Consider the following 72,089-nt stretch of genomic DNA (forward strand, 5'->3'; position numbering starts at 1 on the left):
GTTTAAACTTTATACTTGTGGTCCAAGTAGGGTTTGTAAGTATACATAAAAATAAATATGTAAAAAGATCATATACAAAAATGAAGATATAAAAAATAATTTTATAAAAATGAATTCCCAAAATTCTAAAAAAAAACATATAAAAGAAGTTGTAAAATAAAATTCTAAAAAAAAATCATTAACTTACCATCTAACACGCCCTGTCCCTCAAAGAGAAGGCACATTTTTGACTCCTTAGAAAAATATGGTTTCTCAACAAATATGTCGGTAAACATAACCAATTGTTTTTTAGATGAATTACGAATGAATTAACAATTTTGATTAGCTTAAATATTAGCATGACATATTGTTTATTAGATGTTCCTGACCTTTGTAAAAAGAACGTCCAAATCCAACTTCGTATGAGGAAGTTATGATTTTTCTAAGTTTCAGCTTAGCAGTATGCAGCCCGGAGTTCGGATAGTAGATCGAACGGTTTTTTTAGCCAACATAACCTAACGAGAATCGAAGGTCTCGTTAATAGTAGCAAAACGGTAAAAAGATAGATGAAAACGGACGTCAGATGAAGAAGTTATGAATTTTTAACAGACTTTTCATGTTCCGGCCTGTTAAAAATATAACTTTAAAAATAGAGACAAAATTGGCCAACGAAGTCTAAAAAAAGTTGTAGAGTACGGTCTCACCTACGCGTGGATATAAAGAACGTTAAAAACGGAGCTCGTATATGAAAATTACGAATTTTAGAAGTCAATGGTGTAAATTGCGAGCTGGGTGCGAGGGGTACGCCCAGCGTACCTTCGGACGCCTCGCGTACGGAAGTACGCCCCGCGAAGACCGAAGCGTACGCCCAACGTTCTTCTTCCTTCTGTGGTCCGAATCTAGCCACATAACACCACCAAAGATCTGACGCATTCCCCCTTACGCCCCGCGTACGTCCGAAGTACGCCCAGCGTACCTACAAGGCTTCGACCTATAAAAGGAGAGTGAGGGATGCCTTCATTCTCACACCTTTCATCACTTCTTTCTCTCTCTACTCTCTCTCTCTCTCTCGAAACCTCCCAAAACACCCCCGAAGCCTAAGGAACCTCCCTAGCACTAGAAGAAAGACCCGGAGCGCACGAGGACTCCGAGAAAAAGAGTTTTTCAATTTAGAAACGTTGCCCCCGCAGAGCCCGGTTTTCAAGCAAACCTCCTAGTTTCGTCAAAGGAAATCATATTTTTAAGAAGCGAAGCACTGTTCAAGTTTGAATCACCACCTTATCATGTGAGTACATAGTTACTTTCATCTTACACATAGATATGAAGTATTTTATATAATTTACGTGTTATGTGTACATATTATCTGTTTAATTGAGATTTGTGTTGGATGGAAGATCCAAACTTTTTCTTTTCAGATCTAAACCTTTTCTTTTCAAATCTAAACTTTATTTTTCAGATTAAACCGTATATATATTTTATATTTGAGATATATGTTGGATGAAAGATTTAAACTTTGTTTTTCAGATCTAGACCTTTTTCTTCATATCTGAATCGTATGTGTATTTTCTTTCCAGATCTAAACTTTTTCTTCAGATCTGAACCGTATGTGTATTTTCTTTCCAGATCTAAACTTTTTCTTCAGATCTGAACCGTATGTGTATTTTCTTTCCAGATCCAAAAAATTTCTTCAGATCTGAACCGTATGTGTATTTTCTTTCCAGATCTAACCTTTTCTTCAGATCTGAACCGTATATGTATTTTCTTTTCAGATCTAAACTTTTTCTTCAGATATGAACTATATATGTATTTTATATCTACAAATATGTTGAGTAGAACATGCATAGATAAAATAGTTGGTGTGTGGTGAAAAAAAATGAGTTTGAGGATGAGATGAAAACGTGATTTAGATCATGAGATGAGGGTGAGGGGTGAAAAATGAGAGAAACCTTTACCTAAGCGTTGGCCCCGTCATCTAGTAGAGTATGGATGACAACCATGGACTATTTTAGACGATCCGTGGAACACTAGTAGGCTCGCAACCTGTAGGTGTTGTGAATGATATGTTCACCCGGTGTACTCTAAAAACCCATTGACATGTATTGCAGGTGGACTCCCGCAAATAATATTGTCGATAAAGGAGAACTATGGACTTAGCACCCGTTGGATGAACCCTGGAAACTATGGATTTAGTGTCTGTTGTATAAACCCTGGCGACGATGGACTTCGTGCCTATTCCTTAGGAAAATCCTTAGGAATGAGTGATAGATGATTCTTAGGGTAGATCCTTAAGAAATAAAGAAGATAATGGGGATGGGTAATTGGGTTAATTGTTTGATGATAAAACATAATAACTTTATTATTGTGGGTTGAAAACCCTATGTACTCATCAGGTTTCCCAACCTGACCCACTCAGTTTATTTGTATCACAGGTGTCGATATAAAGTTATGCTACACCGAGAGATTAAAGAGATGTAGATCACTAGTGTAAATGAATGTAAGTTTTGTTTATGCTTATGTTTCTATATTGACCATGACATCCCAAAGTTTTAAAATGAATAAAATACATTTCTTCGGAAATGCTTTGATAACATATTTATCATACTTTTCTTTGAACAAATTCCGCAACACTTTTCTTTAAAAAGTTACTTTGATTTGAAAATTAAGCATAAACAAATCGGTCTTTTATGGTCGTAAAAATGGGGATGTCACAGTTGGTATCAGAGCAGTAGTTTAAGCGAACTAGGAATTTATAGGATTTCTAGACTTAAACTTAGAATGTTAAGCGATGATTGTGAGATGAGTGTATACCATATTTCAGACACGAGCACTAGTTTATTTTAGGAAAGATGTCTAAAATGCTTTTATGTGCTAAATGGTTTATATAAAGATGCCGTATATGTTATTATTTGATCGGATCTATGGTCTGTTGACGACCGGATCTGGAAATTTTATGTATACAGGTTTCTAAACGTTTGATTTGTAACATTCATAAAATTCGAGCCAATTTAAAACTTTTTAAATCATTTAAAACCATTCAGTTATTACAATTTGTTTTCAAAATAGTTAAAACATCAGAGTTCCCAGAAATCATAATCATCAATCGAGGAAGAGTACGGTCACGCCTTCGCCTTACCGCGGTCATCCATTGAACTTGAAACAATAAATTGAAACTGTAAGCTCGAAGGCTTAGTGAGTTACCCCCAAAATACCAATGTCATACCGATATAACCATAACATATAACATATAAGTAAAAGAAACAACCATGCATCCCAAGTCTATAGTGTGATTGGTCCGCCCGGACCGAGCCTTCAGTCCACCCGGTCCACTCATCGAGTCTATAGTATGCATAATGAGCCTTCAGCCTGACTGGACCGCATCGCAGGCATTCAGTCTATCTGGACCGCTCTCCGAGCCTTTGGCACGTCTGGACCGCCTCGCAAGGCCTTCAGCCTATCCGGACCGCTCGTTGGGCCTTCAGCCTGACTATGTGCCCTCCTGGGCCTGCAGTCTATCCGGTCCGCCCTGGGTATGTTGGCCTTCAGCACAAAGCATGACCGCCTCAACCCAACCCCCAATCAAACAACCATGTGCACATATAACAGATAATCACATAACAATCTATGGACAACAAACCGATCTAACAGATCAATAACATAACGACATCATATAACCAGGATACTGACCTAACCGGTCACTAACATAGCATCATCCTATATACCAGGATTTCGACCTAAACTAGGTCACTAAACATAATACAATCCTAACTACCAGGATGCAGATCTAACAGATTAATAATCATAATGCCATCCTAACTACCAGGATGTAGATCTAACAAATCAATAAGCATAATACCATCCTAACTACCAGGATGCAGATCTAACAGATCAATAAGCATAATATCATCCTAACTACCAGGATGCAGATCTAACATATCAATAAGCATATCAAGCAAGTACCAGCATACAATCCGAAAAAGGGTCTGCCTTGGTGCCTTAGACCCTGTTGATATAGTGAGGATAACTCACCTTACACTGCCGATCTAAACTGAAGAGTCGAACTCCCGAATCGTTGCCTCTAAAAATCTCGAGGAGCTGATTTCTCGACTCCCAAAGCTATCAATACCAAAATATCACTTAGTTCAAAACAATAATCCTCCTTAGGGTAAAATGACCATTTTACCCCTAGTCCAACTTGGTCCATATCTAAGGCTCAAAATCATAATATAAAAATCCCAACACCGGATAGGCTTCCCAAACCCACTAATGGCCCAATTTGCTAAGTTGGGTCCAAACCCTCTTATGGGCCTTACCCTAAGCCCAAACTGTTGGATAAGGTGTCTAAGTCCATAACTTATTTGGTACATACTTGACCCGGCCCGGCATGGTGCATTTGGGTTGCACTTCACCCAAACGATTTATGGATAATTTTATGAGAATTGTATACTTACGATTTATTAATATATTATAAGTTATAATATATTAATATGAAGTCATGTTATTTAATTAGTTTTAGTCTTAAATTAATTATGAATTAATTTAGAGATTAAAACGAAGACTGATTAAATTATGGGCTATTATATTTTATATAGTGTGGGCTAATACTCATTTGTTAATGGGCTAAGCTAATATGAAAGTCCATGGATGATCCATGGAGCTTTTAACCCATGGATCCTTGGAAAGGAAAAGACATGGGTTATTAGGGTTTCACCCTAACTATGCACACTATATAAAGAAGCATATGATGCAAGAAATAGGTTCTAAGGGTAGACTCTAGTTGTGTGAGACTTAGTGGTGGCCGATTCCACAAGAAAGTATACTACTCTCTCAAAGTTTTCCAAGTGTTTGTGGTGATTTGTGATTCCATTTGAGGCATTCACACTATTGGTGCTTAGCTCTCAAACTCCAAACAATCAACCATCATCAAAAGGTATGTATTTCTACTAGTACTTTTATGATTCATAATCCTTATGCTATGCTAGTTAGGAAGAAACCTTGGAAGTTATTATTTGCATGTATTTCATGAAGAAAACATAGATCCAAGGTTTATTAGTGTTGCATGCACACTTAGGAAGTGTTAGATTGATCAAAACCCAACAGTGGTATCAGAGCCTAGGCTTGTTTTCTTAAATACTTGATGCAGATTGCTGAAAATCGAAGTTTATGTATTGTCTGCACAGCAGACTCGCCGAGTCCATGAAGGGACTCGACGAGTCCAAGACAAACTTCATCCAACTCGGCGAGTTGGTTCATGCACTCGACGAGTTGGAACCCCAGACAGCATATCTTCGAGTTTTGGTGTTGGAATTGGTCTAGAATCATTACCTTAAATTGTTTTGGACTCATAAAACCTGTTTTTGATGTGGTAATGATGATGGTGGACCAATTTCAAAGTTATAATCAAAATTTCAAGTTTATATGTGTTCATATGATTCTTGAAATTGTTGATGTGGATGTTCATGTTCATATGAGTTTTGTTAGATCATAGGAATTATTTGCAAATTGTTTGTTAGTTAATTCTTGATCTTAATGTGTTTTAATGGAATTCATAATTTGTCCTCAAGTTATGGAATTCCAAAAGTTTTTTCTTTTAAATGTTTTTTTTAAGAAGTCATAAGTTACACTTTAGAAGAGTTTTTCTAATAAATGCTTTTATGGACTTCATAACTTGTCCTCAAGTTATGGATTTCCAAGAGACTCTTCATTAAAATTATTAAACACTTAATTAAAACTCATAAGTTATGAATATCCAAAAGTTTATGAATTGTTCAAAACTTGCCCTCAAGTTTTGGAATTTGTAAAGTCTCACACAAACTTTAATGTCATACCCTAGAAGTTTTAAAAGTTAAAATTCTACCCTTATACTATTATAAGATTAATGGTTAATTATTATATATATGTATAAGAACAAGTCGTTTTACCGTTAGTAGGCCTCATTCACGAAGCCGGTCTATAAGGTGGGTATAAGGTTGTTGCCTATAAAATGGCGACTTAATGGGTGTCCACTCTCACCCACCGCTTGCTTGACTGGTGGAGGGTCGTTAGCCGAACGGGTAGGACAATGACTTTAAATTCTCATTAAAAGTATAATGATTATTATAAAGTAACTAAATGTTTTATTTAATTCCCAATCTTAGTTACTTTAGGAAAAATGTGAATTTGGTGCTAGCCCATGGAATTCACACTTTGTACCTTACCAAGTCGTTGGTGAAGCGTGTGTGGTTAACCGGCACACTAACTTGGACTAGTAAGGATCACGAAGGGTGACTTAATGTTTGTCATAGATCAATGGAGCGTGTGTGGTTAACCGGCACATTGATTAGGTGATAATATTAAGGGTACCAAGTGAATTGGTATGGTTATTCACACCTTGTTTTGTGATCCTCGGCATCCCAGTCACAAAATTTGAGAGGGCACACTCGAGATTGAAACATGCCATTGAAAAGTTCAATGAATCTCAAAAGATCTAGGAATTTCAAATCCAATTAAAACCTAATAAATTATTTCGTTTTTCATGGTGAAAATTGGTGAATCGTCATTCGCCTACCTTCAAATATTTTATAGCTTGGATTACGGCATCCCTCTTCCAAATTATAAAATATTGTGTTGGGTCCTAGCCTTAATATTTCATATTGGGTGTTATATTAAGGACTTTGAATCAACTAACTTGATTTTCTCCCCTTATAGATGTCTGGTTCAGACAACTATGATCTTCCCAAATCTCTTGAAGATGGTGTCCCTCAACTGTTGGATTAGTGTCTAAGTCCATAACTATTTTGGTATGTACCTGACCCGATGGTGCATGGTCCTTTTGGGTTGCTTTCACCAAAGCAACTTGATTGGAGAAATAAATAGAGAGAGAGGTTATTATGATTTATTAATATGTTATAAGAATAATATATTAAAGGAGAAATCATATTTGTTTAATTAATATTGGTCAATAATTAATTAAGAATTAATTTTGTGATCAAGTGTAATTAATTAAACTAGAGGGGCTGAATTGTAATTATGTGATAGTTACAAAATAAGGTAAGGATTATCTTATATATATGGTGAACGAATTTGAGGTGATAATCCCTTAGAATTTGACTAGGATAAGGGTTTATAAGACTTATCTTATGGTTGCTTGGTGGGCAAGCAACTAGATAAGGATAAGAACTAAAACCCTAATCTTTACACCTATATAAACCCCCTAAGGCTCATGAATTCGTCGAACCCTTCCCAAGAGGTCCTAAGGACGAATTCTAACCTCCCTCCTCTCTATTTATACCTTCTCCATTTGCTCTTGGTGTTTGTAAGCCATTAGAGGAGTGACACTTGTGACTCTAAGCCTTCCAAAGTCAATTCAAGGAGGAATTGGATTGTTATTGCTATATAACAATCAAGGTATGTTCTTAAACCTAATTACATGTGAATTTCGATTTCCATATGCTAGAATTAGGGTTCAAAGTCTTGGATTCAAAGTATGTACAATAGAGAAACCTAGATCCAAGCTTTAGGGTTTGTATGAGCACATAGGATGTCTTATGACCAAAACCCATCAGTGGTATCAGAGCCATGATTGGTTTCTATTGTATTGATGCTTGATGTAACTGAAAATCGTGTTTTGGCCTCACTGTTCGACCTAACTCGGCGAGTCACTCTTGGACTCGGCGAGTCAGCCCTACTCGGCGAGTTCCAGAGGGTGACTCGGCGAGTCGGTGCATCAGATAGTGCTTATCTCGGGATTTCTTGCTGTTTTTGCATTGGGATAGTTACCTTATCATGTTAGATTAATATTAATCCGATTATATGATATATTTGACTATATTTTAATCTAATTGAACATATTTATCAATTAATAAGATAATTGTTTCCTTATAAGATAATTGATTAATTATTGATAAATTGTTTTTTGCAAGAAATCATCAAATATGGATAATTATGTGATTAAATGTTAATTTGAATTATTTGTTATTTGATCCTTGTTGTTGTGAAAAGTTTCATATTTTTCCCCTTAGGTTTTATAGTTTAAATTTGAACCCAAAAGTTTTGTTGTTTTGAAATTTAAATAGTTGAAACCCTAATGTTTTGAAAAAGGTTTCAAAACTTGCCCTCAAGTTTTGGAATTTAAAAATTGATTAAAAGTTTAATTAGGAATGTTAAATTCTAAAACTTTAATATAGTTTTGAAAAGGTTCAAATCACACCCTTATGGTTTTATTAATTAATTAAGGTGTATAATTAAAAGAGGTTTAATAAATCCATAAAAGTTTTTGGTTTAAAATTTAATTGAATTAAAAGTATAATTGTTAAATTTAACCACCTAATATTTTAAAAGTGTAAAATACACCCTATACTATATATAACATGAAAAGTCTAACATTATATATATGTATGAGTAAAAGTCAGTCTTACCGTTAGTAGGCCTCATTCACGAAGCTAGTCTATAAGGGGTGTTTAAGGAAATTGCCTATAAAATGGCGATTGAATGGGTATCCACTCTTACCCACCGCACTCTTGACTAGTGGAGGGTCGTTAGCCGAACGGGTAGGATAGGACGAAACCTTCCATTATAAGTATAATGAATTATTAAAGTAACTAAATGTTTTATAAAATTCCCAATCTTAGTTACTTAGGCAAAAGTGAATTGATGCAATTCCATGAAATTACACTTTGTGCCCTTGCGAAGACGTTAGTGGAGCGTGTGTGGTTTATCGGCACACTAAATGGTTCTAAGCAAAGGTAGCAAAGGGTGACTCAACGTTTGTCATAGTTCGGTGGAGCGTGTGTGGTTTACCGGCACATCGAATAGGTGACTGTAACATGTGAGGGCACCATGTAAGTTTGCATGGTTATTCACACCCGCTTTGTGATCCTTGGCATCCCAGTCACAAACAAGAGGGGCATATCGAGATTTAAACATGTCATTGAAAGTTCAATGAATCTCAAAGGATCTAGGAGTTTTCATAGATTTAAAACTTAAATTTCTTTTTCGTTTTTCGTGGTGGAAATTAGTGAATCGTCATTCACTTACCTTCAAATATTCTGCAATTAGGGTTACGGCATCCTTCTCCCGAGTTGTAGAATATTGTGTTGGGTCCTAGCCATAGTATCTCATTTGGGTGATTTACTAAGGAATCTATCAATCAACTAACTTGAATTCGTTTTCTCCCGTTTTGTAGATGTCAAATTTTGACAACTATGGTCTTCTCAAATCCCGTGGAACAAGCATTCCACATGAAGATGATATTCCATGATTCGATCGAGGAACAAGAGATCATGCTTCACTTCCTCCTCCTCCTCCAATTGTTCTCCCTAACCCACAAGTTCAAAGGCTTTAAAAGTTCAAGATCACTCAAGCCCTTTTGGCAAGTAAACATAAAGAAGGAAAGCCGGTGTGTGCACACGTCCTAGGGATGAAGTCACATATTGATAGGTTATGAATGTTGGGATCCGTTGTCTGTGAGGAAATGGCTGTTGATTGGGTTCTTCGGTCACTTCCTAACTCATATAGTGAGTTAGTAACTGAGTACTATATGATAAACCGCGACGTGACCCTTATAGATCTCACCTATATGCTTATTGCTGCTGAATCAACAATGGTTTGGCGCAATAGAAAAGCAAAGTTGATTGGTGAATCTGCCTTCAAGACCTCTATGGAGATAGACAATGGCAACGAAAGACATGCCATGATCAAAAGTGTGATCATAAGAGAAAGGCAATGTCTGAAGTAGTTCCATGTCCTGTTCCAAAAGAGTCGATTTGCTTTTATTGCCAAGAGAAAGGGCATTGGAGACGAAGCTGCCCTATTTACCTAAGAGATCTAAGAGATGGGAGAGTCAAAACGTATGGCTTTGCTTTAGGTAAAATCCATTGACTAACTCTTTTAAGCTTCTATTCTAGATTCTTAATACATAATGTGATAAGATTACAATTGATGTTTTGTAGGATCGAAGAAAAGAAAGGAAGTTTAAGGGAAGAAGTGAGCAAAATCTAACCGTGAAAGAATGGATTTCGATCGCATTTCTCGAAGATTAGATTCTTGAGCTACTACTTAAAGTTAGAATTAGATTGCTAAGAAAGATGTATTAGCATAGTTTTTTCAATGAATTGCATTGTAAGGACAAAATTTTTCCGCAATAAAATAAATTTTGATTTTTATATTATTTATTTATCCTTGCAATATAAAAAATTGATGTTTGAATGTTTCTACTAGCAATAATGGAGTTGATTCTTAATTATGTTGTTTATGGAAATGTCGAGAACTTACCAAATAGGGAGAGTTTCTCATCGCCCAATTTTCAATTGGACAGAAATTTGGAATCATGCAACTTGGTTGCACGATGAATGAGAAATTTCATATATGGAAATTAGACAAATTCATTGACAAAGTGTCAAGTGAAGGACTAGGAGATCGAGTACACAAAGTTGTGTGTTGATCAAGTCCACCATAAGAGTAACAAAGATATTCGTCATGATTTACTAAAGGTTTAGTAAATGTGATTATACTTACAAGATTAAGTGTAATTCTAGATTGATTGAAAAAGGTTTAAATCAATAGTAGAACGAATAAGAAGAATCATGTAGGCAGAAAGATAAAAGTTTCTCCATTCTAAGAAGAAGGGATAGTACCTTTTATGCTTTTATGATGGGTCTTAATGATTAAGAACAATATCTCAATTGATCCTCTAAGCGAGTCTTAGTACAATTGTATGTCCAAGAAGAGGAATCAAGGATTGAAGAAATGGTTAAATCAAGAAGTCAATCATACTTCATTCCAATAACAAGTCTTAAAGTTAAGATTGTGACAATGAGTGAAAAGTATTAAAGGTTTATAACATTCATCAAATGTGGAAAGTTGTGATGTCTTAGATAAAGACAAAGACCAACTAGGACCAATTTATGAAGTGTTTTGACAAAAGCTACACTAACTCTTGAATATCTGTTTGTCAAGAAATGGTTATTGACAAGAGAATATTATAGGTCAAGGAGTCAGTGGGAGTCTTAATGGTCTTGAAAAGTTTCAAGAACAAATCAAATAAACCTTATCGATCATCACTAGCACACGAGTTGAGGTTTACAACCTATCGTGTTGACATTATTTTGCTTCTGTGCCAATCCAATCGAGTTAATTATGCATGTGAGTCCTATGAGTTCTCATTTGAATGCATAAAAGGCAAGGACCTTGATCAATGGAAAGTACATCGATAAGAAAAGGTGAGCTGCTTAACTACTTGGAAGACATGGTGGGCAGTTGTGCTACCATAAGGCAAGAAATCAAGATTAAGAAAGTTCGGTCCATATGAGTTTGAATTTGTCATAAACTTTAGTTTTGACAAATTCACATGGATAGGAACACATACACCGTTTAAATCTAAGTGTCATAAGATTTCCTCCTTCATGAAAATGATTGTGAGGAAATGCTTTCACTAAGAAAGATTTAAGAAGATAGTGATTGTAAAATTGCATTCTCGAATTCGATTATGGTTACGGTATCCCTTTCCATAATTTGAATTGTGAGGTTTGGCAATTAGTCTTAAGTGTTTAGACACACATATGAACTATCGAAGGCAAAGGTGTATAAGTTCAAAAAGACTTGATAAAAGATTATCAAAGCACTAAGTATTAGAAACATGAACTTAAGAAATTCAATAAGTATTGTTTTTCTGAAAGTTAAGATGTTTATGAATACATGTCGAAGCTAGTGGGAGCATAAGTGTTATGTTTTATAATAATCATCATGATAGTGGGAGCATAAATGTTATGATTGTATGATTATTAAGGAAAGTATTGCAAGGTTAGCAATATTAATTATAGAAAACAAGAGTCATACTTTGCAAAGTCACAATAGTTGAAGAGTTGTTTTGCTATAATTAAGGGAGAGAATATTATGCTTCATTTCAAATCTAAAGGTTTAGGTTGAGAAATGTTAATAAATTTAGTCAAAGGTACATAGTGTGTTCTTAAAATTTCGATTATAATTACGGCATTCCTCTTCACAATTCGAATTTTGAGAACATAGCAAATAAAACATTGTGCGTCGTGTCCCATACGCTTCGAACATAGGATCGATTGCAGATGCTTTAATGTTTGACCATTCTAAAATTTTCCAAATCTCGAGCGCATTTAGAGGGAAAAGGGACTAGAATTGGTGTTGACTAAAACAATTAAACAACTATCAAAGGACAATCCAAAGTTTGACGAGGATCGGTCGCTTGTGAGTAGTTAGAAGCATGGTATGGACCATATCGACTTTATTATGAATAGAAAAGATTCTATTAAGAATGAGTTGTCATATGGAAATTATGGAAATGTTTCCATATTTGATGGACCATATCAACTTCATCATGAATAGAAAAGATTCTATTAAGAATGAGTTGTCATATGGAACATATGGAAGTGTGTCCATATTGGGAATTGAATATTGAGAAATCTATGACTAGATTAGAAACTTCTATGCAAAAGGATGTTCAAAGAAAGTACTTTGAGTGAGAGACATCACATCTATGGAATTGTCTTGTAACAATCTCCGATAGAGGACTTTGTAATATCATTGGCAATAGTCTTTGTGACTTTAGTGTAGTGACATTACGAAAGGACAATTGCATAAAATGTTAGAATCTAGCATATTCTATAAGTAGCAAGAATTTGATATTATTTCACTTATGGAAAAGGATTTGGAGTTGTGAAATGAGAATGATTGGAAATGTGCTCAATTTGGTCTATTTCACAAAGTAAGAACCATAGGTAAATATTGTGTGCATGTTAGGAGCATGGGACAAGTGTAATAATTCAAGTAAGAAGTTGATTACCCGAAACGACAAATAATGAGTAATCGATATGGTGATAAATAAAAAGTGTTTTATTTATGCTCAAAGGGTTGAGGCCATATGGGATTAGTATTATTCTTGTGTTTCACATTTGCATGTTTTGACTTCCAGAATAATTGAGTTTATTAAGAATAATCGAATTATTCAAACGGGCCACAGTCGTTCATATGTTGGAAGTAGATATGAATGAAGACTGTCGTGAATTGGTGTGTGGATTGTCTAAAGAGCATTAGACATAAGCAAATGTTTGCTGCAACATTCATGAGTGCTTATGAATATGATTTGAGCATTGGATTAAACCCACACTCACTTGGATCACTCCATGAATTGTATCACGAGTGATTGGTGAGACGATAACATCTTATATTCTTGAAACCGAGATGTGTGAGTTGTATCTTGCGAATCGGTTGCACATTGATAATATGTAAACGCATTAGTAACTTGGTGTTATAAAACATATTGTTGTGTGTGATTTGGTTAGTGAGTGCAAGCGAGCATTGTATCAAAGTTTATCCATTCCTTTTATTCAAAGTAGAATAAAAGCGATATCTTTGGGCCCCTCGATGGTTTAGTGATGACAAACGTAAATGCTCGGTCGGGCTAGGGCTAATTTGATTTGTTCAATTAGTCTGTCGTCATAAATCAGAAATCGAGAAGTAGTACAAAGAGAATGATTTGAAATCATATCTCATATGATATCTAGAATGGAGGAATATATGATCCCTTATCTAAGGACACGCGTATCTGATAGGATCAGAGTTGACAGCGGCTTTGGAAAGCTACGATTGCAGATCAGGATCTGAAGTCATACGCAGAATAGTTATTAGACTTATCCAAGTGGGAGACTGTTGAATTAGTGTCTAAGTCCATAACTATTTTGGTATGTACTTGACCCGATGGTGCATGGTCCTTTTGGGTTGCCTTCACCAAAGCAACTTGATAGGATGAATTATGGAGAGAAAGGATTAAATATGATTTATTAATATATTATGGGAATAATATATTAAAGGAGAAATCATATTGTTTAATTAATATTAGTCAATAATTAATTGGTAATTAGTTTTGTGACTAAAAGAGATTAATTAAACTTAAGGGACTGGAATTGTAATTATAGGATAATTGCAATTTGGGCCATGGATTGCCTTGAATCAAGAGGTGGACGAATTCTATGGGGAAACCCATAAGGAAATCGTCCATGGGCTTGATTAAAGGAGTCTATGGGTTGCTTAGGGCTTAAGCAATCAAATTAGGGTTTCCTTGTTAGATAACCCTAATAGCCTCACTATATATAAAACCCTTAAGGCTCAAAAACGTGGACAAGCAATCTTCTAGGGTTTTCACATGGTTTTGGCAGCCTCCATCCTCTCTCCTCTTCATCATCTTGCTTATGGTGTTTGTGAGCCATTAGAGGAGTGACACTTGTGACTCTAAGCCTTCCAAAGTCAATTCAAGGAGGAATTGGGATTGTTATTGCTACATAACAATCAAGGTAATATCATAAACCTAATTATATGTTAATATTGATTTCCATATGCTAGAATTAGTGTTTATAGTCTTGGATTCAAAGCATGTACAATAGAGAAACCTAGATCCAAGCATTAGGGTTTGTATGAGCACATAGGATGTCTTATGACCAAAACCCATCAAAATAGACTTTGGAAGATTGGATCTACAAGATGGAGCCCCTGCATGGCTCGAAAAGCCACTGTATGGATTAAGAACTGAAGCTACTCGGCGAGTCACATGGGTGGACTCGGCGAGTTGGATGAAGATAGGCAGGAACTCGGCAAGTCTGTTGAATATTGCCATGGACTCGGCGAGTCTGTTCTTGGACTCGACGAGTTGGATCGCAGAACCTCAACCTTTTCTGGTTAAGACTTAGATCGGTGAGTTGAGTGGTGACTCGGTGAGTTGGGCAGGATGGGACTCAAAGATCGTTGAACTCGGCGAGTCTTGGGGTGACTCGGCGAGTAGAGTCAGTCAAGAGAGTTGACTTTGGAAAGAGTGGACTTAGACGGCTTCTAAGAGTTCTGTTTGGATCTAAGTGTTATGTATATTGATATTGGTAGCCCGGGGAGCTAGTGGAGCTTGCGGTTCAGAGAATTGTCGGTCAGCGGTCAGAGGGTTATCAGCAAGAGTTCCACAGTGCAGGTGGGTTTCCCTTTTGTGTGAATAGGTCTAATGCCACAATGCCGGCCCATGTAGTTATAAGTAGGAAGACCTGGGGGTTAGCCTTAGGCACTATTTGCTATTATGATATTCAGGACCAAGGTCCGATTTCGGGCGGGTGCCCAAGGAATGATTTGCATGATAGAGTATATTTGTTGTTTGTGTGATGCATGTATGTGCCTGGTAGGAAGGTGAGTGTAGGCGAGGTCCCGTATCTCACCAATAACAGAGTATGGACGATGTTCCATATCTCATTAGTAGCAGGGCATGGGCGAGGCTCGAGATAGGTATGGAGTGAGTGTGGGCGTGGGCCCGTATCTCACTTACAGTTGGAGCTTGGATGGGGTTTCATGACTCACTAGTGATAGGATAGGGGCGAGGCCCAAGACAGGCAAGGCCTAAGGATAGGATTACAGTCGGGTATGTTCAATTATGTGTTATATGCTAATTTTATTATGTGGTTAGCGGGCGGGGCCCAGAGACAGGCGGGGCCTAAGAGAAACAGATTTGTATCCGAGCAAGGCTCGAAGCCAGGCGAGGCCCGGAATAGCAGGTGTGGCCCAGTATGTGCAGTATGTGTTTATGCAGGGTATGTGGTAGGTTGGGGGAAACTCACTAAGCTTCGTGCTTACGATTTTCAGTTTTGTTTTCAGGTACTTCCGGTTGCGGAGGGAAGAGCTCGGGGTGATCGCATGACACATACCATTGATTAGTCAGTCTGGGATGTTTTACTCTGATAATGAAATTATGTTTTGGAATTAATACTCTGAATTATGTTATGCTTTAATCTTTATGATATGTTTTTATAAAAATGGTTTTAGTAATGATTTAAAGAAAAAAAATTGGTACGGATTTTTGGGATGTTATATGAGCACTCGAAGCGGATTCAGAAACGGTAACCCGCATCCTAAGCCAATCACGATGGCAGGAGTACATGCAATGGTGCGGATGATGTTGGATCAACAGATGGAAGAGACAAGGCGTTTACTTCAACAAAGTAAAGACGAACTTACTATGCCCTGACTTGCTTCCAAAGTAACTCATGACGGCCCAACCCTAATGAAACCCTGATCTCGTTTATTATATAAACGGTTCTTCTTTCTCAGAAGAAACACATGAAATTTAGCTCTTGTTTTCTTCAAACTTTCACAGAATCTTTCTAGAAGTTGGTTTATGATTTCTGTACCTAGTATCGTAAGTGTTTACTTGGATTATCATAGGTTGAATTTCTTGCAACTCAGACATAGGATAGAAATATCAGTTTGAAAAATGTTCTCATGATCCAAGTTGGTATCCAGACTAAATTTCTCTCTCTCTCTCTCTCTCTCTCTCTCTCTCTCTCTCTCTATATATATATATATATATATATATATATATATATATATATATATATATATATATATATATATATATATATATATATATATACACGCGTAAAAAAATATGTTTATATATTTAAAATACATAAATACATAAAAATAAATGTAAATACGTTAACCTTAAATAAAACTTCGAGATCCTCACGTGCAGATCACATATCCATCTTCTTCCTCGCACCGAAGGGAAATCGGGAGTACAAAATTTCAAAACCCTAAAAACGAACAATCTGAAAATCTAATGGATCCAGCTCCGCCGTCAACCACCAAGAGCTGGAGCATACATACCCGCCGGGAGATCACCTCCAAGTACGAGATTCAAAACCGAATCGGATCCGGTGCCTACTCCGACGTCTACAAAGCTCGCCGTCTCTCCGACGATCTTACAGTCGCATTAAAGGAAGTTCACGATTACCAATCCGCTTTCCGAGAGATCGATGCGCTTCAAACTCTACAACATTCTCCGAATGTTGTCGAGTTGCACGAGTACTTCTGGAGCGAAGACGAAGATGCAGTGCTTGTTCTCGAATACCTTCCGACGGATTTGGCGTCGGTGATCCGCACCGCGAAGAAGGAATGGAATGGGTTGAGCGTCGGAGAGATCAAGCGATGGATTATTCAGATTCTATTGGCGGTTGATGCTTGTCATCGAAGTTCCATCATTCATCGTGATTTGAAGCCATCAAATTTGTTAATTTCCGCCACCGGTGTACTCAAGTTAGCTGATTTCGGCCAGGTGATTATCTTAAGTTCACTGTTTCATAATCCTATAACTGTTCCTGTAAGAGAAAACAGATCTATAAATTCTTACAACATTGTATGAGAAATCCTTAGAGATTCTTCCATTCTCAAATAGGAAACACTCATCCTTTTCAGCTGATTGATTGAATAATATCATTGTAGTAGGCATGTGAATCACCTACAAATAACTTAAAACTGTAATGAGCATTACATTTTTCTAATTCAAAAAACAGTAGATTCTTCTTTCTCCAAACTTTTCTGAATCCAAAACTCAAGAACGTCTTGCATTAATTTCTTACAGGCAAGGATCCGTCTAGCACCTGGATTCCTTTCAGTTCACGACAACACACAGCCACAAGTCCAAGAATCATCTCTCTTCCAACAACAAGAAACAATCACCCAAGAAACCCATCCAAATCTCATGGAACCACCACCTCTAAGAACCATAGAAGAATACCCAAAAGACCCCATTGATGAACTCCAACTCGAGAAAGAAACAAACTTCCCAGATGTAGACACATCATGTCTCGCCACATTCACCACTAGTGACATAGAAGACGACTTCCTCAAAAGCAACTACTCATACAATGAAACCGGAAATGACGAATCCGCCCTTCTAACATCATGTGTCGGGACCCGTTGGTTCAGGGCACCCGAGCTTCTATTCGGGTCAACAAATTACAGTGCAGAAATCGATTTATGGTCTCTCGGGTGTATAATCGCAGAGCTTTTCACTCTACAACCGATTTTTCCAGGCACTTCAGATATCGATCAATTAAGTCGAATTTTTACAGTTTTAGGCAACTTAAATGAAGAAATATGGCCCGGGTGTACACAATTACCTGATTATAAAATAATTTCATTTGGGAAAGTTGAAAACCCAAGTGGGTTAGCTTCGTGTCTTGTGAATAGATCACAAGATGAGATTTCACTTGTGGAGAAGTTACTTTGTTTTGACCCGGCGGGTCGGGCTGCAGCCATGGAGCTGCTTCATGATAAGTATTTGAATGAAGAACCGGGTCCGGTTCCTTTGGGTGAATTGCGGGTTCCCGGGTCGAACCGTGGTGGAGATGATGATGGGTCGAGTGAATCTGGTGAATGGGGTGGGGGTGGACCCATGGGTTCGGATTCGGATTTTGATGATTTTGGTGGGTTTGATGTTACTAAAGGAAGTGGTGGAGACTATTCGCTAAGGTTCGAGTGATTTTGTTTTGTTTATATGTTATTATTTTTTTGTAAATGTAACTTAAACATGAATGAGATAATAAAGTTAAACATGTTAATGTTTACTGCTTTTGTTTGCAATTAAAATTTGATGTACATAAATTGGTTCCAATAGAAAAACTCAACCTCACATGCTCCGTTTTGGTGGTTGCTCTAACTCTGATTATTCAGATTGTATACAATATCAAAAAGGAGTTTATAAGTACGTGTGTATGGGGTGGATTGGTTTAATAACGGATATAATAAATTAACATGTGTTTGTAAAAGTAGTTATTAGAATAAGTCATACTTGTCCTGGTCTCATGGTACTGTCATTCACGTGCCTATGTATTAGGAGTTGGGTATTGCTTTGCATTTTGTATTGTTGTATAAATACCTGTGTACCAGATGATATAATAGACATATCAATTTTCACTATCACTTTCATAAATTCACATGGTATCAAGAGCTTAGGTTCTTTTTCCCAATTTTTTTTTCTCTCCACCATGTCTAATGGAGCTCCACATCTTCTTGCGGCAGCCACAATTGCCCCTGCTAATTTGAATTTTCAGATCCCTTCTCTTAGCATCAAATTGGACAGAGAAAATTACCCACTATGGCGTACAAACATCATCTCAGCCTTGGAATGCTTTGACCTAGACTCCTTCATCCTTCATCCCTCTCCACCAGCTTCCACCCTTCCCCCTCCGACTACACCTACCGCCTCCACCACTGATGCTTCACCCACTCCCAATCCCAATTATGTTACCTGGAAGAAAAAGGACCGATTTGTCCTACTCTGGATCAAATCAACTCTTACTGAACGCTGCTTTGCCTCTGTTACTCGCTCATCCTCTTTTCACGAAGCGTGGATCACACTTGAGCGCACCTTCCAATCACAAACACGAGCCAAACTGATGGCTCTTAGGGCTCAATTACAGAATCTTAGAAAGGGCTCCTCCTCCATGATAGACTATCTCGATCGCAAACGACACATTGCCGACTCGCTTGTTGACACCCTCAACCCAGTCTCTGACGATGAACTAATTGGGTATATTCTCCAGGGCTTAGACTCATCTTACAGCTCATTCACTTCTGCCTTCCTAATGCACTCTGCCAAGGCTTCCGTAGATGATCTGATTGGTCTATTACTTCACGAAGAAGCACGTATTGATGCTGATTTGGCTCGACAGGCCACCCAACAGCTTCCTTCCACCCCGATTCCCACCTCCACACCATCGTTTCCAGTTGCGCATCAAGTCTCTCGCAACACCACCACCACCTCTCGTTCTCCAAATCCTCACTCTGGAAGCTCCTACAACTATCGTGGTCCTGATAATCGTAAACGCCGCCTCCATTGTCAACTATGTAACAAACCAGGTCACGAAGCAATCAACTGCTGGCAAAGGGAAAACCAAACAGACTATCCTTCACGCAGGCCCAACTACATTTCTCGTGGTCCACCAAGACAAGCCCATCTCATCACTGGTCCAAGTCCCTCCACAGTTATCGACCCCGCCTGGTTCTTCGACACAATAAATGGAAATCAATACTTTGTCCTTTTTGTTGATGATTTCAGTAAGTTTGTATGGATATACTTTCTCCCTACAAAATCACAAGTGTTACAAACATTTATAAACTTTCGAAATATGATTAAAACTCAGTTTGGCTGTAAAATCAAAAAATTTCAATCAAATTGGGGTGGCGAATTTCAACCAGTTTCCACCTATCTTCAATCTTGTGGCATTAACCATCACATTTCTTGCCCATATACTTCTGAACAAAACGGATATGTAGAACTACGCCATCGCATTATAATTGAAAAAGGCTTATCTCTTCTTGCTCAATCCTCCCTTCCACACACGTTCTGGGAACACGCGTTTAAATCTGCTACCTACCTTCACAACAGAACTATCACACCAACACTAAACTATGCATCCCCTTACTCCATACTATACAAAACAGACCCCAATTATACCTTTTTACGTACTTTTGGCTGTCTGTGCTATCCGTTTTTACGCCCTTACACAAGACATAAAATGGACTTTCGCTCCCTTCCCTGTGTCTTCATTGGGTATAGTACCTCCCACAAAGGCTATCTCTGCTTACACCTTCCTTCCTCTCACATCTACATCTCGAGACATGTTATCTTCAACGAAGCCATTTTTCCATATGCCATCTCCCATCCGTCTATTCCTACCCCCACCTCTTCTCCACATCCTACGCACCTCACCACTGACTCTCTTCTAAGTCATGCAACTTCCATCCCTCAACCACCTACTCCATCCTCCCCCACTCCCTCTCATCCTTCGTCCACAACCTCCTCTACAACATCCCCAACACCTTCATGCCCTTCTCATCAACGCCACACAATTAGTTCTCAAGCCAAGCAAACCACTCGTTTTCTAAGACCATCCGACAACAACCAACATCCCACGGTTACTCGGGCTCGCACAAACTCCCTCAAACCGCGCTCATTTCTCACATCTACCTCTACTCCACCCACGACAGAACCTTGCAATCTTCCCACAGCCCTTAAAGACCCCTATTGGTCCAATGAAGTGTGAATTTTTTGTCTTAATGAAAAATAATACTTGGTCTCTAGTCCCACGCCCTCCTAATACTAACATTGTTGGTTGCAAGTGGCTTTTCAGGATCAAGCGACACTCAAATAGGTCCATTGAACGATACAAAGCACGCCTTGTTGCAAAAGGATTCAGCCAAGAAGAAGGGGTTGATTTCTTTGAAACCTTCAGTCCTGTCATCAAACCAACAACAATTCGCTTAGTCATCTCAGTGGCATTATCTAGAGGATGGACCATTCGGCAACTAGACATCAACAATGCATTCCTAAATGGTGTGCTAATGGAAGATGTTTACATGGAACAACCTCGTGGGTTCGAAGATTCATCTCACCCTCATTCCGTGTGTAAACTTCACAAAGCACTTTATGGCTTAAAACAAGCTCCCCGAGCGTGGTTTAAACAACTCAAACAACATCTTGTTACTCATGGCTTTAGAGCCTGTCAGTCAGATACATCTCTATTTGTGCACACATCCACCAATAACACCATTTACATCCTAGTTTATATGGACGATCGTAATAACTCAACCCTCATCCAAAACATCATCAACAAATTACATCAGTCCTTTGCTCTCAAAGATCTAGGAAAACTCAATTATTTTCTAGGTGTCCAAATCACAGCAACAACCACAGGTCTCACTCTTTCCCAAACCAAGTATATCCATGATCTTCTCACCAAATGCAACATGCTCCACTCGAAACCCATCACCACACCTGCCGACCCATCCACTCGTCTTATTCTTTATGGTGACCCCTTTCCTGATCCAAAGTTATACAGACAAACAGTTGGTTCCCTTCAATATGCAACCATCACACGCCCTGATATTGCCTATGCAGTCAACCGTGTCTGCCAATTCATGCATGCACCCACCACCCTTCATTGGCAAGCTGTAAAACGAATACTTCGCTATCTAAATGGCACCTTACATCTTCAGCTGTCTCCATTTTCAAGCTCATCAAGCATCTTCACTAGTTGCATACTCAGATTCTGGATGGATATCAGACACGGATGATAGTCGATCTCAATATGGTTTTGCTGTTTTTCATGGCCCAAACTTGATCAGTTGGACATCACGAAAGCAACGAGTAGTAGCTCGATCCAGCACTGAAGCTGAATACAGAGCAATCGCCTACACAACAGCTGAACTCCTTTGGATTAAACAACTACTTCGAGATCTTCATATAGTTGTCCCAAAACCTCCACTTATACTTTGCGACAATGTCGGTGCCACCTTCATGTGTAAAAATCCAGTCATCAGTACTCGTTCCAAGCATATAGCCTTAGATTTCCATTTTGTTCGGGAACAAGTGGACTCCGGTACCCTTCACATCGGCCAAGTGCATTCAGCCGACCAACTGGCTGACATCTTCACCAAACCATTGCCTAAAGATCGCATAGCTCATCTTCGTGACAAGCTTCAAGTCAGACCTGTCTTTGAGCTTGCCGGGGGGTAATAACGGATATAATAAATTAACATGTGTTTGTAAAAGTAGTTATTAGAATAAGTCATACTTGTCCTGGTCTCATGGTACTGTCATTCACGTGCCTATGTATTAGGAGTTAGGTATTGCTTTGCATTTGTATTGCTGTATAAATACCTGTGTAGCAGATGATATAATAGACATCAATTTTCACTGACACTTTCATAAACTTACATGGTTCGGTTATTTGGTCAAAATCGAGCCATAACCATTACAATTGGTTTAATGTATTTTTATAACCATTGGGTATTGGTTAATATTGGTTTTGGTTAATGGTTTTAGTCTGTTAATGGTTATGGTTAATGGTTAATATCAATTAACCATAATGGTCCAAAATGACATAAAAATAAAAATATTTTTCTATGAAAATTGAACCACTGGGCTAGAAGCCATTTTTTACCACACCTAGCGGAACACCACTATTGAGAACCACCAAGAAACCATTTTTTACCTTTACCATAGATAAACAAGAAGCAAGAAGAGAAGGGTGTGTTTTCTTTGTTTGTATGACTACCGGGGAAAACAAATCATCATAAAAAGAGTGTTCATTGTTGGAAAAAACATTATTGGTCGGAGACTTGCCGGTAAAGATGACCGGAGTCAGCTGTGCAAAGAACGTCCGAAACCGGCTAAACGCATACCAACCGGTCATAAGGATAAGATATGGACAAAAAAACAAGTTTACTGGGCAAATATGAACAAAAGAAAATCAATGACTAAATATGTACGAAACAAAAAATACCTTACCCTTCTTTTTAACCCAAATCTACAATATTGGTATCATATCGATCAAAGAAGAAATCTGCGCTATGTCTTTTGCCTCTTACCTATCCAACTCAAATATGAAGATGCATTCTCAATATTATATTTTTTCGATTGTGGCTTACCTTCTCGAATTTGGGGCATTTTATAAAAAATATAATTAAACATGAATGTTTAAAGTGCGCACTATTTTGTAAGTGTTTTTTTTTTCTCGAATTAGTTCAATGGAGGAAGTTTTGAAGTAAAAGATCATAGCTTTGGAAAATGACATGAACATGTACAAGACAAACTTTCCCTCAATCTTTGGTTCAAAACCTCATGCCTTCATTTTCATCTTTCTTCATCCTATTCAACTTCACATAAAGATCAGATAAGGTTGTATGATACCATTCATTTGGAAGTTTGGGATCAATGCATTCCCAAAACAAAAAAATACAGTTTCTCCTTGATCCTAGGTAAGGATTAACAAACAAAATGGTGCATGTTATCTTCTCTCCAAGATGTCCTAATTCGAGAAGGTAAAGCCACAATCACAACAATATTGGAAGTGCACCTACTATATACTTCCAGCCACAAGCACATACAATACCTTCAAGAAGAGTTCATATCATATCAATATCATAAAATACAAACATACATAGTCTAGTCGTGTTATTTTACTTTACATACATGACATCATATTTGATCTCCTCTGCTATCAACGATTAGCATCATGGGTTTACATTTACTCTAACAAACATAAACCAATCAATCAGATTTCACTATACTCTTGTGGCAAAAGTGCAATCTCAATTTCTTGAAGTGTTTTTCCTTTTGTTTCCATAACATTCCTTTTCACAAACGCCACTCCCACCAAACAAAAAGTACCCAGCATCGAGTACAGCAGTTGTGCACCCATCAACTCCAACAAACGTAGGAATAATAATCCCACCATAAAATTGAACACCTAGTAGACAAACAAATCAGTTAAATTATAGAAAAGAGGAAGAAGATGAAGGGTGTAAAGTGTAATATTATTATTATTACCCAGTGCACAGACATGCAAAAGGCCATTGCTTTTGCTCTTATACGGTTTGGGAAGATTTCTGACAGGAGGAGACCTGGAACGGGACCCGCTCCAATTGCAAATGAATAAACAAACCTACATACACAAATAGCAATATACTTTCATTTATCTGTTTATCATAGCATTCTACTTCCATTTTTTTTTTACCTATTACAATTTATTTTTTAATTTTATCAGTTTCAATATTTTCTTATTAGAGAATCCACAATGGTTAACCTCTTGTAAACCTTATTTATTTTCCCACATCAAATTTCCACCAACTTTATTCAACAGAAACATATCTTTATAAATCTTCTCCGATGTATTAAGCTTTTTTTTTTTTAAATAAATAAAACTTACCCTCACCTATTTGATACAATTATTTATGAAATTTTAAAAGGCAAAAAATAAAAATATTGGATCTTACATTAGCATGCCACTGACAGAGAGGTATAGAGCTCCAGATGTGGATGCAAACAGGCCTGCTGCAATTACTTGAAGGACTGTAGACATAGCCTAAAAAACCATTAAAAAAAAATCATTTCAGAATCACATATTTCTGATACGAATTATTATCCAAGAGTGTTGGGGTAAAAATTTTGTGATTTTTGGGGGATTAGTTTTATATTGTTAGTTATTATTTATCAATTATAATTAGTTTCCTACAAGTCTTTTGATTTTGGGAAAGCCAAATGAATTTTGTTAGATTGTTTTCTTACTTTTCGTGAATTGTGAGTAATAAAAAAATTATATTTGATTTGTATCAATTTCACGAAGAAATTACTACATTTAGTTAAGAAAGAAAAAAAAAACTTTGCAGGTCCTAAAAGCAATAACTATAGGAGAGAAATAGAATGTTGATGATATTGGCTTTCTGATATTGATCCAACTTTCATTTCTTCCAATTACAACATTATACTTTTAAAAACTCTATCCAGTTATAGCAATGTCATCCATATAAAAACAAATTTTCAACGCTATAATTCATTAGATTTTTCTAAGTACAATGTCTCAATGAGAAAAAGAAAAAACGAAAGCAAAATGCTATAATAGATAGAAATACAAGTAGGATTCCAATTGTTAGTAATAGATAACATATAATAAAACAAATATCTCAATTATCATAAAACAACTAGGTCTGTGAAAGTTACCATGCCAAAGAAGCTCCAAAGAAGGAGAACCTTCCTCCCGAGTTTATCCATGAGAAGCAAGGCAATGATAGATCCTGAATGAGTATAAACAAAAATATCACAAGTTTGGAAAAATGTTGATAATTAAATGGTGAAACAGAGTTGATAAATACAATACCCAAAAGGTTGACAATCCCCACAAAGGCATTGGCTAGGTTTGATGAAACTCCCGCACTTCTGAATACAGTTGAAGAGAAATAAAACACAGCGTTTATTCCAGATAGCTGTTGTAAAGCAAACAGGGTTGACCCAATAAAAACAACTGCAAAACGACCAAATAAATAACAAAGCTTTTTTTTTTATGCACCCAACCAAAACCAACAGATCCACAGGCATCAACTCCACTTTGGTACACAGGACATGACATGACAGCTTTTACCTCATTAGACTGGGATTGATGTGAATGAGACAAAAAATTGTACCAAAAAAGTTGAACAAGTCGAGACAAAGACTGGCTCTCAACTCTCTCGTTTGTGAAAAAAGACATAAATGCCCTCCTCATCCTCATCCTTGAAAATAACCCTACAAAGCTTGTCCAGTTCTGTCCCATGTAACAAACACAGCCTTAGGCTGCGTTTGTGACACACAACATGAATGGAACTGAACAAGCTTTCTAGGGCTATTTTCAATGATGAGGACGAGGAGGGCATTTATGTCTTTTTTCACAAACAAGAGATTTGAGATCCAGTCTTTGTCTCGCCTTGTTCAACATTTTTGGTACAATTTTTTGTCTCATTCACGCACGTCAATCCCAGTCTAATGAGGTAAAAGCTGTCATGTCATGTCCTGTGTAACAAAAGGGGCATTATAATCCACAAGTTACCTCTAAAATAGCGCCCATAAAACAGTTCTGAAATCCCAACAGTGTCATTCTCGTCCCCTCTGTCCGACTTCAAGAGCTCTGCCATTGCTGATCTGACATTTGCTGCTCCTAAAAGTTTCTGGAACTCCACCTCTGCTTCAGCATTTCTTCCTCTCTAGAAAGGATTGGAGTAAAATTACTCATATGCCCTTGTAATATCAAAAATAGAAATGAAGACAGATAACAGACCTTGTAAAGCCAATGTGGACTTTCTGCACAGAATATCATAGCAAGAGCAAGTATTGTGGATGGAATTGTAGATAACCAAAAGCAGATACGCCACCTGGACATACATTCAAAAAATGAATCTAAATCTAAAATGTTAATTACAGTTTCAGAGGTAGACAATGCTTTTGTTACCAGCCTGTGATGCTTTTTACAGGAATCCCGATTAAAAGAGCTCCCATCAACCCTAAACATGTTGAAATTTGAATGAAGCTTCCATAGGTCCCACGCACAGCAGGAGGTGAAACCTGTCAGAAATTATTATTTTTAATAAAAAAAAATGATAAGTGATAATGAATTTCCATATGCACAATTCATATCTGAACGAGAAGTAGGGTTTTTGGACCTCTGTGATATAGAGAGATGCGACAGGTGGACCAATACCCAATCCAATTCCAACAATAAACCTCCCAATTAGCATCCCTGTCAATGTGTTTGTTGTTGCACTGGAAAATACAGTATATAAATTAGTATCTTTATAGAAGTTCTACAGTACACACATAGATGAAACAAGACAAACAAGGTGGTCTCTCTTTGACTTAATGGACTTAATGGGCTGGACAGATATATATAGAATTGTTTCTTTAATAACAGAAGGGTAAAATTGTCATTTACTCACATTCAGACAGTTGATTTAAAATATATTACCTACAAGAAGCACCGATGATCATAGGCAAAGCACACAACTGAAAAGCCCTACGACGCCCAAATCCATCAGCAATCCAACCACTGAACAGAGACCCAATAAAGGCACCACCAAGACACGTACTAACCACCAGACCTTCATTTACAATGCACCAAAGCTCATGAGATATTAGTTTACAATCAAGATAACAGAAGAAGAAAAAGATGGATCTTTGGTGAAAATGAGAAGACACCTTCAGCTAAGCTATCCCCACTGAAACCAAGATCATGAGATATGCTTTCAAGCGGTTCATTCACTACCCTACACATAAAAGAGCACGGTTTACATTCTTACTGAGTGGTATTTGGATTAAATGTAGTTTATAAATTTTCTTTTGAGGGGAAGGTCAATGGAAACAAGAGATGTATAGATTGAGAACAAACCCGAGATGGTAACCAAATAAGAACGAGACTAAGGATGCCACAAGTACATGAGGTAGAGAATGTCTTGGAGATGGATCTGTAGATTCTTGGAAATTATCAATATCATCCTGCAAAAGTTCTATTCAAGCAAACAAGATTTTTCAGAATATTATAAACCCCAAAAACGTTGCAAGAGTAAAGTATATTATAGAGTAAATTGACATAATAAAAAACATGAATTGTTTGTAACACCTATATTGACTAAACTTTTTGCATCTCTAAACTTCATCAACAGAAGAGCAAGCATAAATATCTAAGCTGAAAAAATATGATGAATAATCAGATATTTACCAGAACCATCTTCTAGTTCAACTGAATTTGTATAGTCCTTAGACGGCGTGCGTTTATACATCGAGGCAGAACTGTGTGGATGCACCCGCATACCAGAACCTGTCCAGACTTGATTCCAGATTGTAGGATTTGGAGAACCCTAAGATCACTGTCGTCAAAAACATGTAAGCAAAACGTCATTTACACATCTACCAGATAAAACAGATCATCATATATAAAAAAAATTAAGCTTCACAATACTTCAAAAGCTGTGTTCTAGGTCTAAAATGATCCTTTGTAAACATCAAGATACTTTACTTGTTGTTTCTAGACTGTCATCTACACACTAATTACTAAGCTCGATAACCTCAACACGCAATAGATCTAACACACTAGAACATAAAACCTATAACCAAATACGTGCAAATGTGGAGCAGTTTACCAAAATCGGAGCTGCTAACCTAACGATTTATTCTGGTTCTTCGTATAATCGAAAGTAAACTGAAGTTCGAAAGAGTGATCAGGAATTCGACGAGCTCCTTGAGTAAATTTCGGAACAACAGATTGTATTATTGCTTCAGACGTACGCGTATGAAGGCGGTTACGAGTGGTTGTGGCTTTAATACGCCGAACACTTGTTGCTGCGCAACGTTGCATTGTTATCCACACCGTTCGATAGTTTTAAGAGGACCAAAAATAAAAATTTATTTATTTACAAAATATGCACTATTGTGTAGGGGAGAAAAAAATAATAAATAATACTATAAATAAGTTTGGACCTAACTGAAATTGTGCCATATAGTGTCTTTGGATTGGTATTTGGTATTTTCAGTTTTTGGGACTATCAAGTTCGGTATCTTTGGGTAAAAACTGTAATCGAATCAGAATTTATATTTTTATTTTTATGTTTTTTTCTATCTTAGCTACTTCAAAAATAAATCAACTGGGATACTTGAAAACTTAAATTTTCAAAGACTTCTGGCTTTTTTTTTTCTAACTAGACATGTATAAAAAATTTCTTGAACTTTTATCACTTGTAACCCTCTCATGTTGAATTGTGCTGATTTTTTTTTGCTATGACTTCATCTTAGAATCAAGAACCTCTTGTTTTGTTGTACTTAATAAGTTTGAGTTTTATAGCATCAAACATAGGTTGTTGCACACAAAAAAAAATCAATATTAGAAATGATATTGGTACCAAAATATTGCTATCGGCACTAGAACCAAACAATATCATGTATTATATTTTGGTTCTGTACTCGGTTCCAACAAAATCTAATTTTTAATATTAATATTTTCAGGTTCGATGTTACATGCCAAGCCCACCCCCTCAATGATACCCCATATCACAAGTTCGCAAAACAGCCCTCAATTTACTAGAAAAGGATGCAAATATATAATAGAAACTATATTATAATATTAAGGTAGTGAGGAGTTATTAATAAATGTATGTATTTATAGATGGTTATAACATTAAAAACAATTATTTTCTGATTTGAATATTATCATTTGGTTTTAACTATTTCTTTAATTACATTTAGACGATTAAAATTGTGTAAATTTAGATGTTTATAAAATCGAACCCGAAAACCAAGAAACCAATGAAACAAAAACTATCGATTTTGAGTTTTGATTTCAAAAACCGAAAAAATCAGTTTTTAGTTTTGGTTTTAGGTTCATAAACCGACCCACTAAACCGAACTGATCGAAACCCATAAACATACCTATAATATATATTCTTGATTATCTAACATTTGATATATACTTTAAAAATAAAGAACTAAAATATAGAACATATCTTTGTAAGTAAATGTTAGGAGTGCTACTAACCCAACTATGCTCAACATTAAAGAACAATGAGGTTATTTTGTAAAATCAATTGGTGATAGAATGGATTACCCATTGTCTTATATGCTACCATCTAGTTTCTTATTTTACCAATGTGGGATTGGGTTTACACCCCAACAATCTTCCCCTCAAACCCAAGTTCATCTCTTGGCATCACCTCAACGACTGTTTATCAGATCCAATCATTTTTCATACTTTCGATACTCTCAGGACACGCTCACCCGACCTAGGTCATCAGGAAGACTTTCGATACAAAGCTTCAGGATCAACTTCGTTGGACCGGGGATTATGCCACCTGCGCCGACTACCACATCTATCGGGCTACGACCGTAACTCTGATATCACTTGTTAGGATCGTTACTAGCCCAATCATGCTCAACATTGAAGAACAATGAGGTTCCATTTTCTAAAACTAGTTGGTGATAGAAATGATTATGAAACACCCCAAAAATATAGTCCAAAAATTCCGTTTTAAATCATTATAAAATCATAGGAATCCAATCATCACATTAAAACAAAAGTGGTAATATCTCAAAACATCATGTCAAAACACTGCATCCAAGTCATATATCAAAATATCAGAGTAAATCCTCCCTAGCTAAAACGTTGTGGTGTGTGCCATGCAGTCATCCCGAGCTCTTCCTTTTACTAGCGGAAGTACCTGAAACCAAAACTGAAAATTGTAAGCACGAAGCATAGTGAGTCTCCCCAAACTACCACGTACCATACACATAATCACATAATCGCATATAACATACATTGGGCCCTGCCCCGCATCGAGCCCCGCCCGACATCAGACCATATCTGGCATCGGGCCCCACCGGGCATCGAGCAAAGCTCGGCATATATATGAGCATAACTATCAATACACATAACATAAGCATAACCACTTAACTATAGACATATACACATTCATCGGGCCCCGCCTGACATCGGAGCGAAATCCGGAAACATACAAGCGTTCCACGGGAACCGCCCCGGCATCAGACCGTATTTCGGAACATACAAATGCATACACATGCAAGAATCACAAAGACATCAAGCATACTAACATTCTTCGGGTACTGTCCCGGCATCGGATCGAAATCCGGAAAAAAACATATAAACCTACATCGGGCACCGTCCGGGATCGGACCTTAATCTGGAACATACTATCATACATAAACGGGTCGACCTTGGTGCCTTCGACCCGTTCCTATTGGAGGAAAACTCACCTCATAAGCTAACTGTGAAATCTCGCGTGAGAAATCTTTGACGACTGCTCCAATGACTCCCCGGCTATCGTTATCACAATAACACTTAGTCAAAATCTGATAATTCTTCTTAGGGTAAAATGACCATTTTATCCCTGGTCGAAGTCAGCATTCCGATAAAAGTCAACGTCCTGGGTTGACTCAACTCGCCGAGTTGACTCATCAACTCGTGGAGTTTTATAACTCAAAAAACCTGAAATCGCGATCCAACTCGTCGAGTCATCCCCCTGACTCGCCGAGTTCCCTGGCTACTCATAATCGCGATAAAGCGAGTCAACTCGCCGAGTCCCTTCATAGACTCGTCGAGTTCTACCTTATATTGAATCGGGACATAACGACTCAACTCGTCGAGTCCTTTCATGGACTCGTCGAGTTCCTTAATCTGTTTGGACCATTTTAAGGGATTAAGCCCCTACTCTCCAGATCCAAACTCCATACTTCATCCATATACTGTAAATGCCCTTTTAAGGGTAAAGTTTCCAACTTTACCCGTTATTAGTCCTTCTCCATGGGTTTATCTAAAACCCTAGTAATCTAGGACATAGATCTTGGTCCAAAAGCCCTAATACTCCAAACTAAAGCATAGTAACATATATCTAGGCCTTAGACATCATTTGACACGTAAAGCTCCTAACTTTCCTTCCATGCATGGCCTTGTGGGGCTTAAAAGGCCATAATAACACCTTAAAGCTTGCATAGGGCTTCCATGGTCATAAAGTTTGCACCTTTATGCCATGAAACCCCTTCTAGACCCTAGATCTGAAAGGTAGATCACTTGGGATGTCCATATCCCAAGGATTAAGCTTCTTGGACCAAAAACCCCCATGAAATGATAAAAAGGAGATCTAACAAGCTACTAAGAAAGGTTGAGGCTTGCTTACCAAAAAATTAAGAGGATGGGATCTTGCTTATGGATCTACAATCTTCTCCTGGAATCCTCTATCTTCTTATTCTTCTATAAGCTTCAAATCACACAAAGTTCACTCAAAAAATGGCTCACAAGAACACAAGGCTCTAGGGTTTTGTGGATTAGGGTTTGGGACTTGGAGGCTGGAAATGAGGCCATAAAGTGGAGATTAAGATGTAAATAGGGTGCAAAACCCCGAAATCGAGGTTTCATCCTGCCAGCCCTACTCGTCGAGTCGAGGCTCTCAACTCGTAGAGTAGGCGACTTAAATCCCGCGTCCAATCTCGTTTCTACTCGACGAGTCTGGGGCTCCCAACTCGTCAAGTAGCTCTTCAAAAATGAATAAATTATAATTAAATGCATACTAGGAATTAGGCGTTACAGATTATCCATTGCCTTATATGCTAGTATCTAGTTTCTGATTTTACCAATGTGAAATTAGGTTTGCACCCCAACAATGAGGATTGAAGATTGGTGTTGTTATGGTGTTTTCATGTTTTGGTTGTAATGGATTGTTTATGTTTTACTTTGATGGTGTTCTTATATTTTTGCTGTAAAGTTCTAAATTTAGCAGTTTTAATATTTTCTTGAACTATTTAGTTGATTTTGATGTTTTTGATTGGTTTTAAATTGTTGGAACAATGGAAAAGAATCTGATGTATTTTGTTTAAATTTGTTGGAAAATAGGTTAAAACTCAAAACCCATTAACATATGAGTTGAACCCGAGAAATTGAACTCATTCATAATCGGAACCTAATGGGTTCTAAAAACTAAAAACCGAAATCAATGGTTTTGGTTTGGTTTTGGTTTGGTTTTGCCCCAAAAAACCTACCCATGCCCACCCCTAATTTAAGTGTTATAAGTATTGTTCGATTAATTAGAGTTTTATAATTATGTTATTGTAACATATTAAAATGTCAGCTTTTAACGGGAAAAAAATTCATGATTCCTGTTGGGATCCTCGTTTCACGTTAGAGACAGGGATGATGATGCATTTATACTTCTTAGTGGGGATGATGATGTGGACTCGAATGGGGATGAGGACTGAGATCTCCGATATCCACACTCCTCTTTGTTATGGGGTGTTATGATTAGGGCTATAAACGAACTGAACATTTAGCGAATCGTTCAGCGGGAACCGATGACTAAGTCAGAAGTCGAGTAGAGATTAATTCTCTATGATTTGTAAAATGTATTTAATATTGCGAACCTGTATCCCCACTCGGTGAAGAAAATTCGTTAATTGATGAACACTTCAATAAAACAACAAACCGATTTTCACCATGAAAGGTAGCCTCTGATTAATACTGATTCAATTGTTCAAATATTTTTTCGTGCTCTTTAGTTTGACACGTCGACGGAAATATGGGTTCATTTTGAATTTGAGAATCTACGGTTTTCATGTTCAATTTCATGAATCAACAAATGAGATAACCCAAATTGTTAGATCTTTACGTACAAATAAATCTCTTTGGAAATTGGGTGAAAAAAAGCTCTAATCTTGGGTGTGGTTTCTAAACGTGGTGAAGAATTGATTATACATTTAGGTTCTTATGTTGTTAATTGATTAGGTATGATTTGTTGAAAAAATATTCTGAATTTAAGTATGTTTGTTATAGAATAGGATTGAAGTCACTTGCGGTTTGGATTATCACTAAGCAAAGGATTTTTTATTGACAATGCTTTTCCAAATCTTAGTTCATCCATAATTTATCAAATTTATTTTCCACATTGTTAAGAAAATTAAAATAGTAGATATTTTTAAAATGTCAATTAGCCTTTTAAATGTCTTTATTCATTCATATTATAATTATAATCATTTGTCATTCCAACGTAATTCATTTATGATTATGGTGCAATTTATTTGTGTTATTGTAACACCTTGTTTAGATTTGTTCCCATGTTGGGGATGGTGATTAGGGATTAGGTATTAGCAAGCTTCAGATGTAACGCCCGTAGATCAGGGCTAGTCAAATTAGAGACGATAGGCGTCAAAAATGAATTTTTGATTAAAGATTATTTAGAACGAATAATCTTAACTAAGTTATAGTATATGTTACAAGGTTTTCGTGCATATAAAGAACGCCGAAATCCGAGTTATAACGAAGAAGTTATGACATGTCGAAGTTTCGCGACAGAACCGGCACGACACAGCGCGACGTAAAAAGTGAATTTACGTTAGAGTGATATTTAGCCTTAGCAATCTAAATGAAAGTCATAGAATACATTAAACCATGAGCGTGCATATATAGAACGCCAAAATCTGACTTCGTATGAGGAAGTTATGATTTTCTGAAGTTTCGACTTAGCGGTATGCAGCCTGAAATACTCGATTTGAGATCGAGCGGTTTTTAGCCGAAACAATCTAAGCGAGAATCGAAGATCTCGTTGTTGGTATCGAAGCGATGAAAAGTTAGGCGAGAACGGACGTCAAACGAAGAAGTTATGAATTTATAACGAAGTTTTCCTGTCCAGGCCTACTAAAAATAAATAATAAAAATAAAATCAAAATTAGCCGACGAAGTCTAAACGAAAGTTGTAGAGCGTAGTCTCACCTACGCGTGGATATAAAGAACGTCGAAAACGGAGTTCGTATGAAGAAGATATGAATTTCCGAAGTTTATTAAATAATTAATATTTAAATTTAATTATAAAAGTCGGCATTATCCGAAGAGGAGTCACCGATCTGATCCGAGGTACGCCCCGCGTACCCCGATGCATGCACCGCCTCGCACTCAAGTGACTTCGGATACGTAAGCCATGACGACCGAGGCAGTACACCCCGCATAGCTAAGTACGCCCAACGTACTCCGAGGCTCCAGCCTCCTATAAATAGGATGCGAGGGCAGCCGACTCATTTGCTCTTTTTCTCTCTTCTCTCTCCCGTTTTGCATCGTTTTGCGTGCCAGAAGTACCCCGAAGCCCTGGTATCATTCTCGAGCCCCGAAGCAAGTCCCGAGGTCCCAAAGATCCCGAGAAGTAAGATTCCCGAGCCGAAGCTCTGTCCGTGAGAAGTCCGGTTTTTTTTGTGAAGATCTTCCAGATCTACCGAAGAATACTACTTCTACAAGCCGTAGTGTTGTCCGATAATCTTTTGATCAAGTGAGTGTGTAGTTACTTTCTTCTAACACAAAAATATTAAGTATTTTCTATAAAATATGTGCTATGTGTATAATATAAAGTTGTTTATACGTGTGGGTGTATAGTCCCTTTCATAAACACGGGTATATTACAAGTATTGTTTGAATGTATTAAGTATATGTTTGGGAGAGTGTGTGGTTACTTTCTTCTAACACATAAATATGAAATATTTGTTATAAAATACGTGCTATGTGTTTATATATTGTTGTTTATTTGAGATGAGTATGGAATGAATGTTTTATATAGTTTTTAAATGAGTTAAACTGTATATGTATTTTATATCTACAAATATGTTGGGTAGAACATGGGTAGATGAGATAGTTGGTATGTGATAAAATGATGAGGTATGAAAGATGATTAAGAATGATATTGGTAGATGCACCAATTAAAGAATGTCATAAAACTAGCAGATGCGCTTGAGAATAATATTGGTAGATGCACCAAGTAGTGAATGTCGTGATCTTGACAGATGCGCCAAATAGAGATTGTCATAACAATAGTAGATGCGCTTATAGGATAATCTTGGCAGATGCGCTTATAGGATAATCTTGGCAGATGCGCTTATAAGATAATGTCGGCAGATGCACCTAAAAGATAATGTCATAAACCTGGCAGTCGTGCCTCATAGTGTATGACGTAATCCTGGCAGGGGGCGCCTAAAGGATAATGTTGGTAGATGCGTCTTATGTAGCAATAGATTTTGTGCTAATTCCTTAGGTCAATCCTTAGGAATGAATGAATGACGGGTAGTTGAATTCCTAGGGTAAAATCCTAAGAAAGATAATAGGGATGGGTAATTGAGTTGATTGTTTGATGATTGAATATAATAACTATATTATTGTGGGTTGAAAACCCTATATGCTCATCAGGCTCCCAAGCCTGACCCACTCAGTTTTCTTTGTATCACAGGTTTCGATACGAAGATATATTTCATGGAGAGATTAAAGGAGATGTAAAATCTTTAGTGTAAATAATGTAAGTTCTGTTTATGCTTATGTGTCTGTATCGGAACATGACATCCCGAGATTTTGTTATATAATGAAAATACACTTCTTTAAAAGAAATGCTTTGATAATTTTTATCATATTTTGTTTTGGGAACAAATTCCGCAACTGTTTTCTTTCATAATTTATCAAATTTATTTTCCACATTGTTAAGAAAATTAAAATAGTAGATATTTTTAAAATGTCAATTAGCCTTTTAAATGTCTTTATTCATTCATATTATAATTATAATCATTTGTCATTCCAACGTAATTCATTTATGATTATGGTGCAATTTATTTGTGTTATTGTAACACCTTGTTTAGATTTGTTCCCATGTTGGGGATGGTGATTAGGGATTAGGTATTAGCAAGCTTCAGACCCTTGGGTAATTGAGATTCGGGCTCAGTTGGGTTGGATAAGGTAATTCGGATGGTTCGGGTATTCGATTTGTGTTTTGGAATCAAATGGATTTCAGTAATTTTTCACCTCGGGCTTTTATGGGAAGTGGATGTTCGTTCAGGAATCTCATGGTAAGTATGAGTTGATGATAGTGTAGAGCGTCTCGATACCTTTTCATGGATATAACGATGGTCGAAATCGGAGTTGTATCGAGAAAGTTATGGCCTTCGGGTGGATTCTTGATACCTTTTCATTTTAGCCCTTGAAGTATCTATTTTTGGCAAATGAGGAACTTTCGTATGTTGGGCGTACATATGCGTGTGCTTGAGCATGCATCGCAAAGCTGAGGCTCGTACGTGGGGCATACGAGGCCAGAGACCAAAAACCCTAATTTCATGACTTGCATCCTATTTAAACAGCCTTATATCATTTGGGCCAAACCCTAATCAAACTCCATAGCCTCATTTCATCCTAAAACCCTAGTTTTGCAAGGAAGTGTGAGATTTGAGCTTAAAGTTGTGTTTGGTGGCCTTTCTAGAGGGTGTGCAAGAAGAAGAAGGTGGTGTTCAAGTTTTGATCAAGGAAGGAGCTTTTTGATCATGCATCTAGAGCTTCTTGGAGAACTTTTGAAGGTAAAAAATTTGCATTTTGTTTATCATCTTGCTTATTGAGTTAGGGTTTTCTAGATTCCACTTTCCAGTCCATAAATCATCTCTTGTGAGTTTGGGCAACTCCAGAGGTTATGAAGGCTAGATCTGAGACTCTTGGACTTGTTTTGTTGTATAAAAATGCAATCTTGATGTCTTATATGGCTTCATGCATGAGTTAAGACCTTTGGAAAGGTCTTAATGAGATAGAGTGAGTTGTTGGGATCTTATATAGCATGTAAAGGCATAAAGTTGCCAACTTTATGCCTTAGGATCATTAAATCAACCAAGATTTGGAATTTGAGTGAAGATTTTGCATGCATTAAGCACTTATTGGATTTTGTGCATGAGCAGTTTGTACGTTGGGCGTACCATGTTGTACGTTGCGCGTACAACCCTTTTGCCCAGTATGCTAAGCGTACAGAAGGGGTACGTTGGGCGTACGCTCTTAGGATGATTTAGGCCTTGGCGGACTTCAGACCTTTGGGCCCTAATGGTTTTGGGCATGGAATTACTGGTGTTTGGATAAAAAATTATCTTTGGGCCAATTTTGGTATGTTTGGGCCTATTGGGCATTGTGGTGTTATTTGGGGGTTTGGGCTGTCGTTGGGCTTGTATTGTTTGGGGTTTTTGTTGGTCCAGCTGTGATTATGTGTTTTGGATTAGGTAAAAGTTTTTGGGCTTTAGGGTAAGGCCCATGTAAGGCTTGGGCCCAATTTAGAAAATTGGGCCATAAGTGGGCTTCAAATGACTTTTGGGTTTGTGCGCCTTTATGACGAGGAGTTTGGACCTTAGTCTTGGTCTAACCTAGGCGAGGGGTAAAATGGTATTTTTACCCCATATATGGATTATTGGATTAGGTTTGGAACCCGAATGTTAAATTGGGTGTTATTTGTTTGATAACGCAAGGACTTTAGCGGATCTGCAGGTCAGAGAGTATCCGTGGGATTCAGTTGTACGAGGTTGTTAGGATGCAAAGTCACTCTTGGATGTAGTGTTTTAGGCTTACCCTCTTGTATGTGTAAATGGGTTGAGGCTTTCCTACAAATAGGAAGTGGGTGACTCCCATTATGTAAGTGAATCCATTTGGAGTGTTAGACTAGAGAGAGAAACCTGTACAAACCCATTTTGTATATTCTTTCTAGATCTAATAAGAGCTTACAAAGATTTATTTACTCCTTGTGTTCTTGATTTTACATGATGATTCACTAGATCTTTCTAATTCCGCACATGCCATCATAATAAACACCACTACAATTGGTATCAGAGCAGGAATCATATCTCTGATCTAATTTTCACTCTATTCAAAAGGTTTTTGAATCAACTATTTGATTCAAAAGTTTCTGCACTTTTTAATAGTGAAAAATTTCTTAGATCTAAGTCTATGATTCGATTCTGCACTTAATTCATTGAATCGAGTGTTCTTAGAGTGATTGTGATTTGAATCATACAGTTTGTTGTCAAATTTTCAAAGTTTCTTCAAAAATTCTCAAGGTTTTGTTCCGTACAACAATGACGTCATTCAATCTGAATTCCATACTTCATTTTCTCATCTGCTAGGATCATCCACCAAAATTCCTATGCTAATTCCTGAGTATTATGATCAGTGGGTAGATCGTATGTAGGATTATCTCAACGGTTTGGATGAAGAACTCTGGAAATGCACCACTGGCGATCTGAATCCACCAACAAATGTTCAACCAATTGGTTCTTCCTCTGGTAATTCTGAAGTTGAAAATCAATCTGATCGACTGAAAAAGCTGGAGAAAAGGTGTGTAAGAGAGCTGAGAGGAGCTTTACCTCCTATTGTGTATAACTATGTGAGAAGTTGTACAACAACAAAAGAAATCTGGAACAATCTTAAGGAAAAATTTCAGGGAAGCGAGAAGATGAGAGTTAATTCTGTCAAGCAGTGTTTAGTGGAGCTGAAAGACTTCAGATAGAAAGATGGGGAATAAATTGAACTTTATTATGATCGTCTGAATGAGTTGATATATCGATGCAATCGATATGGGATCACTAGACCAACAATGGAATTCAATCTGATATTTGTCATGGGACTTCGAAAGGAATGGAGTAGTGTAAGTATGATGGTGAAGAACCAACAGAGCTTTGACACATCTACATTGAATGACTTGTATAACCAGCTTAAAACTCATGAAGACGAAGTGAATGAAATAGCTGAAGAATCGAAGGCTATGTTGGGAGGTCCACTAGCTTTGATGTCAAAGATTTATGAGAAAGATGCTGAGAAGGATGCTTCGGATGAAGATGAAGTTCTTTAAAAAACCTTTCAATCCAAAGGCAAAATCGTCTGAGATAAAAGGGAACTTTCTGAGTAAAAATGTTGGGGAAAAGAAGAAGAAGGAAGAGAAGATAGATTTGAAGCCTGTTGAGGGAAAGATTGAAAAGAAGCTAAAGGGAGATGCTGGAATTGACTATCATTATTGCAATGGTGCGAATCACCTTGCAAATGACTGTATGCTTCGAAAGAAAGATGAGAGAAAGATGAAGGTGAAGGATGAGGCATACTATACTGAGAAGTTGGAGGAAGTTCGTATGAAAGCCAAGAATTTGTCCCTGGTTGCAAAGGGCACTGATGAGGAGGAAGATGGTACGTATCAAATATGGTCATCTGGATCAGATGATGAGGAGATGCGCAATCCAACCCATGGAGCCATGTTTGCAAAGATGGAGGAGGAATCAGAGGAGGATGCATACGAAGTGCGTGGAAGATGCTTCGTATCAAAGGCTGCTGACAAATCACCAATGACAACAAAGGTACGAAACATTCTTGAATCTTTTAATATTCGAGTACATGCTTATAATTCTGAATTAGTATCTTTTGATGAAACTGTTACATATTTTGATTCGATTGTGGTATCTGCTAGCAATGAGGCTAAGAAGCTGTCAATGCAGTTGCTTGAGACTCAGAAGAAGTTAGATTCGAAAATCACTATGATAGATTGTCTAGAACTCCGAATAACGAATATCATGGTAGATAGGGACAATTTATCTAGTGATAATAAACTATTATTAGAACAAAGAAACATCTACTGTAATGCTGCTAAGAGATTATATGGAAAAATAACTGAACTTCATCATTCGTGTGAAATTAGTAAAGAACAACATAGAAAATTGTTGCCATTTTTAGCTTATGAAAGAGCTAAGGTAGATAATATTTCGTATGATTGTGAAAATGAGATAACTGATTTTGACAAAGTTCCGAATGACAAATATAGATATGGAATTGTCAAAGTTGATGAATGTCTTGATTCGAATGATTTAGTTAACATTGTAAATGATACTTTGACTAAATCTGAACAAATTCACATTTTGAAAAAGACTGAGAATTCAACATCTGATTCTCAATCCAATTTTGCTGATATTGAAGATAACTCTGATAATATTAGTGAAATTAGTGAGCTTGAAGATGTTGATTGCTCTCAGTTGACTATTGTTAATGTTGCTTCGAATTCTAAAGAGAAAGAAAAAGTTAAGGATTTGATAGTTGAGAATGAAACTGATATAACCTCAACTTCGAAAGTTGGTGAAATGAATTTCGTGGATCTCAAAAATTATCAAACTGATGATAGTGATGATGAAGAAGTTGAGAAAGTTTCGAAAGAAAAGGCATCCTCAAAGAAAGAAGAAATTCCACGAATAGTTGTTGACCAAGTGTATGGTGATACACAAAAATTCGAAGAAGTGATGAATGAAAAAGGTCCACATTATCTTGAAACAAATACAGTGGTTTTTCCAAATTTCAAATGCACAGATGATGTCATTTTTCCAAATCAAGTTTTTGTAACTAAAGGAAATGTTGAAAATATCAAACCAGAGTTAAAGAAGATGGTTGAGGAAGACAATTCAAAAACAACTGAGGAAGGTTTTTTCGCAAATCAAAACACAGTTGAAAACACCTTAACAAAGAATTCGTATATTTTTCAACGACAAAAACCACAAAAACAATGGATTGAAAAATCAAAAGTTGAAAAGACAAAATGAAAAATGTTGAAAACGAAAAAGAAAAAGTTGTCAAATTAAACTCTAAGGAATTTAAAGATCAAATTGACAAATTTTTAAAGGAAAACAACATTTCAAAGAGACAAGCAAGAAAGAAAATATTTTGGCAAAGTATTGAGTCTCAAAAGATGTCTGAATCAGAATCCACTAAAAATGTTTTCAAAGCTAAAAATGCTTCTTTTTCAAAATCTCAAAAATCATCTCGATCTAACCAAACAAGGTCTGAAATAAATAAGCAAACAAAGTTTTCGAAAGTTTCTGAAACTAACAAAACAAGAGATTTTTCAAAAAGATCTAAATCAAATCAAAAAGTTATTCAACGTCAAAGTTTTAAATCAAAAGTTAATACATCCTATGCTTACTCTTATGTCACAAAACCCAAAGTTGATTTTGTTCCACAAAAACCAAAATTTCCTAATTACACAAAGAAAGAAACAATGAGGACTTCTTGGGAAAAAGGAATGACTTCAAGAAAGAACGTTGATCATTGGCTTGAAGGAAAAGGAAAAATATATCAGTCGAATAAATATTCAAAAGAATAAATTCCACGAATCATCATTACTTGTTATGTGGAATGCTAGTTGTCTCTGTGATACTTGCATGAAAGACCATGGGGGAGCCCACAAAATTCCAGGTAAATACCATGGAGAGAACCCATGACACTTGGATATCAGACCTTGGGGGAGACCATGTCATTCCATGTAAAGACCATGGGAGGAGCCCATGACACTTGTATATCAGACCTTGGGAGGAGCCCATGACATTCCAGGTAAAGACCATGAGGGGAGTGATGAGTTTTATATACTCTAACATTCATATGGTGCACATACAACCATAATGCTTTGGATCTAAGTTTTCTCTAATATTACAAAACTAGGTGTGAAACTCGTGTATTACACGGGTTGATTTAAAAAAATTAAACATCAAAGTGTAAATAGAAAATAATTTTTAATGTACAACTTTAAAATAAGGAAGAAACATATTTATTGCAATTTAATATCATATATATGATATTTAATACTTTACATATATAAGTATATATGACTTTAATTTTAAAAATTAAAACAAACAAAAAATTGATAAATGGATAATATTTATTTCAAAAATACCACAAAATGACAAGTGTCAAAACTCATGAGAGATTGACATGTAACAAAAAACCTTCATTTATTAAGGAGGATTTAAATATTATATGAAATTTAATAAAATAGAAAAATCATAAAATGACATGTTGAATAAAAATTAATTTAAATAACTATATAAATTACATTTGGCAAAATGAATAACAATGTGACATGTGACAAAAAATATCTTTATTTATTAGAATAGACTAGGCGTAAAACCCGTGTATTACACGGGTTGATTTAAAAAAATTAAACATTAAAGTGTAAATAGAAAATAATTTTTAATGTATAACTTTAGAATAAGGAAGAAATATATTTATTGCAATTTAATATCATATATATATATATATATATATGATATTTAATACTTTACATATATAAATATATGATTTTTACATATATAAATGTATGATTTTAATTTTAAAAATTGAAAAAACTAAAAATTGACAAGTGTATAATATTTATTTTAAAAATACCATAAAATGACAAGTGTCAAAACCTCATAAGAGATTGATATATGACAAACAACATTCATTTATTAAGGAGGATATCAATTATTTATATATTTTAGATTTTTATACGAGTACTAAACTCAATAAATAAAATTTCACATGTAGATTACTCGAGAGCCGCAAGGTCAACTTGTATCTTGTGAGATCTAATTAAACATCATATGTCTTTTAAGTCATTCTGTTATAAATGGCCGAAGTAAAAAAAAAAAAACATATTTCAATTTCCACAAAACTACCTCGAAATGGATTGGGAACGAACCAACGCACATGGTTAATAGAGAAATTTGACTGAGAATAAAAATATAAAAAATCAAATAAAAAATAAAAAGAAGTAAATGTTTTATTTATTTTATTTATTTTTTTATTTTTTTTTTCTAAAAAACAAAGTTTAAGTTTAATAGTATATTAAAACCAAATATATATATTTTTAATACAATTAAAAAATTATGGATTTTTTTTTGAAAAAATTAAAATATAAACCGGAAGTTTACCATAAACGGATAAACCTGTTAAAAGGATAAAAAATTTAACCTTTTTTTTATTTTTTTAGTAAAACAAAGTTTAAGTTTTATGTGAGAAAATCAAATATATAAATTATTTTTAAGTAGTTAACCATAAAAACTATATCAATGTAGTTATTTGACTAGATTCTGATTATTAACAAGGTAGATTCCATTGATCTTTAATAATATCTACACCAATAATATTATAGTAATTAAATTAGGTATTACAGTATTTATTATCATTTGGTTGAGTTTTTTTTATACAAATTTCATTTAATTATTGTTTATAAGTTTCTTTCCCGTGGACCAAGCCTAGCAAGAAAGAGAAATATTTCCATTAGCATCTTTTCGATCAAACGGTCCAAATCACTTGTAGGTTCTGTTATTAATTACAGCCGTCGGATACAACTTTCAATCTTAACCATACGATCAAAATACCAAGACTTGATATACCGTCGATTATTTAAAAAAATTGAATTTCAAAAGCTCAAGAGAGGGAGGAACAAAGCAAAGAAAGCAAGTCTATATTTTTCGCTCCTGTATTTCTCTCTCCCCAATCTTTCTCGTCTCAATCACATCTAAAGATTGCTGTTTTCCATCGTAGAGTTGCTGGGTTTAACCGATTTTATTCGTGGTATGTGGTGCTTATTTGGGGTTAATCTTTTGATGATGATTTAGTTGCGAATCTGAGCTGTTGGAGTGGGAGCGATAAGTTTATTGATTTTGTCATCGTATTGTTTCTGGGTTTCCGTTTTTTAATCGAATGGTTGTTGATTTTTGTTTGAATTTGGGGAATTTGGTGAATTTTTGTATATTTTCATAGTTCTGTAAAGGTTCTTGATAAAGAAAGTGAAATCTCAAATTGGAGAGATAATAATGGAGAAGGGTGAAGGCGGGGGGGATTCAAATTTCCCTCCGAAAACGAATCAATCGGACGCGGCGGAGGTATCGACGGCAACACCGATGGATATCCCGGCTGCAAAAAAGCTCGCACGGCAGCTGGATTTTAACAGCATCGGCAGTAGTGTACCGCCGGCGGCGTCGTTGGCAAGGACTCAAGTGGTTTTGCCGGAGCACCCTCAACGGCCGGTTGTGGTGCATGTTCAACACCCAGCGCCACCGCCGCCGCCACCACAATCAAAACAGTCGCTGCTGCAACAACAACAACCTTTAAGGCCTTTGTGAGTGTTCTTCAATATGCTAGATTATAAATTATTAAATTCCACTTATTTGTGTTTGATTTCGTAACATTGATGGGTTTTTTTGTATTAATCAAAATCAGACATCTGCAGAACTTCACAATTCCAACTTTGTTAGTGCTCCATGTTTTAGTTAGATATCACATATTAATAATCTGAATCTGGATTTTGAAGCCTCTTTAATCCCTTTTTGTTTGGTTTCTTGTGATACCATGTCTATTCAATCACATGAAAACAGAAATCCATCCTTCGTTGGAAAACAGTTATATGGAGATTCTGTTTTTGCCTTGTACCTTTTGTTTGATTTCTTGTTATAAACAGACCAGATTAATATTTAAATCATGTATCATTAAATACATGACAGAAGTTTCGATGTGCATTCACAATCTGATAACGTGATGATCAATATTTAGAATCAAATAATCATCTGTAATAGAAAATGTGGGATCAGTTAATCACTTATGATTGTGTTGAGTTTGAGTGATTGATAAAGAAGTAATGGATACAATAAGGTATACATTGGATGCGTGTGTTTTGAATCTGATTATATGATAATATGATATCAAATGATTAGACTTAGATAATCAACTATAGTAAAACATGGTATAAGGAAATAATATTTGGTAGTGCTTCTTTTGATTTAAGATATAATAATCTTTTTTGATTGTGTTGAAAGTTGAAAGTTCATTTATTAATGGTGGAAAACTATATATTTCTTTATGCCAGAAAACCAGAATCTCCAAAGGCTCGAGCAAGACAAAATGTTGAAGGAAAAGATGGTACTCCAAAGAAGCCAAAACAGTGCAATTGTAAGCACTCAAGGTGCTTGAAATTGTAAGTATCATTCTTCAATTCAACTATCATTTTTTAAAAACTTATTTAATATTGTAATGTAAAAAACAGAGCTGAATCATGTTTTTACTTTATATATATTTAATGCATCATCTATGAGAAAGCTTCTCTCGTGTAATGATTTTCCATTTTTGCTTATATAGCTTTTCCACACGTGTGTGTATATAAATTTTAATTGTTTCACATCTGTTCTGTTCTTGAATTATAGTTGTGTTTCTTTTCTTTTTCCTTTTAAGTGTTGTATGTATATATATGTACAAAATATAAGAGGAAATGACAACACATTTGGGGAAATGGAAGGGAAAAAAAACAAGTCCAAATTTGCAACAAGTTAGGACTTAATGGATGATTGACTGATTTTCTCTATCAAGTCGTTCTTTACTTCTTTCCACATTGAGTAAAAAGTAAAAGCACTCATATAATTGACTAAGGGGTTGTATCTTTTTTCCTATTAAGTTCTATATGAGTAAAGTGGCTGAATGGGTGATGATATTTGATATCTGTTTGGATAGAGTGTGGTATTATTCATAAGGTCTGTTTCTTTTCTAGGCTGAATGAGACTAAATGAACATTTAATCTTTTATATTCTAAAAAACTAAATTTTGGTGTGCAGATATTGTGAATGCTTTGCAATGGGAATATATTGTGATGGGTGCAACTGTGTCAACTGTCATAACAATGTTGAAAATGAGCCTGCAAGAAGAGATGCTGTTGAAACCACTTTGGAAAGAAATCCAGATGCATTTAGACCTAAAATTGCAAGTAGTCCTCATGGAAACCGTAATAGGAGGGTGAGTCATCTTCAATTCCATTGTTTTTTCTTTTTAATACATTTTTCAAAAGTTGTTATAGTTTTAGTTAGTTAGTAACTGTTTTTATAGTCTAATGTCTGAAGTAGAAATGAAGTGAAACTGCATTACCATTGCTGATTGTTTCACTTTTTCCTCAAAATGGTGTAAAGGAATACCATAACACCAAATTTGGTGTTTTACTTTCACTTTACATCATCTAGTTGTTAAGTTTTCAAGCGTACAATTTGGTCCTTCAAGTTTTGAGTTTATACATTTGTAGTAAAATGTTTGTTCTGATAATATAGTATCTATCAATCACAAATTTATGCAGGAAGAGGCGGGAGGAAAACATAACAAAGGATGCAATTGCAAGAAATCAGGATGCTTGAAGAAATACTGTGAGTGCTTTCAAGCAAACATTCTTTGCTCTGAGAACTGTAGATGTATGGATTGCAAGAATTTTGAAGGAAGTGAAGAAAGACAAGCTCTTTTTCATGGTGACTCTGTTAATAACATGGTCTATCTTCAACAGGCGGCAAATGCCGCCATCACCGGAGCTATCGGGACCTCCGGTTACGGTTCACCGCCAGTGTCCCGGAAAAGAAAGGGGCCGGAAGTTTTATATGGTGGACATGCAGCAAAAGATTCAGTGTTTCATAGGGTTGCACACTTTCATGAGGTAATTTAATGATATTCTTGTTTTAGGTGGTGTTTGTTACATGGAAATCAAGAATCTTTCTAGAGGTAGTTTTGACTTTTGACTTTTGATGATGATGAGGGTATTTACGTCTTTTGCAAAGACGAGAGTTTGAGAGCAAGTCCCCTTTGTTTCATTGATATCTTGTTCAATGCATGCCAGACAATGCAAGCCAAATGCAGTACAACCTGTTCTGTTCTGTTCTGTTCTGTTCTGACGAATATGGTCTTATAGATGGTTGAAAATAGTTGACTTTGGGTTCATATTATTTGCTATATTTGACTTTTTTTATTTATTGATATGCAAGCAGACGAATCATGTCAAAGATTCCACTCCTTCATCTTCATGTCCTTCTGTTCCTGGTGCTCGTGTAGCTAACAATGCACCTGTGGGCCCTTCCAAATATACATACAGGTGTGTACTTTCTTTCACCAATGTTGCATAAGATAATGGAAACAAGTAACTTTTGTTACATTATATGGTAAAAATTGTAACTTTGTTACATTGAATGGTTAAAGAAAGTATATTTGCATGAATTAGTGAAACAAGGGAAGTATCTTGTTGCATTTAACCCCTTTTATAGACCACAATGTGCTAAGTATAATTACAAAACTCTATTACTTTTTGAATAAATCGATTTAGGAGGTTGTATGCATAGCGACTTTTGACCCTTTTAAATCTTTTTTTGTCTATATCTTATAAAATCTATAACCCAAATGGATTATTTAATATTTATATATTTTTTTTGGAAAGCTAATTAGTTCATCTTGGTTGAAGGTCTCTATTAGCAGATCTTATCCGTTCAGATGATATGAAGGAGCTATGTGCTGTATTGGTGGTGTATGCAAGTGAAGCTGCTCGGGTGCTTTCAGGTATATTTCAAGAATTAGAATCAGATAATACAAAAATATTTGAATAAATTGTTGTAACATTGCTATAATTAGGTAGACTTTTCATAGTAGATTGTTGTAACATAAAGAAATGAAAAGTATGATTATAATTTAATAACAAAAAAAAGTATGTTGCAATTTGTTATACTCAGATGAGACAAATGCAAAGGAAAAGACAAGAAACATTAACAGAGAAAGCTCCCTAACATCATCAATAACGGATCTACAACAAAGCCCAAAGGAAGGTGATGCTCAGAAAGCCATGGCTGATGAATCTTCAAGTGAGAGGCCAATGTCTCCAGGAACCCTAGCCTTGATGTGTGATGAACATGATTCAGTGTTCATGAATTCTGATTCTGATGGATTTCTGGATCATGATCATGCGGATAATAATAATAATAACAATAAAAAAAATCATGGTCGATTGCCAAATGGACAAATCATTACACAAACTTATGTTGAGCAAGAAAAGACAGTGTTGACAACCTTTAGAGATTGTCTTAATAAACTCATCACTTTAGGTGAACTAAAAGGCAAGTTTCTTCCTTTCAAGGGTATATAAGTAATTTTACTCTACCCTTTGATGATGAGAGAGTTTTTCGTTGTGTGTTTTGATTATAATTGTAACTTTGTTTTGACATTGCAGAAACGCAATGTTCTTCATTGGCAAGAAGTGATTATGGAGGTCAAAGTCAAATGGAAGCAGTTGAAAGCTCAACAACAAATGCTCATTGGAATCCTTCCATTAATGGTTTCTCAAGGCCAACACATAATGATAACCAAAATAATATGAAACCCCCATTTCATCTTGAAAATGGAGATTTGAAACTAAAACATGAAAAAGATATGCAATAAGAAGGATGCTTGTCGCATTTTTGTATTATTATTATTATTATTAGGCCATTCATTTTTATTAGATGCAACAGCTAATTATGCTTTGTGTGTCATTGTTGAAATAACCAGGTTGCTTTTATTGATTTATTTTAGTCTTTTAGAGTTTTGAGTATTTTGTGCTTTCTTGTTTTTATCATTTAGATTTCGAGTTCAATTCTTGTTTGGCTATTGGGCATTTTGTCAAAGGTCAAAATGGTGAAATTTACACCTAACCCCTATTTAATCAACAATATTTCATTTTACATCCTAATTATAGTTAAACTTTAAATACTATTTTTTAATGTTTGATATTAAATACTATTTTTAGTTTTTGGCGTGCAATATTTTATCAAAAAAATTGACATTCGTGTGTATATAGATTATTACTTAATTAGAGAATAGCTTTTCAAAATGGTCAATGATTCAGAGAAGGTTTAAGTTAATAAGTTTTTATTTGATAAAGTTAGTGTAAAGCTGAAGTAACAAAACAAAAAAATATATGAGGTCGATGATTGTGCCTTAAAGACAGTATAAATTGCAAATACCATCATTCATTTTTCTTTCCATTTCCTCATGTATGTGTATTGATTTTCCCAAACATTTATCCAAAAGACATAAAGATGGTTTTTATTCTTGTTGCCTCAAAATACACTAAACACAGCCTTTATTATCTAAACCTATTTAACCCTTATTCAAAATTAATATACTCCACATCATATAACACTTCACTAACCCAACTTTCCATCTCTGCCTCCGTATCAATCTTCAACAAAATCGATACCAACAAACAACCGATTTCTTATTAAGGTTTTGAAAAAAAAAAGACCACTTTCATACCATACTTAGCTTCATATAACTCAATCCATGAACATATGGTTGTATACCCTTGCTTACATACGTGCTCTAGAACCCGTATTTATAGGTGCACTCTGCAAAAAACACTCATATATAAGCTTATGTCCCATTAAGTAAAAAAGATTGAGGATAAAAAAGTAAACTCACCAATGGGACACCATTCATGGCTCTTTCTTCCAAGAATCTTGATGGTTTATAAAAGTTGCCATATTTTTCAGACCATTTTTTCAGACTTGTATATATGTGTTTACTCCCAACAACATCTGCCCAAAAAACAATGCCACCACTGCAAATACATTGTGAAAATGTAAATGCAAAATACATTTTTATCTAAAATCGTTTATTCTTGCAACTATTTTTCAATTATAAACATACCGATATGAAGGAAAACTCATCCCAAGAACAGATGCAATGTCAAGATCGGATGCTTTAACAACAATTTTTTCCTCTAAAACACGACATGCTTCATTCACCACTGGAAACAACACCATCTCTACTATTTCTTCATCAGTCATGGCTACAGTCTACACAGATAAAACACAAAATGACAAAATTGCCCTTGGTATGTCCCAAGGGTACAAATGGTTACCTTTCCTTGTGGCATAAGATTGGCTACCCTTCTTGACTCTTCTATAACCGGTAACACCATATTATCAGGTTTTGGTTTGCTACCTTTTTCATACACATAATACCCTTTTCCATTGTTTTTCCCTGAAAAAAGCCATGTCATTTAAACACATGATTGAAAGACAACACGAAAATGAAAACTAGTAAATTACCATTTCGCCCATTTTTGATAAGAAGGTCAACTACAGGAGAGATGAAAGCTCGATCAGGAAAAGCAGTGGCGAATTCTTTAGCTACAGCAACTGCTAAATCATATCCTGTCAAGTCTTCAAGCCTAGAAACAATCACATGTTTGGAAAATTACCGTTTTGCCCTTTTCTAAACTATTTGAATTTATGATTAAGAAACAGAAACTTACTGGAATGGCCCCATTGGAAGCCCAAAATTCTTGATCAATCTGTCGATTCTAAATAAATCTACTCCTAAAAGAAGCAAGATGTGTGCACTTTGTTTGTATGGAAAAAAGGTTCGATTAACAGCAAAACCAGTACAATTTGAAACAACAACAGGAACTTTTTTTATAATTTTTGAAATTGTCATAAGATCAAGAATCACTTGGGGAGAAGTCTTTTCTGTTTGAATAATCTCCAGTAGTGGCATTACATGTGCAGGACTGTTATCATTAAGATAAATATAAGTTATAACAATTTTTTTTATAAATTTTCATAGGAAAATGTATAAAAAACATACCTGAAGAAATGTGCACCCACAATTCGATCTTGACATGTAAGTGTTTGACCAATTAAATTGAGGTCAATGGTAGATGTGTTGGTTGCTAAAATGCAATGAGGTGGACATATTTTCTCAATTTCATTAAATAGTTTTTTCTTTAATTCAACATTTTCAATAACTGCCTGCCATTCAAAGTAACAAAATCAAACAATTAAACACAACAATCTTTATATTTTATAGTAATCTTTATATATAGAAAAAGAACATACCTCTATCACCATATCCACATCCTTGAAATCTGAGTAGTCCATTACCCCTTTAATCATCAACAAAGCTTTGTCAGCTTTTGACTGAGTCAACTTTTTCTTTGCAACCAAACCTCGGACATTTGCTAAAAGAAAACAACACCATTAAGTTTTTGAATCGCAATATTTATAAAATAAAAGTTCATTTGAGAAAATGAGTACCTTCTATCATTTTTATCCCTTTTAGAAGAAACTCAGAGTTGACTTCTTTGAGAATAACATAAATATTATTAATAATAAAAGCTGTAGCTATTCCAGAACCCATTAAACCTCCACCAATGATAGCAACTTTCTTTAAAGATCTTGGCTTGAGCCCAATATCAGTAACATTAGGCACCTGTAAGTGATTAAAACTAAGTTGAAAATGTAGAAAATATTCAGAAGATTAAAAATGTTGGTATTAGTTTATATCAAGTATGTTACCTTTGATGTTGCACGTTGTGCAAAGAACACATGAACAAGACCTTTTGATGTGTCTGAAACAACAAGCTTGTTGAAGACTTTAGCCTCCTGAGGGATAAAATTTTGTATATTTGAGAAATATTAATAATGACAAGATAAAAAGAATCTTTTGGAACAACACTAATGTTATTAACATTGCTGAAATGATTATTTTGAGAACAAAAATTGTCATACTTATACCTTTAAAACACCATGATATCCTCCATGAAGAATGCCTTCCATAATTACATCAATACATGCTATGTGTTGAGGCATATTAGGCCATGTTATTTTGGCTTTTTCTCTTGCAATTGTAAGTATCTTATGTGCTTCAGATAAGGAACCGATTTTGTCTACAAGGTGAAGGGAGCGGGCCCACGGTTTATGGTTGTTTGCAATGTCTAATGCCCATTGCCTTGAGACTTTAAGCAACTCTTGAGGTGACACAATAGCATCAATGAGCCCTAGCTTATGCCCTTCTTGAGAGACTATTGGTTTAGATGTCTGCAAAATGATGTTTAAAAGATATTTGAGAAAAATGATGACACACTTGAAAGAATAGACAAGGGTGAATTTGTAAATAGGTAGGACTTAAGGGGACTTTTTCTATTAAGTTGTTCTTTCTAGATTAAGTAAAAGAGTCTTTATATGGATAAAGTGATTGAGTGGGTAATGATGTATGTCTGGATAGTGTCTGGGGTTGTTTCTTTTTGGACGAAATAAACTGTCTGAATATGAGTAAATGACAATTTTACCCTTCTATTTAGAAACATAAATAATAATACGAGTTTTCCATGTTTACACTTGTTGCAAGGGAGAGGAACTCACCAACATCATATCAAGTGCCTTTGGCAACCCCAAAAGTCTAGGAAGTCGTTGGGTACCTTAAAAAGTATTTTGTTTTTTATATTAAGAACAATTATTAAATAAAATCATATTTATTAAACTTAAATGAAAAAAAGTTTTAAAAGTAGACAAATTACTAAACATTATACCTCCAGCCCCTGGGATAATTCCTAGAGACAATTCGGGTAAACCAAGTTGGGCATTTGGAGTTGCAATTCGTGCATGGCATCCCTGTTCAAAACAACAAGATGAAAATGATTTTAAAGGACTTAAATTTAAATATAAAAAAAAAATTATTTGATTCCCAAAATCACAAACCATGGCAACTTCTAACCCTGCCCCAAGTGCAAGTCCTTCAATGGCAACAACTATAGGTTTCTTTGCATCTAAGTTTACAGAAGAACATAAGTTAATAAAAAAAAAAAACGGATCTTTGATAACATTTATGAATGAGGAGTTGTATGATAAGACCTTCTATTCTGTTGACCACAAGGTCAACGGATAAATCAGGTAGAAGAGATAACTTTCCTGCAAGTCCAAACAATGCTTGATTTTCAAAAAAACATGTTTGAATTTTGCAAATAGAATACAAATAATGAAGGTGTACCAGTTTGTTGAACTTTTCTGAACACATTGATGTCAAATCCACCAGAAAACTTCCTATTCTTGCCTATATAATATAAGAAAAACCAGACATACATGAAAAGATAAGAAGAAGATATCATATCAATTTTCGACTTCTACTATTGAATTGTAATCTCGTTAAAGCAAAACATCAAACAGTTTGTAGGCATTCCAAATCATAGAAAACTACATCAAAACAACAGTCGAATTTAATAAAAGAGGAGGCTTGTTCAACGAATTACCAGTCAAAACGATAGCTTTTACATCATCTCTGCTCATAGCTTGTTCAATTTTCTCCTTCAACCAAGCAATAACTACACAAACGCAGCAAACAATTAATCATTGACATCACATGTAAGGTGGAAAGACAAAACTAACAAAACCCCAGTTTACCAAAGGCATCAAAGAACATACAACTCACAAACAAACAAAGAATCAATAGTTTTAATGGGAGTTAGTTAAAGAGCAGTGATGAAATAAGAAAGATTAAACCCACAAAGATAACAATAAACTGATCATTTTGCTCGTGATTTGAATGGGGGTAAAAGAAAAACGAAAGAAACGGTATTGAATTAAAGCTCACTTGAGACGGCAAAGGCATTGACAGGTGGATTGGAGATGGTGATCACAGCAACACCATCAGAACCCACCACCATTTTCACTTCAAGCTCTGCCATCTTTGTTCGATTCCTCGAGCAGTGGGTCAAAGGAAGTCAATGGAGGAGAAGACTACGATCAAAACTCAAAACTCTAACAGCAATTTATAATGGAAGAATGCAGTGACTTAGTGAGTGGGAAAATTTCGTAGATATTTGCTTTTAACCTTTGTAAATTAATAAGGTTGGTAACATATTATTATTTCGATAAATTAACGAATTATTAATTTAATGAGTTTGATTTATATTCGTAAAGAAGCATTGCAAGGGGCAATAATTTTTCACCATTTTTTTTAAAGATAAACTCAATGTTGGATAGAAACCCAACAACATTTTCATCCAATGCTGATGGTAGTCACCTGTGATAACACCGCTACCATCACCCGATCACCACCTTATAGGAATTTGTTGCGCATTGTGTGAGATATGAAGGATTTCAACGGATTATGAATAGGTTATCGTAGGTGGCTACCAGAGATGTTGGGTGGAAAAAATTAATAGGGTTTACATCGGATCTTCGATAAAGGTTTTTGGCAGTGATCCCGATGATTTTCGTTGATGAGCAGGCAGCGTTTTTGCGTATTCCGACAACTTTGTGGCGGAAATAATAAAATTAAAAAGAATTAATATTATACATTAAAAATAAATTAATAACATAATCAATAATATTTATTATATAAAAGATAATAAATTAAAAGTAGTATTCCAATAAAAAAGAATTAATCCAAAAAAAGGAATTAAAAAAAATTAACTAAAAGTAATTAATAATATGATAATGTAATATTTATTATGATATAAATATTACTACGTATAAATTAAAGGGTAAATGACACAAAAAAACACTTTTTTTACACAAAAATTCGATTTTGACATCGTGTTTTTTTTTTGTGTTAATTTTGACACTGTGTTTTCCAATTTTTTACAATTCTGACCATTTGACTGGTTAACCAGGTTACATGCTGACATGGCATGATGACGTGACATGCCGACATGATATGCTGACATGTCAAAATTGAATTTTTTTCTCACAAAAAACACAAAGTTTTATTTTTTTTTTTCGATTTTGACACTAAGTTAATTTTTTCTTTCAACTTTGACACTATGTTTTTTTGTTCCAAATCGAACATCATTTTTTCCAATTTTGTTCAATGTTGACAATTTTCTATTTGAAACCGTATAAATATTTTTTTAATACATTTAAACCGTATAAATATGTTTTTTTTCATTTAAAAACCATAGTTTTGTATAAATACAATTATTTTTTACACTCAACCATATTTTTATGTATAAATATTTATTAGTTATATAAAAATTGTATTTTATATTAAATATGCAACTTTAAAATGTGTTTGGAGGCGTGTAGTCGATCAAAACTCGGATATCAAGTTTGCAACCCATCAAATTTTTACATCTTATTACAAGCTTATGGTTAGTTTGATTCTCATGATATAACTAATGCTTTGAATGTAAGAAAAAAACACCTTATATTTAAATAAAAGTGTGGTTTTTAAATGAAAAAAATATGTTTATACGGTTTAAAATGTAATAAAAAAATATAATTATGCGGTTTCAAATGGAAAATAGACAAAATTGAACAAAATTTGATAAATGATGTTCGATTGGAACAAAAAAAACATGGTGTCAAAATTGAAATAAAAATTAAACTTAGTGTCACAATCGAAAAAAAGTGAAAACTTAGTGTTTTTTTGTGGAAAAAAGATCAATTTTGACACGTCAGCATGTCATGTCATCAAAACTGACATGTCATCATGCCACGTCAGCATGTAACCTGGTTAACAGGTCAAGTGGTCAGAATTGTAACAAATTGGAAAATACAGTGTCAAAATTGACACAAAAAACACACGGTGTCAAAATCGAATTTCTGTGTAAAAAAGTGTTTTTTGTGCCATTTACCCAAAATTAAAATAATATTTATTAATATATAATAATCCAATAAAAAAGAATTATTCCAACAAATAAAATTAACTAAAATAAATTCATAATCCAATATAATAATATTTATTAATATATAAATATTATATATTAAATTTAATATTTTGTTCATATATAATAATCCAAATAAAATATCCGATAACAAAGAAATTAACAAAAACTAATTTAAAAAATTTAATAATCTATTACAACAATATTTATTAATATATAAATAGTATATATTAAAAATAACATTTATTTATTAATATGTAATAATTCAATAAAAATAAAAAGAAGATATTTAGAAATGGTCATTGTAGTTTGGTTGTAGAAATTGTCCCTAAGGGTAAAATAGCTATTTTTAAAAAATTAACTGCCAAACTTTTAAAGTTAACGAAGAAGGGACCAAATCTACAAGTTTTCAAAGGTTTAGACCTTAACCACATAAAATGAAAAACCATAATGCCCATTTTGTAGTTTTGTCGAGATCTATAGATGAACTCAATATGGATTTGAAGTTCATAAAAAAATAAGTGACTATAGATTCATTTTTTACTAGACAGTTCTAGTATTTTGGAATATTTTAGTAATTATTAATTTATAGTTTCGCTAGGACCAATATATTTACATTTGGATTTCAAAAAATTATTATTTTACTATTTTATCGATTAGGGTCTAATTTTGTACCGTTCTTAAGTTGGAACCGGACAGATTATTAATTTTATCAAAGTTATTAATTTATTGAGTATTAAATTATAAATGTTCTACTATACTTACAAAATGCATTGTTATTTATTAAAAAATAACTTAATTATTTAGAAATAATCATGATGTCCAAGTGGTTTTTTTCTTTTCTTTTCTTTTCTTTTTTTAAATAAAATTTAGAGCAACATATACTCCGTTTTTCAGTTTTTATAGTTTTTTGTTTTACATATTTTTTGTTTTATTTTATTGTTTAAAAAATGTTTTTAAATAATTTGTAGAGCAACATATTCGAAGCTTCTTATGTTTTTCTGTTATGTTTTTAATTTTTTGATTTATTTTGTACTTTGTGATTTTTTGAACTAAATATCGGTTTCAGTTTTTATGTTTAACAATTATAAAATTTCAAATCATAAATATATTAAGCATCATACTATTTTTGTAATATATCATTTTGGATCATAAAAATTTCGATCATATCATTTTGAATTTTAGATGATATCATTTTGAATAATAATATTATTTTGGATAATATATTTTTTAATTATATGATTTTGGATCATAATATATTCAATTAAATAAAACTTTCGTTCAGAACAATATTTAGATTATTATATTTTTTTAGTCATTTAATTTTGAATCAAAAAAATATAATAAATAAGGATAATAAAATATTTGAATTAAAATATTTTTAGATCATAACAAATTAAGAATATTAAACATATTTAATCATAACTTTTTTAAATCATAAATATTTTGAATCATATTTTGTTCAATATTAGTATCTTTTTTAAACTTGTAATCTTTTAAAATAAAGTTTGGTATCTAAACAACCTTATTTTCAAATTTTTCTTTTCAAAAAATTCATTATATATATATATATATATATATATATATATATATATATATATATATATATATATATATATATATATAGGGTGGGCTCATGCGAAAATGCAAATAATTTGCGAAAACGAGAAAATAAAGAAAACCTATAAGATCATGTCACCTCAACCTTATATTTTGGATAATAATCCATCCAATTTTTGAACTACTTGATAATAATCGATGATACATGATAAATTGTTTCATATTAGAAAAACATGTTTTTTTTGACTTTTTGACTATGAAAATTTGAAATTAAAAATGGTTAACGATGTGACAAAAAGAGAACAGTTGTTAAATCCACATTTAAATCTATATTACCATAATACCCTTCCATGTAAACCTATTATCTTGCTAATAAATTTAATTTTTATAGTACATGTGTTTGATTTTTAAACGATAAAATATGTTTTCGCATTTTTGCAAAATATTTATGTTTTCCCATGACCTTAATATATATATATATATATATATATATATATATATATAATAGAACGTAGTTGTGTCAGGTCCGTATCAATCCGAAGTCCATAATGACTCCATATAACATGTAGCTATGTTGGGTTCGTAACAACCCTGAGTCCAAAATGACTCCATATAATAGCCTGTAGCTGTGTCGGGTTCGTAACAAACCCTGGGTCTATTTCACCCCATATACATAAGCATACATGCATATAAGCATGAGTCACAAAGGCAACACGCACATACATGTATATCAACAAGTGTCACAAAGACAACTATCACCCTACAAACATAATCCAATGGGTCGACATTGGTGCCTTCGACCCAAAAGTATAATGAAGAGACTCACATGATCTACTCAACAGAATCCCAACAGGTACCTCAGCATCAGAACAACCAACTTGAGCTTCCTAAATCCAAAACGAAGCCAACCCTTAGACAAATAGTCAATTCTACCGAAGTTTGACCAAAAGTCAAACCTATCAAAAAGTTAACGAGCAAAGCTAAGGTAAAAATTTCCAACAACAACCCTCTATGTCGTTGCCTTCCTTGGCCATGTTGTGGGCTTTAAATGCCAAAACAGTCACTGATTCCCTATTCGCCACGTCATGACAGCCAATTAAGGCCACGCCGTAAGGACTGGTCTGAACAACTCAAACGAGCTTAATTCATTTTCTTTTGATTTTAAGAGCTTCAAAGCTCAGATCTGATTCCTTCCAATGTCTTAATGGATAAAGTTTCTAACTTCGTCCATTATAAAGGTCCAAATCACCAAGATCTAGACTTTAAGTCTCAAAGGGACCCAAAATGCATCTTTCCCAACTTAATCCATTAAATCGAAGTCTTTCACTTCCATATACAATATATCTAGAGGGATAAAATTTCCAACTTTATCCATAATAATGCCCTAATTATTCAAGATCTAAACTTTAATACACCAAAATAACATAAAGGACCAAGATAACTTGCATGGACAAAAGGGAAGGCAAAAGATCATAACTTTCCTAGTCCATGGGGTCCAAGAAACATAACAAACCGATCATAAGATGGTGGAGTCCACTCAACTCCAAGATCACTCACAAAATGGACCAAAAGTGTCAAAACCCCCAAATGACAAGATCTAAAGAACTAGATAGCAAGATTGGAACTTTATACTTACAATAGTCTATAAATGTAGTGCATTTGATGGATTTAAGCTTAAAACAACTATCCTTGCACCCATAGGAACCTTCTTGATCTTTAAAGTTCATCAAAATAACATAAAAATCATCCAAAAGAGGAGGGATGAGAGAGGAGAAGTTCAAATCAAGGTGGAGGCTAAGGTTTCTTCCAAGGGGTTTTAGAGATGATGGAGGTTGATAAAATGCCCAAAAATGCAGAACATTAAGCTTAAATACGTTGAAAACCCTAAAAATAATATGCTTGGGTCTAACTGATTGCCATGCCGTGGGCTCTAAACCCCACACTGTGGCCATGAATTTTCATCTAAATCCACATCAACTTCAAATTGCCATAACTTCTTTGTTTGAACTAGGTTTTCAACAATCTTTATATCCACAAAAGGGTATCAACGAGACCACACTTCTATCTAGTTAATTTTGGCCTAACACATGTCAAACTAAAAACCATAATCCATGCAAGAAGCCTAACATGTAAGTTTTCCCATTTTAACCCTTGGCTCCAAAACACAACCCAAGGGATTATATCATATAACCAATATTATCAACATCCAATATGGTCTAAACCCTATTCCATTGAAGCACACAGACTTTACTCGATCCATTTGCCCATAATCCCAAAATAAGAAACTTCTCAAAACAAGATATTACAAATATCCCACACTTAAACTGGATTTCGTCCTCGAAATCCGTCTTGGTTAGAATCTTTGAAAGCAACACCAATGTCTTCCATAAGCTTCCTCTAACCATTTCGAAATCAAGGCATCTATACAGAGAAGTCGAGAGATCACTCAAAGACCCATAACTGTCAACAAATAACCCAATAACTTGAAAATACTAAACCGCAACCACTATCTTCCTCTCCCTAACTGTAAGGCCCAAATCCCAGTGAAAACCACTCAAACCGGGAAACTTCTCAAAAACCGGAACTACAACTAACTCCATCAATAAACCCCCAAAACCGAGAACCCATTGGTCTAAACTCTAGAAACCATACTCTAATACTGATGATCATATGTCGTTGTACCAACCCTTAGTCCCTGATTAGGAACACCACCAAATCATGCAGATGAAATACTCAAAACATACCGATCGAGAATTTCAACCAATCCCAAATCTGTAAGTTGCGCCCAAAAACCTTAAATACACGTTTGACTTCCTGACAAGTCATCACCAACTCGCTGCTCCCACGAGCAAAATGATGGTCAAACTAAGAATCTCATTTTGCATCCAAATCCCTCATCAACTCAGGTGTGCATCCACCTGACAATCACTCAAGACATCTACAACGAACTTCTTGACTCGAGATTTTAGAACCAATGCCTAACATTGGTAACCAAACTCCGAATAAACAACCTACAAGAAAAGGGGGTCCAAAATTGTAAACATTCATCAAGCGACTTCCGATGCACAACTAATGTATCAACCAAAACAAACTTTAACTATCCACATGATTTACACCAGATGCTCAGTGAGTCTCCCAACTCCCGAAAATGCACTAACACTCAACCATGCCAAAGACTAACGATCCGAGACCTAAGAGTCTCAATAAAATGACTAACGGGTCCCACCATATGAATCATACAACTACTGGTTCACGATACATCGTGACACCTTCTAACCATTATAACGATAATATCACAGTACTATGCCGATCTTGTCGTCATTCCATCACAGACCTGAAGACTCACGACAAGCACCTCAGGGCCTAAAGATACAAAACCATCAACCCACCGACTTATAGAAACCCAATCAACATCCCTCTTAACACTATCCAAAAACGACATGAGCCATACCCTTCTATATCACACAATTCCTTTCACGGTATAAGATGCTACCAATGCAAAATTAGATGAAAACATGATCACAAAATGAGATAGGTGGTTGCACTCCTGTTCTAATTCAAGAGCTATAAAACCAATAAGAACCAAGCCAATAACCCGAGCTAAGTATTCTCATACTATCATACTCAGCCCATATACACTCCTCATGGAAATACCTAATGAACTCACCACAATACACACCCTCAAGGGAACCCATAACCAGCCCTAGATCTACTGCATTCCTTCCTCCTCACAACCTTACCCAAAGGGTGAAGTACCAATAGATCTAACAGTATGACGAACCTCAACCATTAACAGAAACATCCCTACGAATGACTGATACAAGATCCCACACCTTGATTGAAACTCAACAGATCCGACCAACCTCCAAAATTATCCTGATTAGTTGTCAAAACCCGAGTCGAATCAATCAAAATACCGACCCTGACATGCCTAAAATTGGATTCTACGTTGATCTAAAGTTACGCTTGAAAAACTATCGACACCGCCCCAACATCCAAACTCCTAATAACTAAGGATAGTTGTCGAGCCCGAGCCCGCTATGAACAATACTTCCATAACCAACAATTTGGGGTACATCTGGACCAATAACAAGTGAATTTAAATACTATTAATGTTTTACTTTATTTTGATTAGCTATTAACTTGAACATTCTATACCAGTTTAGTTATTTATTGTTAATATCGATGATAATAATAAGAAAATTAATAAAATAACTATAGCAAGTGAATTTAAATCAACATCATGTGCCTTCCATATTTTAATTTTTTTTAGAGACAAAAAAATGTTTTCAATCTCTTTTTTATTGCTTTCTTATCAACATGAACTCATATTCCCATAATCAATCCAAATTCAAATGACACACTTGTATTTTATAAAATTGCTTGTTTGCTAACCCACTTGGCTTATGTTTCACAAAACTCTTGACATAATCTTGTTCACATATCAAAAATAATAATACTAATGTGCCTAGTCAAAACATGCTTTGAAGTAGATCCAAAATGATACGAATTAATCCTCTAGAAATACTTAGCACTGAAGATTCAATGGCCAATGGCCGAATATTTATAATTTATCTTAATATTTATGAGAGTGATATAATTTATCTTAATATTTATGAGAGTGAAGAATAGAAAATGGTTAACATCCCCATAAGTCATATGTATGGATTTAGATAACGAAAAAAAGAATGGAAGAGAAAAAACGTGAGTAACAAAACATGAATGTTTTGTTCTTAAAGGCAAAACTTTTCAATTATCCAAGTACTAATTAGTATAAAAGACTTTTAGGCTTATAATGAGGAGATAAATTGAAGAATTTTAGGAGTTTCATACTAAAGAACTAGTTTATAACCCGTGGAAACCACGATTACAAAATTAATTAAATATTCATAGTAAAAAATTCAAAATTATTAATCAGTTATTTTATATAAAATTTTAAATACATTATTAATTAAGAGATTTTTTTATTAGTTATGTAAAATTATAATTATTGATTCAAATAAATATGTGTAATTAATTTATCATATATATTAGACTATTTTTATTTGTGAACTAATGAAGACAATAATATAAAATTTAAAATTTAAAATAATAAATAAATAGATTGACAAATAACATTACATTAATTAGGAGGTTTAATGAATTTAAAATGAAAAATTAATAGAATGACAAGTGACATCATATTAATTAGGAGTTCTAATATTATGACACTTGGCAAAATGACTACTCTTTTATTAGTATAGATATATATATATATATACTAATGTCATATTAATAAATCAATTAACAATCATTACTAAAAAGGCATTAGAAAGGATATGGGAGTACAAAATGAATTGGTTGAAAGTTACGAGTTTAAGTATTAAATAAATTAATAGTGTGTTTAATTAGTAGAAAGTTGAAGAGTTGGAGTTTCAAAATAATATAATTCAAGATAGATGATTTATCTTAAACCACTATAACTTGAATGACCTTTATTATAAGTTACTAGCCGTATATACGTGAGTTACGCAAGATTAAAATAATATGGTAAAAAAATTTTATATTATATATGAACCTATGAATTTTAGATATAAGCTTAATATGAAACTAATTATAACACAATCGTCACAATGCATATTATCTAACAATAAGAATATTTTTCATTACAAAACTCCAACATAAAACGTAATCATATGTTCGACATGTCAATATAACCAACATCAACAACCCATTTAATAATATCTATAAATTTATTACAGTGAAAATAAAACATATTGATAATAATATAAACGTCACATGTAAGTATCTTATTATTGTGTGCTTAATATATTTTAAAATGAATAAGTCATAAACCACATAGAATAGTGTCACACCCCCGAACCAGACGGCGGAAACGTCCGGGGGCTGTCGTGACTCAATTGAATACCATGACATTGAATATATATGAAACATAACAACATTCGTCACCATTCATCAACATAGTACAACCAGTAGTGTTTACATATCATACATTGTTTAAACATTACATTCCCCAAAAATTAATTTGTTCAATTCATACAAAAATAAACTGCAACCGTCACTGAATATGATTTCCCTTGATTCACTGGTTCCCTGAGAATACAAGTATTTTGAAAAACGTCAACATATGGAATGTTGGTGAGTTCATAAGTAGTGTTTGAAATCGAATGTTTATATTGTTTGAAGAACCACCAGAAAATCCGATATTTTCTGAAAAGATAAGCTTTTGAAAACATTTGTGAAGATCCATAGGTATGCTTGTTTGATTCTATACTTGTAAAAAAAATGTTCATTGAAAATGTATGCATTTCAAATTTGTAAGTATTGAAAACCCTAGGAAAACCCGATGTTCTCCTAGTTCCTTGAATTACGTGATGTTACATTGAAACCATTGCATAGCGTATAGTGTCAGTCCCAGGCGACGTTGGAAGGTTCTCGAGCAGGATTATTTACTACAAACCCGCGTTACACAAACGCCCAGTTTATAGTTATACTAACGACTCCGAAGGCGTCGTCAGTACTAATCGCGTTATCCAATCGCCCTGACTAGGTGTAGTCCCACATCCGAAGAGAAAGAGGTCACGAAGACCCCGGTAACTCCATTAGCCGGTTGGGGATAAAATGTACGAGGGGTCCCCGACCCGCCTCGCATGAAATGTAGACTTTACTAGCAATACCAAAGGACCCTTGGGGACCAGTAGTATACAAGCCATTGAAAGTCCATTTACGTTGTGTCGGATCGGTAAAACCCAACACTCCGTAAAAAAAATGTCTTCGGGCCTTAAGATCAGGTCATTGGGCTAGCTAGGCTCAACGAACAAGATTTTACACTTGTGGGGCCCAAAGATGGTGCGTAGACGTCTGTGCACACTCGCATGTATATGTATTACCAAACGTTACTTGTATGAATCGTAGTGTCGTAGTGTTAGTAGTTGTAGATTTCTATTGGCTCGAGACCGAGCCAATTCGTTTAACAACGACTTTTGGGTATTGTAATGTATTGTATTTCGTCGATAGTCGCGGTGCCATTATTTGATCAAATTGTGTATATTGAACTAGCCTTGAAATATTCCTGTTTTCAGCCCCTCATTATTTGTAAAATTTACATTTTCAACCCTTTTTATTAAATACTTCCCGGTTTGGCCCTTAAACTATTTTTCTTGACATTTTAACACCAAAAATTATTGAAATTAATATTTTTCAACATATTTTTCATAAAAACAGTTTAAGTCCTTGAAAATGCAGTTTTCTCGGTTTTAATCCCTTCTTTTCGCAACTTTGACAATTTTGGCCCAAATTGGAAAATTTTTGCAACTTTGGTCCTTTTTAAATTTAAAAAGCATTTTAAACCTTTGAAAAGGATTTGGAACACTTATAGTCCACTGTTTTACAGAAAGTTACAGTTTTGGCCCTCCAAAACAGAAAAATTCGCATAATGGGCCTTATTGGGCCGAAATTTTCATTTTTAGCCCATTAAGCTTGGAATTTATGTTTTCAATCCCCTAAATGAGTATATTTCCAGAAATTTATTTATGGAAACTGTTTTGGCACACTTCATCCATCAGAATCTGTGAAATGTCAATTTGGGCCCTTATTTTTGCATTTTTCACATTTTAGGCCCAAAATTTGTGTTTTTAACCCAAAGAAAATTATTACTAAACCACTTAGCCATTTTTCTTGAAGCACTTTGTGTTTAGAAATATATTTGAAGCTAAAATCATTTAACACAAGATATATCTCGGTTTTGATGGGTTTTAAGGCTAGATCCAACATAAAAACACATAAAAGCATACATATAAGCATGGAAATCATACAAGGCATACAAAACACATATAGATCTACACTTTCACTTGTATTCCCCCCCCACAAAACTCATAAAAACAGAAAATAGGGGGTATGAAGCTCACCTTGGGGTGTTGATTCGGTTTTTGAAGAAAGATTGGAAGAAATGAAGTGATTTTTGGCCTTTGCACTCCTTGATGAACTTTTCGAGATTATAGGGGTTTCTAGAGTGCAAGATCATGATTTTTGCATGGATTAGGAAGAGATGTTTGATAAATAAGGAATACAAATCATAGATCCAAGCAAAACTTTACCTTAGATGTTGATTTTTGTGGAAGAACCTTCTTGAATGCTTCCTAATTTTCGAGATTTTGGATGGAGGGGGAGAGATGTTCTTGAGTGATCTAGAGAGTGTTTGAGAGATTTTTGGTGGGTGTATGTGTGTGTATGGCCGAGAGTGAGAGAGGAGAGAAGGGAGAAGTGATTTTGAAGTGATGTGCATGGAGGAATGGGAAATATTGCATGGATATCCTTTGGATAATAATGAGGTGGCATGCATTAAGTCAACTCTCCCTTATCTTCTTGGGTTTGGGCCTTTGGGCTGAGAATGTGAAGGAAAAAAAGATTTTTGGGCCTTTTGGCCCTTAAGCCCAATGTTTGAGTTAGTTAGAGTGTGTTTTATGCTTAAAAGAATGTAGTATGATTTTTTTTATTTTTATTGGACTAGTTTAGGTTATTCATGGCTCAAAGTTTTCAATTCATTTCATTATAGGCCCAACATGACCTAAAATGTTAAAATAAATAAGTGTGGGTCCAATTAGAGCCCAATTAGGGTTCTAAGCCCATGATAGTCCAATTGGAAGCTTATTGGTCCATTGGGATCCAATAAGGAAGTTCTAGTCTAAAATAGACTTAACAAGAGCTTCTAGGGTCTCCAATTGTTTGATGACTATTTGTGGTACTAGCATGTTGTGTTTGATTGACGTTTTTGATTCACATTAACTTGAATATATAGATTACATGGCTCAAAATTTACAGTTGTGACATCATCCCCCCGTTAGAGGGAATTTCGTCCCGAAATTCTGTTTGAAAACTAGATTTGAGAATGCTAGAATAGGTGAGGGTACTTTTGCTTCATTTGATCTTCGCGTTCCCACGTGAATTCTGGCCCACGCTTTGCGTTCCACCGTACCTTCACGATCGGGATGCGACTCTGCTTAGTACGCTTCACCTCCCTGTCCATGATTTCGATTGGTTCTTCGACGAACAGGAGATTCTCATTAATTTCGATTTCGTCAAGAGGAATGACAAGGGTTTCATCTGATAGGCACTTTTTCAGATTAGAAACATGAAACACGGGGTGTACACCGTTTAGCTCTGCGGGTAGTTGTAGTCTGTATGCTACTGGACCTATTCGGGCGACGATTTCGAAAGGTCCAATGTATCGCGGGTTCAGCTTTCCCCGTTTTCCGAAACGTATAACCCCTTTCCAGGGTGAGACCTTTAACAATACTCGATCACCGACTTGGAATTCTAAGGGCTTTCGCCGTTTATCAGCATAGCTCTTTTGCCGGTCACGCGATGCCTGTAATCGAGCTTTGATCTGGACAATCTTTTCTGTGGTCTCGCGAATGATTTCCGGTCCCGTTAATGCCCTGTTTGACGTATGTGTTCTTGCTAGCTGGGTGTCACCTACTTCAGCCCAACATAACGGTGATCTACATTTACGCCCGTACAGTGCTTCAAAAGGGGCCACCTTAATGCTCGAATGATAACTATTGTTATATGAAAACTCGATCAACGGTAGGTGGGTATCCCAAGACTTTCCGAAGTCTATCACACATGCACGAAGCATGTCTTCAAGCGTCTGAATGGTTCGTTCGCTTTGACCGTCCGTTTGTGGGTGATACGCGGTGCTCATATCAAGATAAGTTCCCATGGCCTTGTGGAGCGACTGCCAAAAGCGTGACGTGAACCTACTGTCCCTATCCGAGATGATAGATTTTGGCACTCCATGAAGTCTTACAATCTCTCGTAGGTACAAACGCGTCAGCCTCTCCATCTTGTAGGACTCTTTGATCGGCAGGAAATGGGCAGATTTCGTCAGTCGGTCGATTATTACCCATATGGTGTCCAATCCGTCCGACGTCTTGGGCAGCTTGGTCACGAAGTCCATAGAAATCCCCTCCCATTTCCACTCAGGGATTGCCGGTTGCTGTAACAATCCGGAAGGTTTCTGGTATTCCACTTTTACTTTGGCACACGTAAGGCACTTACTAACATAAGTTGCGATTTCCGCCTTCATGTTAGGCCACCAATAGTGCTGCTTAATGTCCAAATACATCTTGTCCGAACCAGGATGAATGGAGTATCGTGTCTTGTGGGCTTCCTTCATAACGATCTCCCTGAATCCTCCGATTTTTGGAACCCAAATACGGTTCATGAAGTAGTATACCCCATTCTCTTTGACTTCCAGGTTCTTCTCCATACCGCGTAATGCCTCGCTAGTTCTATTTTCCGCTTTCATAGCCTCTGCCTGGACTGATGCAATTTGAGCGGTCAGATGAGACTGAATGGTTATCGAGTGCGTTTTCGTACGGCGATTTGTGTACTCCTTCCGACTTAATGCGTCAGCTACCACGTTGGCCTTGCCTGGATGGTACTTGATCTCGCATTCGTAGTCGTTTAACAACTCCACCCATCTTCGTTGTCTCATGTTCATCTCCTTCTGATTCAAGATGTGCTGGAGGCTTTTGTGGTCTGTGAAGATGGTGCACTTTGTACCGTACAGGTAGTGCCTCCAAATTTTTAGGGCGAAGACCACAGCTCCCAGTTCTAGGTCATGGGTTGTGTAATTTACTTCGTGCGTCTTTAATTGACGGGACGCATATGCTATCACTCTTCCACGTTGCATGAGAACGCAACCTAAGCCTTGATTTGACGCGTCACAGTAAACTACAAAATCTTCCGTTCCTTCGGGTAGAGATAGTACAGGAGCGCTACAAAGAGCTCGCTTCAAGGCTCGAAACGCAATCTCTTGTCGGTCTGTCCACTTGAATGGCACACCCTTTTGCGTAAGTAAGGTAAGTGGCTTGGCGATTTTAGAGAAGTTTTGGATGAATCTCCTATAGTAGCCTGCTAGGCCTAAGAACTGACGAATTTCTGTGGGCGTAGTCGGAGTTGCCCATCCTTCCACAGCTTTGACCTTAGAGGGATCCACATGAATTCCATCTTGGCTAACTACGTGACCTAGAAAATTCACGCTCCGTAGCCAAAACTCACACTTAGAGAGTTTGGCGTAAAGCCTTTCCAATCGCAGCGTTTCTAGGACTTGTCGGAGATGTTGGCCATGCTCTTCTTTGCTTCGAGAATAGACGAGGATGTCATCGATAAACACAATGACGAAGTTGTCCAAGAACGGTCGACAGATTCGGTTCATTAGGTCCATAAATGCGGCGGGTGCATTTGTTAGACCGAAGGGCATTACGACGAATTCATAATGTCCATAGCGGGTTCAGAAAGCGGTTTTAGGAATATCTTCTTCTCGGACCTTTAGTTGATGGTATCCGGACCGTAGATCTATTTTAGAAAAATAGCTAGCTCCTTGGAGCTGGTCGAATAGATCATCGATTCGTGGGAGTGGGTAGCGGTTTTTAACAGTGAGTTTATTCAACTCTCTGTAATCGATGCACATTCTGAAAGATCCGTCCTTCTTCTTGACAAAGAGCACCGGAGCTCCCCATGGCGAGTAGCTAGGTCGGATAAATCCCTTGTCTAGAAGCTCACTGAGTTGGCTGGACAATTCCTGCATTTCAGCAGGTGCCAATCGATATGGTGATTTAGCGAGAGGAGTTGCTCCTGGGACGAGGTCGATTCGGAATTCAACCTGTCTCTCTGGGGGTACTCCTGGAAGATCTTCAGGAAACACGTCCGGGAATTCACACGCTACCGGAATGTCTTGGATGTTAATTTCTTCTTTGGCCTTGTCCACTATGTGGGCCAAGAACGCTAAGTTGTTCTTTCACAGATGTTTTTGTGCTTTGATGCACGAGATAAGACGAAGATTCGTGCTAGGTTTGTCTCCGTAAATTACTAGGGTTTCGTGATTCGGGAGTCGAAGGCGAACGGCCTTCTCGTGGCACAAAATCTCAGCATGGTGGGGGCTTAACCAATCCATGCTGATAATCACATCGAAACTCCTAATTGACACTGGCATCAGATCTATTCGTAAGACGTGTTGGTTAAGGGTTAGGGTACATCCAGTGTAGATTTCCCTAGTGGATTCGGTCTTCCCATTGGCCATTTCCACCGTATAGGTTTCATTTAGCTTTTGGGGTTGTTGTTTTAATAAATGTTTAAACTTCTCGCTTACGAAACTTCGCTCCGCTCCGGTATCAAATAAGATGCATGCATAAGTGTGGTTTAGGAGGAACGTACCGGTCACAACTGCGGGGTCCTGAACTGCATCACTCTGACCCATAGTCAGCATTCTTCCTGCTCCTCTGTTTCCTGAGTTGTTGTTGTTAGGGCAATCTCGACGGAAATGTCCCGTCCTTCCACACCCAAAACAGGTGTGGCTAGGCCCTGCATTGTTGCCGCCGACATTGGTGTTGTTGGTATTGCGGTGGTTGTTGTTGTTGTTCTGGTTGTTTCCCTGACTCTGGTTCTGGGAAGGATAAGTCCTGCAGAACCTTGCAGTGTGTCCCCTTCGGTTGCAACTGGTGCAATGGAACTCCCTACATTCTCCTTGGTGATGGAAACCGCACTTGTTGCATTTGGGATGATTACCGGAATAGGGTCTTGAAGTATTTGAAGCAGCCGAGGCTGGAGCATGTGATGTGACTGGTACCGGCGCAGTGACAGCGTGAACTGCCACCGTTTGCTGCTTTTTAGAGGTCTCGGGACCCTGGCGCCCCTTCCTCTTGTTGTTCCATCCTTTCTTACCATCACTCTCCTTCTTCTTCTCAGTCTCTACCGGTTTCTCGCCCTTTTTGTGGTTATGATCATACAGCCTCTTTGCCAATCTCTTCGCACTGTCAAAAGTTTCAGGGTTCGCAGCTATCACATTCCCTTGAATGGGGGATGTCAGTCCCCAAATGAATCGTTCAATCTTCTTTCCCTCTGATGTGATCATACCCGGGCACAACAGAGATAGTTCGCTGAATCTCGATATGTAAGCATCGATGTTCCCATTCTGCACCGTGAGATTCCATAGTTCCTGCTCCATCTTCTGTATTTCGCCTCGGGGGCAGTACTCAGCCGTCAACATCTCTTTCATCTCTGCCCAGGGAATAGAGTTGGCGACAGGGAGTGTCATAGCTTCCACATGACCATTCCACCAAGTGAGTGCTTGGTCCACAAAAGTGCAGGCCGCGAACTTCACTTTCATCTGCTCGGGGCACTCGCATATCTCGAATACCGACTCTACCTTCTCGATCCATCGCTTTAGGGCGATCACTCCTCCGATACCGTTGAAAGTTCGGGGTTTAGCGTTCGCAAAATCCTTGTAGGTGCACGTTTTAGTGAGTCCTTGGTTCGTCCCGTTGTTCGAACTTCCGGATCCTTGCCCGTTACCTCCTCCGTTGTTCCCTCGGTGAAGTTGTGCCATAGCCGCTGTGACTGCAGCAGACACGGCTGCCTGGAAAGCAGTGGAGTCAACTTCCGGCGGGGTTGGTTCGGGATTTCCGCGAGTAGTTGGGCGAGGCATCTTTCTGTCATGAAACGGAAAGATGTTGAGTGTACGTGGTTTCTGTGAGGTGGCGACTCTACTAACTAGGTGTATGGTGCGAACCTAAACATTACTATCATCAAGCATGCAATCATAATGCCTCAACACATAGCAACTGAGAATAATTTAGCAAAACACACAAAAGTTTATTAATATTATCCGCATTTAGTACAAGAAAATTTGCTCGTAGGAGCATACATAAATAACACTATTCCGACAGCATAACGGCCCCATGAGTAGTGTAGTCACTTAAACATAGAGCCGGAGTACATAACATAGTTCCTAGTAACCTACTATGATAAGTCTATCCCTAACCGCGATGAGCTGCGTCAGGAGGTGGTGCCGAAGTCATATGCCGAAATGTTGTGCCAGTAGCTGCGCCATCTCTGCCATGTCTCCTATAACCTCATCCCTCTCATGCTCTGCTTGCACTGCCCGAGCCTCCATCGCATACAGCTGTTGTCACAGTGCGGCGATCTCAGCTTCGAGGGAACGGTTCTCTCTTGGGGGGTTCGCTGGTGGAGCAGGGTGATCTGGTTGTGCCTCGTCCTCGCATGGCGGGATGGGGTCCTGGTCCCCGACCCGGCCGTCTTCGTCGTCATCGTCGAGCTCTCCAAATTCGTAGTCAGTGTCTACGTATTCGTCGGGTCCGACATCGTGTGCTTCGCCTGGATTCCCTCCTGGCTCATCCACAAGCATCCCGTGAGCTACTAAGGCCTGATGAAACTGGATACCCTGCTGCTCCTCCTCGGGCTCCTCCTCCTCCTCTAGCCACCCGTTGTTTCCCTGATTAGGGAAGTAGGGGTCTCCCGGGTGATGAAAGCCGGCCATGTTGTCTGCGCGAGTACGTAAATATGCTACATTATCCTAGGATGCTATATCTATCATACATACTAAGCAACATTCTCTTTTTGGGTGATAAAAAGTATAGTGTTAGGTGCCCTGGCTATCCCGATCTCATCAAGACGTGTGTTAATTTTACCTTGGAGAGAATGTAGTTGATCAGGCTACATTCACTCCTTGGTATCACTAAGAACAGTCCCGAATTAACTGAGATACCAGTGTTATTGTGTTTGATTCAGCGTTGGATCTTTATTCCTAATGCAAGCAAGTGTGTTTTATTTACTTGTTCTGTTCAGAGTTATGTTAGTCCCTCTTTTTGGTTTATAGTTGCATATCAATGTATGGCTCGACATGCTAGTTCACTATAAACAAAGCTCTGATACCAACCTGTCACACCCCCGAACCAGACGGCGGAAACGTCCGGGGGCTGTCGTGACTCAATTGAATACCATGACATTGAATATATATGAAACATAACAACATTCGTCACCATTCATCAACATAGTACAACCAGTAGTGTTTACATATCATACATTGTTTAAACATTACATTCCCCAAAAATTAATTTGTTCAATTCATACAAAAATAAACTGCAACCGTCACTGAATATGATTTCCCTTGATTCACTGGTTCCCTGAGAATACAAGTATTTTGAAAAACGTCAACATATGGAATGTTGGTGAGTTCATAAGTAGTGTTTGAAATCGAATGTTTATATTGTTTGAAGAACCACCAGAAAATCCGATATTTTCTG

The 72,089-nt window shown here is 36.0% G+C and overlaps 5 protein-coding genes across 6 annotated transcripts; 3 read left to right on the forward strand and 2 right to left on the reverse strand.

The window, feature by feature from the left end:
- Nucleotides 1-16,479: 16,479 nt before the first annotated feature.
- Nucleotides 16,480-18,362, forward strand: CAK1AT (CDK-activating kinase 1AT). The gene is made up of 2 exons (XM_079010170.1): nt 16,480-17,068; nt 17,375-18,362. Exons 1-2 carry the CDS (start codon nt 16,574-16,576, stop codon nt 18,275-18,277), a joined length of 1,398 nt encoding a protein of 465 aa, XP_078866296.1. The 5' UTR covers nt 16,480-16,573; the 3' UTR covers nt 18,278-18,362.
- Nucleotides 18,363-18,591: 229 nt separating this feature from the next.
- LOC145063506 (uncharacterized) lies at nt 18,592-22,494 on the forward strand. The gene is made up of 2 exons (XM_079011103.1): nt 18,592-19,854; nt 20,931-22,494. Exons 1-2 carry the CDS (start codon nt 18,600-18,602, stop codon nt 21,062-21,064), a joined length of 1,389 nt encoding a protein of 462 aa, XP_078867229.1. The 5' UTR covers nt 18,592-18,599; the 3' UTR covers nt 21,065-22,494.
- Nucleotides 22,495-23,694: 1,200 nt separating this feature from the next.
- Nucleotides 23,695-28,404, reverse strand: LOC145061518 (putative plastidic glucose transporter 2). 2 transcript variants are annotated; one of them, XM_079009022.1, is made up of 14 exons: nt 28,265-28,404; nt 27,825-27,972; nt 27,495-27,612; nt 27,305-27,372; nt 27,075-27,207; nt 26,773-26,872; nt 26,562-26,674; nt 26,391-26,484; nt 26,163-26,316; nt 25,458-25,601; nt 25,301-25,374; nt 24,577-24,665; nt 24,131-24,245; nt 23,695-24,050 (listed from the first exon to the last, which is right to left on the reverse strand). In XM_079009022.1, the coding sequence occupies exons 2-14, from the start codon at nt 27,913-27,915 to the stop codon at nt 23,856-23,858; spliced, it is 1,488 nt and encodes a 495-aa protein (XP_078865148.1). In that variant the 5' UTR covers nt 27,916-27,972; nt 28,265-28,404; the 3' UTR covers nt 23,695-23,855. The 2 variants fall into 2 exon arrangements, with proteins under 2 accessions (XP_078865148.1, XP_078865149.1); XM_079009023.1 differs by having other exon boundaries at nt 28,246-28,385.
- Nucleotides 28,405-43,645: 15,241 nt separating this feature from the next.
- Nucleotides 43,646-48,573, forward strand: LOC145064888 (protein tesmin/TSO1-like CXC 5). Its single transcript, XM_079012251.1, has 8 exons — nt 43,646-44,331; nt 45,076-45,183; nt 45,815-45,992; nt 46,324-46,671; nt 47,000-47,103; nt 47,467-47,561; nt 47,732-48,112; nt 48,226-48,573. The coding sequence occupies exons 1-8, from the start codon at nt 44,027-44,029 to the stop codon at nt 48,432-48,434; spliced, it is 1,728 nt and encodes a 575-aa protein (XP_078868377.1). The 5' UTR covers nt 43,646-44,026; the 3' UTR covers nt 48,435-48,573.
- A 414-nt stretch (nt 48,574-48,987) lies between these two features.
- Nucleotides 48,988-53,569, reverse strand: LOC145064887 (peroxisomal fatty acid beta-oxidation multifunctional protein AIM1-like). The gene is made up of 18 exons (XM_079012250.1): nt 53,406-53,569; nt 53,065-53,136; nt 52,806-52,868; nt 52,670-52,726; nt 52,517-52,584; nt 52,348-52,429; nt 52,181-52,236; nt 51,554-51,856; nt 51,335-51,421; nt 51,074-51,248; nt 50,876-50,997; nt 50,625-50,788; nt 50,293-50,547; nt 50,087-50,208; nt 49,897-50,018; nt 49,683-49,831; nt 49,455-49,593; nt 48,988-49,381 (listed from the first exon to the last, which is right to left on the reverse strand). The coding sequence occupies exons 1-18, from the start codon at nt 53,497-53,499 to the stop codon at nt 49,343-49,345; spliced, it is 2,169 nt and encodes a 722-aa protein (XP_078868376.1). The 5' UTR covers nt 53,500-53,569; the 3' UTR covers nt 48,988-49,342.
- Between the last annotated feature and the right edge of the window lie 18,520 nt (nt 53,570-72,089).

This window comes from Lactuca serriola, chromosome 7, assembly GCF_051521515.1.
Source record: "Lactuca serriola cultivar US96UC23 chromosome 7, Lser_US96UC23_V15, whole genome shotgun sequence".
NCBI classification, from domain to species: Eukaryota; Viridiplantae; Streptophyta; class Magnoliopsida; order Asterales; family Asteraceae; genus Lactuca; species Lactuca serriola.

What these genes read in the sequence shown, in the direction of transcription:
- LOC145061518 (XM_079009022.1), bottom strand. Translation starts at nt 27,915, where the DNA reads ATGCGGGTGCATCCACACAGTTCTGCCTCGATGTATAAACGCACGCCG. An exon ending in TGAACTAGAAGATGGTTCTG is followed by an intron (nt 27,613 to 27,824) that starts GTAAATATCTGA and finishes TTGCTTGAATAG; the next exon opens with AACTTTTGCAGGATGATATT. An exon ending in TTTGCATGTCTGTGCACTGG is followed by an intron (nt 24,051 to 24,130) that starts GTAATAATAATA and finishes TTTGTCTACTAG; the next exon opens with GTGTTCAATTTTATGGTGGG.
- CAK1AT (XM_079010170.1), top strand. Translation starts at nt 16,574, where the DNA reads ATGGATCCAGCTCCGCCGTCAACCACCAAGAGCTGGAGCATACATACC. An exon ending in AGTTAGCTGATTTCGGCCAG is followed by an intron (nt 17,069 to 17,374) that starts GTGATTATCTTA and finishes AATTTCTTACAG; the next exon opens with GCAAGGATCCGTCTAGCACC.
- LOC145064888 (XM_079012251.1), top strand. Translation starts at nt 44,027, where the DNA reads ATGGAGAAGGGTGAAGGCGGGGGGGATTCAAATTTCCCTCCGAAAACG. An exon ending in CAACAACCTTTAAGGCCTTT is followed by an intron (nt 44,332 to 45,075) that starts GTGAGTGTTCTT and finishes TCTTTATGCCAG; the next exon opens with AAAACCAGAATCTCCAAAGG. An exon ending in GGGTTGCACACTTTCATGAG is followed by an intron (nt 46,672 to 46,999) that starts GTAATTTAATGA and finishes ATATGCAAGCAG; the next exon opens with ACGAATCATGTCAAAGATTC.
- LOC145063506 (XM_079011103.1), top strand. Translation starts at nt 18,600, where the DNA reads ATGGTACTGTCATTCACGTGCCTATGTATTAGGAGTTGGGTATTGCTT. An exon ending in CCTTTTTGTTGATGATTTCA is followed by an intron (nt 19,855 to 20,930) that starts GTAAGTTTGTAT and finishes GTGGCTTTTCAG; the next exon opens with GATCAAGCGACACTCAAATA.
- LOC145064887 (XM_079012250.1), bottom strand. Translation starts at nt 53,499, where the DNA reads ATGGCAGAGCTTGAAGTGAAAATGGTGGTGGGTTCTGATGGTGTTGCT. An exon ending in AAAAGCTATCGTTTTGACTG is followed by an intron (nt 52,869 to 53,064) that starts GTAATTCGTTGA and finishes TATATTATATAG; the next exon opens with GCAAGAATAGGAAGTTTTCT. An exon ending in TGTGGTCAACAGAATAGAAG is followed by an intron (nt 52,585 to 52,669) that starts GTCTTATCATAC and finishes CTGTAAACTTAG; the next exon opens with ATGCAAAGAAACCTATAGTT.